A 72089-nucleotide genomic window follows, 5' to 3' on the forward strand; every position below is an offset into this window, starting at 1 on the left:
ATCTTGAGGTGAAATGATGCCACTAACGAAAAACAATAGATAGGATTGATATCAACAAGGAGACAAGAAGCTTATTTCACCGGGAGGATCAATGAAGAACTTGGGTCATTTATAAGCACTATAAATAGCAACAATCCTTAGGGAAAGATTTAGGTGAAATATAACCCAAGGTAACTCCGACAAAAGGATTGATTAGTTGAAAAGATCTCTTTGAGCGAAGAGAAAATGATGGATTTAAATATGTCACTCTTTGAAAACTTGTGACTCATGAAACCCGAAGGGAAATTATCAAGAATGACATAACACCACCTCAAATGATAAGGTCGAAAGAACTGCACTTCCAAATGCAAGATAAAGAATGCTTGATCTCCTCACAACAAAACATGTATTGAGCACCATGTTTATTTTAGAGTATTGCTTGGCGGATCTTAACTTCAAGAGAAATCTTGAGGACATATGAAGAATGAAAGGAATCCTTGACAAACCACCATGTAGAGCCTCCATGAGGAACTCCGGTAATAAAAGAATGGAAAGGATTAACCCACTATGAAAATAATTTGAAAGATCTTGGTGAAAGCCATTTGACTGGTGATAACTCATTCTTACGTCAAACTTTGAAACAAATTTGTGAATAACTCCGGAAAAATTAGAAGAGTCAAGTAAGATCCTGGGAAAAGACCTGTGGGTTAGGGCCCACTCAAGAGAAACATCGTTGAAATGGTTTTGAAGAGGTATTGCACCGGTTGAATTTAATGGCTTGAATGAGATAACAATCTCAAAATAGCTTGAACGGATTGAGAATGGAAACACGAATCTCCTGAGATATCTTCAGCACTCCGAAACAAATGAATAGCGAGAAGTGAATGATTAAGAGGTGCACCGGCATGAGAAAACATTTGAAACAAGAAAAGGATATGATTGACAAGGCTTGACTTGAATCCACCGGAGAAGAAAAGAATGTAGAATAATACACTTGAAGCTCAGTTAGTATGTTCCTGAGAATCACCGGATAAGAACATTGACGGAAAAGAATGGGGAGGCTTCCCATCAATAAAAGGATACTTGATTAAGAAATCCGAGTCCTTGAAGAAAAAGTGTGGGAGGGCGGGAAAACAAAGGAAACTTGGGACTGATGAAACAAACAACATAGAGAAGACTTGAGTTGATCTTGTGGATGTTGAAAAAGATCGACTCCACTTTAAGAGTAACACGCCAGTGAAAAGGATTGACATAACAATCTCGATTATCATGAAGGATTAGTATTCACATAGAAATATGAGAAAACCACTTAGGCAAGGTATGGAATCCACATTTGACTTCGAAGCAACTCGAATACCACAGACCAAAATAAAAAACAAAGGACTGGCTTGCAAAATAAGTCGGAAACAAACATATGATAGACCCCATATCGTATCATGTGTCTGTTGGACAGATATTCTACGATATACTTGAATTCCCACTTATAATCTCCCGAAACTTTTTGGTTATGCAATTAGGTGTTGGGGATACAGGGGAAGCATAATATCTCACCCAAACTAACAATACCTACATCAGCTGTATCCATCCTTCAACACATAACCAAGAAACCTTCGGAAATCATTTACCTCAACATTCAAAAAGCATCCGTTATACGAGTTATGGCAATACTCCCGAACTCCCGCCCCAGTACTGGGTGGCGTCGAGGTTATCTCACCAACAACTGCATAAAAGAGATTTTCGATGTCGGCGAACTCAGGTATTCTAGAACTGCAACGATAAAATTGTGACGACAACACCTCGGAGCTCAACTCCACGGGTAACTGCCACAACCCCTAAATGTCAGGAGGCACCAAGAACAATGTTCTCGTGACAAAACCATCCGAACGACTCCAAGATATCCGTGTGATCCTAACTTTTTTCATGAAATTTGAGGAGAGAAGAGTCAAAACTTTACGTCAGGATGACCCACCAGAGTGATGAAGGGACTGAGGAGTAAAAAGAATCCTACTCTCCGATATATAATCCTAAGACTCAAAACATTTTGTTCTAGACTCAACAATGTCAGCGATTTGATCAAGCAGGGGGCTGCTAAGTCAGGGACGGCTCTGATACCAACTTGTAACACCCATGATGCGGCTATATCTCCCACGTGTCGGGGCATGACTTAGAGACATAGCCGCATGGTAGGTTTGTCGCAAGAGGGGTAATCTTCACACAATCCCATGTACTGAATAAGAATGGGATAAAGAGTTGGCTTACAATCTCCACTTCACAGAAATACAAGTTAAACATACATCATCCAGAATACAATCAAGGTCCGACTACGAAACCAAAATAAAAGAAGACAACCCCAAATACTAGATCCCCGATCGTCCCAACTGGGCTCCACTACTAATCAACAGGAAACGAAATAATACAACGATCAAGATCTTCATCGAGCTCCCACTTGATCTCAGTGGCGTCATCTGCACTGGTATCATCGGCACCCGCAACTATTTGGAAGTATCTGCGAGCCACGAGGACTCAGCAATCTCCCACCCGTGAGATCAAGACTATTTAAGCTTATGGGTAGGAAAGGGTAGTGAGGTGGAGGTGCAGCAAGCACAAGCATATAGGGTGGCTAACTTCCGCAAAAGAGAGCGAGAAGAGAAGCAACCCAACGGTCGTGAAGCTAGAAATGATCAAGAAGTGATCCTGAAACTATTTATGTTCAAGCATAACACAAGAATCGTGTTCACTTCATGGACTCCGCCGAGAAGAGACCATCACGGCTACACACGCAGTTGATGCATTTTAATTAAGTTAAGTGTCAAGTTCTCTACAACCGGATATTAACAAATTCCCGTCTGCCCATAACCGCGGGCACGGCTTTCAAAAGTTCAAACCCTGCAGGGGTGTCCCAACTTAGCCCATCACAAGCTCTCACGGTCAACGAAGGATATTCCTTCTCCCAGGAAGACCCGATCAGATTCCGAATCCTGGTTACATGAAATTTCGACAAAGGTAAAACAAGACCAGCAAAGCCGCCCGATGTGCCAACATCCCGATAGGAGCTGCACATATCTCGTTCTCAGGGCAACACCGGATGAGCAATCCGTACAACTAAAATCAGCCCTCAAGTTTCCCCGAGGTGGCGCTGCAAGGGGCTCTAGTTCATACCAACACTTAGAGAAGCACTGGCCCGGGGGGGTTAAAATAAAGGTGACCCTTGGGAGCGCGACTCCCAAGGGAAAAGTAGGTGGTGGTGAGGCAAATGGTAAAACCAAGGTTGGGCCTTGCTGGAGGAGTTTTATTCGCGAACTGTCAAGGGGTTCCCATGACACCCAACCGTGTAAGGAACGCAAAATCAAGGAACATAACACCAGTATGACGGAAACTAGGGCGGAAAGAGTGGAACAAAACCGGTTTCCATCATACCGGTGTTATGTTCCTTGATTTTGCGTTCCTTACGCGGTTGGGTGTTATGGGAACCCCTTGACAGTTTGCCTTGAACAAAACTCCTCCAGCAAGGCCCAACCTTGGTTTTACCATTTGCCTACCAACCACCATATACCTTTCCCTTGGGTTCTGCAGACTCAAGGCTTATCTTTATTTTAACCCCCCCGGGCCAGTGCTCCTCTGAGTGTTGGTCCGAAATGGGTAACCTGCGGGGCTTCCTCGAGGCAACTTGAGGGTTGGTTTTACACGTAGCTTGACCTATCTGGTGTGCCCTGAGAACGAGATATGTGCGACTCCTATCGGGATTTGTCGGGACATCGGGCGGCTTTGCTGGTCTTGTTATACCATTGTCAAAATATCTTGTAACCGGGAATCCGAGACTGACCGGGTCTTCCCGCAAGAAGGAATATCCTTCGTTGACCGTGAGAGCTTGTGATGGGCTAAGTTGGGACACCCCTACAGGGTTTTGAACTTTCGAAAGTCGTGCCCGCAGTTATGGGCAGATGGGAATTTGTTAATGTCCGGTTGTAGAGAACTTGACACTTAGTCTAGTTAAAATGAATCAACCGCGTGTGTAGCCGTGATGGTCTCTTTTCGACGGAGTCCAGGAGGAGAACACGGTCTCATGTTATGCTTGAACGTAAGTAGCCTCAGGATCACTTCTTGATCATGATTAGCTTCTCGACCGTGCTTTGCTTCTCTTCTCGCTCTCTTTTGCGTAAGTTAGCCACCATATATGCTAGTGCTTGCTGTAGCTCCACCTCACTACCTTTCCTACCTTTAAGCTTAAATAGTCTTGATCGCGAGGATGTGAGATTGCTGAGTCCCCGTGACTCACATATACTTCCAAATAGATGCAGGTGCCGATGATGCCAGTGCAGGGGACGCTACCGAACTCAAGTGGGAGTCCAATGAGGATTCGGGCCGTTACTATGTTCCTTTTCCAGATGATCAGTAGAGGAGCCCAGTTGGGGCGATCGGGGATCTAGCATTTGGGGTTGTCTTTCTTTCTTTTGGTTCCATAGTCGGACCTTGATTGTATTCTGGATGATGTTCGATATATTTATGTATTGTCTGAAGTGGCGATTGTAAGCCAACTCTTTATCCCTTTCTTATTCAGTACATGGGATGTGTAAAGATTATCCTCTTGCGACATGCCTACCATGCGGTTATGCCCCTAAGTCATGCCCCAACACATGGGTGATATAGCCGCATCGTGGGTGTTACATTAAGCAGATTGTATATATCTGTGTTTATCCTGTCAATCTCATCGCAGACGGATAGTAATATGTATTCGACAGAGATCTTCTACATTATCGTCATAGGTTGGTTTGTTGAACTGTGTGCCCTGACAAGCACACAATTCACAAAAATAGACTGTATGGGATGTCTATAATTATCGCACACGATTCTTATTACCGACCTATTTGCCGGGTATCACACACATCTTGTTACGCCGAATCGTTTGTGTTCACCTCAATCATCGCAAACGGTTCACCGGACTGAACTGTATGCCGTATATCACACACACCTTGATATGGCTGCCCGTTTCTGTTGTTCTATCTCATCGCAAATAGTTCGTATAGATCAATTGTATGCCCCTCATCGCACACGCAACTAAAATCTTAACCGTGTTTGATGTATCATTCATCGCAAACATTTTGCATCTTTTTTGATGATTTTTTACATCACCGTTCGCGATCAATGCATCACACACACTTTTGTCAAAGGGTCTCTGATCGTAGTGTCGTGTTAGCAACATCCTGCAGTAGTGTGGGATAGTTTCTTTTGGTGGGTTTGGGGAAACTTGCTCCAATTTAACCCTCATGTTTGGTTACTTTAGGGATATTTGAGCCCCAAGTAGCTCAAACTAACTCGAACCCATGGATCCAAACAGGGCCAGAGTTAGTCTCGAAAAACACATTAAGCCCTATATACATGGATAGATGATGTACCTGATACTAGCAAATGCTCACAAGTAGTAGTAGTAAAAGTACTTCCACGTTATAATTGTACTCGGAGTCCTCATTATAGGGCTCTATCTTTTCGCCTCGGAGTCCTTGTTATAATAGTACTTCCACGTGGCGCCGTCCCCGGCACCGTGCACACGTCCATATTGCGGCCGCTACCTGGCAAGTGTCCCTTCATTATGTTCATGGCCTGGTTGAAAGGAGTGTCCCACCTGTACTTGGCCACGACTGAGTCGACGAGTCACTTTCGGCCGCAAGCTTGTGTTGGTCTCTCTGCAAAATGGAGCATGAATCGTTTATGAATGTGACTAGAATGTAGTAGACTTCATTGATCAGAAGCTAATATGTAAGGTGGTAAAAGGATAATTACAAGTAATCTCATGAATTTCCTAGTCGGCTTGTCGGTGAAAAAATCATTATTTGGGGTCCCACGAGAATCGGGCCCTAATGAAGTCGTGCTCCTACTGGTCCGTGAACTCAGCCAATGGGTCTGGGATCCCCTGACGTTCAGGTTTTGCGTCCTCCTTAGCCCACACGGGCCTCTTTCCCATGTAACCACATCTTCCAAGGCGGTGGTTCCCCATGTTCTTTGCCTGCAGCTACTTACCTCTCTCTGACCTGGCTTTGGCAACTTCTTCACTTCAAGTCTCCTTGAACTTTTCAATGTCCTCTATCGTAATTTTTGGATTGTCTGCAACAATCTCGGTGTAGGTTTCATGGTCTACCTCAATCTCCTTTTTCACCCTAGGATGGACTTCCCTAGGGCTTTGTTGTTGATTTTTTTCATGGCATCATCATCCCATGGGGCGACATCATCATTTTGACCGATGAATAGAAATCTTGCGTGCAACCAAGTTAGTAGCAGATTCTTCAAATGTTCATTCTTCCGTATTTTCGTGGTGTTGATGTTAGCGGTATCCCGTAGGATGCATGACAGTTGGTTGTCATAACAGCTGCCCCTTCCCGCGGCTCTATTGGCTCAAACTCGCCTGGGTGCACTGCCATGACCCCCAGTCTTCTGGTGCAGAGCTCATTTTGGCGTCGTGTCCTCTTTTCCTTCTTTCCTTCACTAGCTTGGGAGGTCTCACCTTCCATGTTGTAGTTAGCAACATCATCAGCGCCAGTCTTAGTGTCCGTGCCGTTGGTGGCATCAGTGTCGGCGCCAGCGCCACCATCATCGTCGTCCGTTATGACAAGGGGGTCCTGACACCCAACTTGCTGTCTCTCCTGATCCGCCAAAAAGTCGAGGCAGGCGTGTGCTCGATCTAATTGGGACTGAGAACCTCTGGCCTCATCGGTGTCGCTCATGTTTCCTAGGTTTCAATGTCGTAGTCGTTTAATTATCGAGCTTTAAATAATAAAGTGAATAATGCCAAATAGTGACCTTTGTTTTGCCTGAATGTCGTTTCATTCCCATCGCGAGAAATCTCGAGTACTCAATATGTGCAACTTTCTAGCACAAGTTATGCCAAAATTCACGAAAAATTTCGGCATGACCTTTGCTAGAAAGTGCACATATAGAGCACCTAAAATTTGCCAGAATGGAAATGAATCAACATTTCCGGCAAAACATAGGTCACTCGCAATCGGTTTCCCTACAAATGACAATAAACACTATGTGCTGAAGTGGCATTTCACTACCATCTGCACTACCAATTTACCATAGCAAAAGTGGTACTTTTCATCACAATGTAGCGTGAACAGTACCATATGCCACAGCTGGCACACCATACATTCCAGTAAAATAACACACATTATTATGTTAGCACTATGGGCTATCTAACATTCAAACTGGCACTGGTGCAATCTTTCAGATTGGTAGAAACACTAGTATGATATGATGCATGATCTTACTGATACTATAAGCGGAAATGATTGTTGCATTCTGCGGAGATCGATAGATGCTAGTTCAGTACATCAAGAGGTTCAACATACCTTGCAAAAGGATTGTAGTCTTATTATTATTTAACTATACGGGTGCTAAATTGTCAACATGGATGCACAACTCTACACTGCTAGAACATCTCCATATGAATATGAGATGTAAACACTAGTATTTGTTAGCTCATGATAAATGCAGAAATTGCTAATCACTAGCATATGACTAAGAATACATGCAAATGCACAATACCAGTAGAACAAATGGGACTGCTATGCTATCTAATTAGCTACCTATTCTGAGGATCAATAAGTGGGAGGGGGTGGCTCACCGCGTCGGGGTCGCCGGGGCTGAGGGGGTTGTTGTTGGGATTGAGGACGTCAGCGTCGTGGTTGGGGTCGTCGAGGCTGAGGGGGTCGGGGTCGATCTGCAGAGACCAAATTTGTTCAGAGAGAGAGAGAGAGGGAGGGAGGGAGGGAGACCTGCCGACATAGAGAAGACGGCGCTGGTGTTCGGGGGAGCGGCGGCACGTGGGGGGGGGGGGGGGGCCAAGCCAGGAGGCGCCACAGGGGGAGGGGGTGACGGGCGGCCGGTGGCCAGAGTTAGGGTAGGGGCTGAGGTCGAGTCCGGCATCAGCGGCGGCGTGGGTGGTGTGGCATCAGCGGCGGCGTGGGTGGTGCGGCGTCGGCGGTGGCATGGGATCCATCAAAGAAAAGGGGATCGACGAGCAAGAGTGAGAGAGAGGAAAGAGATAGGAGCTCTCAGACCGGTGCTGTAGGTAACTTAGCTATAGCGCGTCTTAGCCAAACGCGCTATAGCTAAGTTAGCTATAGCACTGCCCAAGCCAAACCGCGCTACTGCTATTTTTTTTATTTTTTTCTTTTTAATTTTAATTTTATTTTTATTTCATTTCATTTTCCACAAACTTCCTTCCTTTTTCTTTTTTCCTTTGATTTCATTTTCCACAACTTATTCCTTCCTTTTTGTTTTCTTTCATTTGCACTTTTCTTTTTCTTATCTTTCATTTGCATTTGTACAAGTTTGTATAGCAGGGGTATATCTAGCTCTAGCTCGGGTTTAATTTGGTCTGTCATTGGAGCAATACCACCGTTTACCATCCGGATAATAATTAGTATAATATATATTACATCATTTGACCTCTAACGGGGGTATTCGAAATAGATACACACAAAATTTATGGATTAGTTTGTCATCTTGGGCAACGACGATGCTTCAGGTTGATCTTCTTCCCACTTTTGTTCGTTGTAGAATAATTGAGCCCATGGTCATCATCATTAGCATCATCTTTCGTAGGTAATGTAGTTTTGGTTCTTCTTTTGACGTATGTTTCATCATCATTAGCATCATCTGCCCTTATCGGATCACCGTATTGGTCGTAGTCTTCTTCGTTGGCGACTCCATCCATTCCGACGATGCTCCTTTTGCCTTTCCACACGGCTGGGATTGATCGGGTCGGTTATGAAGAAACATTATGTCACATGTTTAGCGTGTACCCATGGCTCATTTTAGGCGGTGGCTTTGACAGTACCGCTATTGGAGTCGGGTATACACATGGTAGTGAAATGTCAGTTTTCTCTTTGTACATTCTTAGCCCATTTGACAAGGAACATCGTCGTGCTATGCAATCCAGAGTAGTTAAGCTCCCATATCTCTTCGACCCTTCAGTCCATGTAGAACGTGTATCCGTTGATATCGTATGCTTGATAAGTCGCGAGGTTGGTCGACGGGCCATGTGCTAAGGCGCATATTAGCGTTCCGTTCAGACAGCCCTCTTCCAGGGGATTAGCCAGAACTCGCTCATTGAACCAACGCAAAAAAGTGGAGTTGTGCTCTCTAATAACTTTAGCGTCCGTCCTGTGCACCCCACGGTCACGATACTTCTTTGGGATGGTCTCTTTGTGTAGTGTCACAAAATCTTCTAGCACATCTAGGTGTTGTAGCACTACTAAGTTTGCCCTGTCAAGGTCGTTTTGTCGGCCCGAGCGTAACACATTTACATCCCTATGACCGTTGGTGTGACCTTCGACTTCGAGCCTTCCATAGTGCTTGTTGACGGGCAAATCAACAACAGGGTCTCCGGTGCCTACTAAATAACTCTCACAGAAAGAGATGCACTCTTTGGTCAGATATCCCTGGGCTATACTTCCATCTGGACGGGACATGTTACGAACGAATCCTTTCATTACCCCATTCATCCTCTCAAACGGCATCATGTTGTGCAGGAATGTCGGCCCTAGGTCGATGATGTCACCCATGATGTGGCACATAGATGCACCATGACATGAAAGAACGCGGGCAGGAAGTACATCTCTAGCTCATTCAGTATGACAATGATCTCTTCTTGTAGCATATGGAGGTGCTTCACACTGATGGACTTTCGAGAGACAACATCAAAAAAGTGGCATATGTCAGTAAGCGTCTCACGCACATGTGTGTCCATAATCCCTCTTAGTGCAACTGGGAGTAACTACGTCATCATCACATGACAGTCATGAGACTTCATCCCACTGAACCTTTTTTTCTTAGAGTCAAGATATCTTCTTATCTTCCCACAGTATCCGGAGCTAACTTTGATTCCGGCAAGGCACTTGAACAATTGATCAACCTCTTCGGATCCAAGGTGAAGCAAGAGGGGGGCAATATTTTTCTTCCTTCTTGTTTACTTTTTCCAATATCTTCCGTCTCCGTCTGGGTCCCCTCTGACGACTTTTTATCGGGCATTGTGAGATCTTTCTTGATATTCAAAAATTCCAAGCATTTTCTTGCCTTCGGCCCATCCTTGGTCCTCTCTGGCATGTTCATCGATGTTCCAAGCAAACTCTCAAGGATACTTTTTGTGATATGCATTTGATCAAGGCTATGAGGCATGTCGAGTTTGGGCCAGTATTCCAAGTCCTAGAAAACAAATCTCGTCTTCCATAACTTCAGCAGGGGCTCCGGTTCCTTTTTCTTCGTTCTCCCCGGCGAGGGAGCACTCTTCCCAGTTCTTCAATAACTCATATATTTCTGCACCGCTACACTTAGGACCTTGATGCTAAGCCTTACCATTGAATAGATCTCCACGCTTTCTCCACAGGTCATCCTTCTCGAGCCATCTTTGATGGCCCATCTACACGATTTTCGCAGACCCGCCATCTTTCGATAGCCGTTGAGAAGTTGTATCATCCATGCACCTCGTGCATCAGCAATATCCGTGGCACACCTGGCCGAAAGAGATAGCCGTAACCGAGATAGTCCTGCATTGTCGTGATCAGCGCTGCTCTCATGTAGAAATACTCTCCTTTGCTTGCATCCCATGTCTTGGATGGCATTGTCCATAAGGTTTGTAGCTCCTCTTTCAGTAACCCGAGAAACAAATTTATATCATTTCCCGGTTTTCTCGGCCCTTGAATAAGCATAGCCATGTGTATGTATTTTTCCTTCATGCCCAACCAGGGGGAGGTTGTACATCCATACAAACACGGGCCATGTGATATGATTGGTGTTCTAGTTGCCAAACGGATTCATGCCATCACTACTAGCGCCAAGCACGATGTTCCTTGGATCATTTGCGAAAAATAAAATTCAGCATTTAATGCTCTCCACTAGCTAGCATCTGCAAGGTGTCTCAGCTTCAGATCATCTCCGTCATCTGGCTTCACCCTCTCCGTATGCCTGTGCATATGTTTTGCTTCGTTAGGATATACGAAATACCGCTGTAGACGCGGAGTGATCGGAAAGTACCATAGAACTTTCTATGGAGCTTTCTTTCCGGCCATTTTATATCGTGAAGGATTGCACTTTGGACAGATGGTTTTTTCCGCGTGCTCGTTCCGATATATGATGCAATCATTGATGCATGTGTGATATCTAATGTGTGGCAGATCAAGAGGGCACACAATTTTCTTGGCCTCCTCGACACTAGTAGGACATAGGCTTCCCGCGGGAAGAACCTTCTTTAGATACTTCAGAATCTCATCCAGGCTTGCATCCGTCCATTTGTTTTTTGCCTTCGTCTTTAGAAGTTCTAGTGTGAAACTCAAGCGGGTCACATTGGGATCACAACCATCATACAAAGGAGTCATCGAGTCTACCTCCAGTTGCGCCAGTTTGGCTCCTCTGTAGAAGCAGCTCTGACCCTAGTCGTCTTCTTGCGAAGCAGGTCTCGAACATGCGGGTCCTACATGACTGAACTTAGTAGCGACAAAGACGACGGCGTGTCTGCATCTTCTCCACCTTGAACTGCCTCTTCGCCATCGACATTTCCGAGGCCATCTTCCTCTTCGGGCACATAATCGGTCATCTCTTTGTCTGGTCGCCCCATGTTGTTATTTCCTGCCCCGTCGACGTCCTCATCATCATCATCATCATGTTCACTTATCCATCGAGTATGGCCATCCATGAAGCCATGCGTGAGCAGGTGCGCCTTGAATATACCACCCTCAAAGGGGTCAAGCCTGACTATTCCTTTGCATTTTCAGCACGGACATACAACATCCTTCAGTCTTTTTTCATACATGTCGTCCACCACGGATAGCCACTATCTTTCCACCATCCTTCCATTAACCTTCATGATCACCTGCGCGCGGAGAAAATATTATAACCACATATGCATGCATGGATCAAATTCATACAAAAATTCGGCATGACCTTCCGTAAACATATGACATATTGAGTTTGCCGAAATTCGCCAAAACGGAATTGAATCGACATTCGGCAAAACATAGGCAACTCATGTCACCCACATTATTTCAACAAATACACAATGTAGGAAACTCAAATTATGCCACACACAATTCGGTGTATTCTCATATCGCCCATATATATATATAGTTTCGGTCATATCCACACAAACACTTTTTTTGCTCACCTATGTGTCGAGAGGGATATCGATCACCTTTCTTCTTAATTAGCTAGTAGCTCTAGATATATAGCTCTAACTAGCTAGCTAGCTAGGGAGAGAGAGATAGGGGTAAAGTGGGAGGAGAGGGAGAGGAGAGGGAAGGCATTAATGGAAGGGGTGGTGCAAGGGAAAGAAGAGGAGGAGGGAAGGCATTAATGGAGGGGGTGGTGGAGGGCAAAGAAGAGGGGGAGGGAGTTCTTTAATGGAGGGGTGGTGGAGCTGCAAATAAGAGGGGGTGGTGGAGGGCTAGAGGTGCAGGAGGGGCAGCATTGAAAGGAACAAGCATGGTGCAAGGAAAGGGGGAGAAAGGAAGGGGGAAGAAGAGAGGGGAGGAAGAAGGGGGGAAAGGTGGTAGGTGGCTGGCGGCCATAGGAGTAGCATGGGTCACCTATGCGTGCTACTGCTATGGGCGCCTGCAAAATATCTAAGGTTAGGTGTTACACTACGTATAGCGTGGGCTAGGATAACACGCTAATGGTAAAATGTTACACATAGAAGAAATAGCAGTAGCGTGTTTAGGTAAACAGACGCTATATATATCCTAGACTAACAGTAGCGCCGGTTAGACGACCAGCGCTACTAATATTTATTGATCAGGGGGCGTGGTGTGTTACACTTAGCAGTAGAGTGGTACTAGAAAACAAGCGCTGCTGCTAATGAATACCAGTAGCGCTCTTTCTACCCAACGCTACTACTAACTACTAGTACCGTGGGGTCATAAACAAACGCTACTGGTAAACTTCTATCTATAAGCATTTTCCTAGTAGTGCACGCTCACGCTCAAGTGCTCAACCTACTCCCTACGTCCATGAAATACAGTACATATGGAGATTTAGACATTGACCAGGGCATAATTAACACCCAAAAGTAGCAGACTTATGTGTGCATCCGACCATTGAGACTAGTCACAGTGGAGAGTAACATACACTAGTAACATACACATATCCCTAGACTATGTTACTACTTTCATAGTGGGTAGTAACATAACTGTGGTAACATGCAAATCTTCACTTATTAGGTTATAGACTCATATTGCATTGGGACATGTGATGTTACAGTAACTAGCTAAGTTACTCAAACTACCTCTCTCCTCATTAACTCATTGCCACATAAGCAAATTTGATGAGTTGGACTTGATGTTACTTCTGATGTTACTCCCACTTTGAAGATTAAATGAAGGTTGTTGCATGCTATAATTAAGGATAGACATGTAGCCTATAGCTAGAGCACAAGTTGTTGCATTAGTCAATCAATATCGATTAGATTAAAGGCTGAATGCATTGGGTGTGTAGATGTACACTCTTTGTTTTTGAGCCGATGTACACGTGCATGCAGTCACATACACAACCAGGGTGGTTCCCGCGCAAGGGTTGGACTCTTGTCACGCCTGCGTAAAGTTTTGTTTAACTAATTTCTTTGCTCTGCACACTGACAGGTGGGACCCAGAAACTAGGTGACAATTTAACCAGTCAACAAAGTGCACGTCGACTAAGTGGCTGGTTAGTAGGGTGCAATATGGTGCTCTACGATGAGCTAGTGATCGTATAATCACCGCAAAACTATATAGTGACCGTAAAGAGTGTATTGTTACATACATTGACTGCTAGTGTATTTCTCATTTCAAATTAAGCCATATTAACCGGAAAGGACGCAGTATGGACTAGTACTGGTACTGCTTTGATGTGTCTCGTCAACTCGCCAAACAAGGAGAGGCTTGCTTACTACACCCCTCCCTCTCCCACGCGCATGGTGGCTCGCACGACGAGGAGAGGGTTTTGACTACAGCGCCCTCTCCCTTGCCCTGGCCCTTGCGATGGACGTGAAGCAGTTCAATCGGTGTCAAATTATCAGAAGCATATTGTATTGTAGTATCATCATTGATGGACCTTCCAAAGAGGTGAAGAGCCAAGTGCAAGGTACACACGAGTATGAACAGTTGAACCTCCCGAAGAGGCAAAGAGCCAAGTGCAAGGTTTTATAGGAGTTGTCGTCCTAGTAGGTGTATACTACAACTATAGCGAACGATGCTACTGTATGATGCCGCCATGTCACCTATATCCAAAGTTGTGCTACCTTTTTTTCTCAGAGCGTGTTGGAGCCCGTGCAACAACCACACAAGTTGCACGTACACATAACAGATTTACTAGTAATAAATTCTAAAGGACAAGTGCCAGTATGCCACACAAATTCATCTCCACTTCATGTGATAAATTCGTGCACGCCTAGTCTACATATATTCAAAGCGCTACCATTCACAATTTATCATACTCCACTTACACGTTATAGATGGGCTACATGTCCTCATCCAGTTTCTTGTCCGAGGTGTTCTTCATGGATGGCACAACCCATAGCGGTGGGAAACGGGAATCATTGTCGCAGCTTTCTAGTCCGGTTCCACATGATGGAGATTCATCCAAGCTGAAGCGGCATAAATCATGGATAGCGTATCACAGCATGTCATTCATCCGGCGGTGCGCACTGAAGACACAACCATGCTTCATGAACGGCAGGCCTTCGGTGTGGTGCACAGAAGGTGGCATCCGCTTAACAATGGGGTAGTTGTCCCTAATGAAAAGTGAGTACTCTCCAAGAGTGTTCCTCGGCACCCACGTAGCATCACAAATCATCTAGTACACATGGCATCTTAGGTCTAGACACATGGTGTCGTACATAGTCAAGGTCCATGCATAATAATGTTGTGCTCAAATATGGCGGTCAGTAATACTGTGCAGCAAATAGTACTACTTCGGTATAGATGATGTAAACTAACCAACTTATTATATATAGCCACTCTTGGCACTAATATCCCTTAGTTTCCAATAGGACCCTGCTACCACGAGAGGGTAGGACAAAAGATGTCATGCAAGTTCTTTTCCATAAGCACGTATGACTATATTCGGAATAGATGCCTACAATACATTGATGAACTGGAGCTAGTTCTGTGTCACCCTATGTAATAACTATTGCATGAGGAATCACATTCGACATAATTATCCATCATTGATCGATTGCCTACGAGCTTTTCATGTATTGTTCTTCGCTTATTTACTTTTCCGTTGCTACTGTCACAATCACTATAAAACCAAAACTATTACTTTTGCCACCGTTACCACTACTATCATATTACTTTGCTACTAAATACTTTGCTGCAGATATTAAGTTTCCATGTGTGGTTGAATTGACAACTCAGCTGCTAATACTTGAGAATATTCTTTGGCTCCCCTTGTGTCAAATCAATAAATTTGTGTTGAATACACTACCCTCGAAAACTGTTGCGATCCCCTATACTTGTGGGTTATCAAGAATATTTTCTGGCGCCGTTGCCGGGGAGCATATATCTATTCTTTGAGTCACTTGGGATTTATATCTGTTGATCACTATGAAGAACTTGAAAGATCAAAGAACCAAGATTTTTCCCTCAACTACGAGGGGAGGTAAGGAACTGTCATCTAGCTCTGCACTTGATTCACCTTCTGTTTTGAGTGAACTTGCAACACTTACTCCTGCTATTTATTCTGATATGTCAGATGTTATTGATGATGCCACTTCTGCTTTGCATGATACTTATGATGAAACTACTTCTATGCTTGATAATATTGTGCCACTAGGTGAATTTCTTGATGAACAACTTGCTAGGGTTAGAGAGAATGAAATTATTGAAACTGATAATATTGATGAAAGTGATGATGAAGATTATCCCCCTAGATATGAATTGCCTGTTGTGCCTGAGGGTTATGTTATGGATGAAGAAACTGCTAGAGACTTCTTAGCTTGCAATGACAGATCTGATCTTAAGAAATTATTAACTAAGCTTAAAGAAAAGTCTTTGAATGCTAGAATGAAATATGACCCTACTTTTGCTACTTCATGTATCTTTATTACAGATAAGGATTATGATTTCTCTGTTGGTCCTGAGTTAATTACTATGGTTGAATCTGATCCTTTTTATGGCTATGAATCTGAAACTGTTCTAGCACATCTTACTAAATTAAATGATATAGCCACCCTGTTTACTCATGATGAGAAAACTCGCTATTACTTTATCCTTAAGTTGTTTCCGTTCTCATTAAAGGGTGATGCTGAAACATGGTTTAATTCTCTTGATCCTGGTTGTGTGCGTAGTCCCCAGGATAGGATTTATTACTTCTCTGCTAAATATTTCCAGGCTCATAAGAAACAAGCTGCCTTAAGGGAAATATAGAATTTTGTGCAAATTAAAGAAGAGAGTCTCCCCAAGCTTGAGTATTCTATAGTCTCACCTAAATAGCTTGGCGTAATCATGGTCATAGCTGTTTCCTGTGTGAAATTGTTATCCGCTCACAATTCCACACAACATACGAGCCGGAAGCATAAAGTGTAAAGCCTGGGGTGCCTATGTTTTCAGGGAAAGAACTATTGATCAAGCTGAATTGCTATTGAATAATATGTTCTGTAATGAAAATGATTGGACACTTTCCGAACCAATTCCTAAGCCAACTCCTAAGAGAAGGGCTATTCTATTCCTCGGTACTGAATATATTCAAGAGGCAAAGAAATCTATGAAAGAAAAAGGTATTAAAGCTGAAGATGTTAAGAATTTACCACTTATTGAAGAGATACATGGTATTGATAATGCGACACAGGTAGTAAAGGTAAATTCTCTCTGTAGATTTGATGAAGGTGATATTCCCCGTTATAAGTCTGCTAGCCAATAATTAGATGAGTTTGATAATTTTATTGTTAAACAAGAAAACGTCAATGCTTATGTTGGTAGACAATTGAAACACAATGTTGATATTCTTGAACACTTGAGTGATTATATGTCTAGAGTTAAAGGTGAACTTAAACTTATTAGTAAACATGCTTCTATGGTTACCACTCAAGTAGAACAAGTACTTAAGGCTCAGAATGATTTGCTCAATGAATTAAATAATAAGAAAAATGATAATGTTGTTAGAGTTAGGACTATACGGGGTAAAAAGACTTAGGAACCTTTGTATCCTGAGGGCCACCCTAAGAGGATTGAGCAAGATTCTTAGAGAACTGATGTTGATGCACCTAGTCCTTCTAAAAGGAAGAAAAAGAAAAATGATAGGACGTTGCATGCTTCTAGTGAACCTGTTGTAGACACACCTGAGAATCCCAATGATATTTCTATTTCTGATGCTGAAACACAATCTGGTAATGCACATGAACCTAGTGATAATGTTAATGATGATGTTCATGTTGATGCTCAACCTAGCAATGATAATGATGTAGAGATTGAACCTACTGTTGATCTTGATAACCCACAATCAAAGAATCAACATTATGATAAGAGAGACTTTGTTGCTTGGAAGCACGGTAAGGAAAGAGAACCATGGGTTTAGAAACCCATGCCTTTTCCTCCTAAACCATCCAAAAAAAGGATGATGAGGATTTTGAGGACTTTGCTGAAATGATTAGACCTATCTTTTTGCGTATGCGTTTGACTGATATGCTTAAAATGAACCCTTATGCTAAGTACATGACACATATTGTTACTAATAAAAGAAAGATATTGGAAGCTGAAATTTCCACCATGCTTGCTAATTATACTTTTAAGGGTGGAATACCAAAGAAACTTGGAGATCCAGGAGTACCAACTATACCATACTCCATCAAAAGAAACTATGTTAAAACTGCTTTATGTGATCTTGGAGCCGGTGTTAGTGTTATGCCTCTCTCCTTATATCGTAGACTTGATTTGAATAAGTTGACACCTACTGAAATATCTTTGCAAATGGCTGATAAATCAACTGTTATACCTGTCGGTATTTGCGAGGATATGCCTGTTGTGGTTGCAAACGTAACTATTTTAACGGACTTTGTTATTCTTGATACTCCCTAGGACGACAGTATGTCGATTATCCTTAGTAGACCTTTTTGAATACCCCAAGGGCTGTTATTGATTGCAACAAAGGTAATGTCACTTTTCATGTTAATGGTAATGAGAATACGGTAGACTCTCTGAGGAAACAACCTCAAGTCCATATTATCAATTCTATTGGAAAAATTTCAACGATTATAATTGGAGGTTTTGAATTTCATCTCCCTACTATCAAGAAGAAATATGATATTCTCATTGTTGGGGATGTGCATATCCCAGTTGAGGTAACCTAGTGTTATTCCAAATTTCTCGGGTTTCATGCGATTCGGAATGAGTTTGTTAACAAGACTTGATCAACCTTGTTAGTGCATTCCTTTTGATGAGCATGTGATGGATGATGTTAGAAACCACAACTTTACCCTCTTTTTACCTTCTGTTATTTATTTTAAATAAAGCAAAAATAGTATTTTCTTTCGGTTTTCTGAATTATCCTTGTAATAAAAAATACCCCGAAAATAAAAGTTCTCCAAATACCCTGAAAAAGAAATTTGATTTTTTCCAGAATATTTAAGAATTATTGGCACTGAGAACACACGAGGGGGACCCAGCATGTGCCCACGAGGGTGGAGGGCGCGCCCACCCCCCTGGGCGTGACCCCTACCTCATGGACCCCATGTGGGTCCCCTCCACTTATTCTTGCACCTACACACTTCGTCTTCCTCCAAAAAAATCATCCACCAACTCAAACCCGAGTTCTAGCTCATCTTGCTGCCATTTTTGTTCTCCTTGCTCAAAGCTCCATTTGCAAAACTTCTTTGGGGGATTGTTCTTCGGTATGTGACTCCTCCAATGGTCCAATTAGTTTTTGTTCTAGTGCTTTATTTATTGCAAATTTTGCTGCTTAGGTGACCCTGTTCTTGAGCTTACCTGTCAAATTTATGTGGTCAAAAGTAGTTTTAATGCATGATATAGCCTCTAGACACTTGTAGAAGTAGTTGCTATCAATTTTGTTGAGTTTGGTTCACTTTTACTTTAAGTTACTAAAAAAATTCATAATTTTTTTAGAGGAAGAAACATGTTTAGGAAAATGTACCAATGTGGTTTCTCAAGGAAGCAAGGCCCAAGGCCCGCAATACGCGAGACAGACAATGAACTACCAAGGGAGGCTCAAGTGTGGCCTTTTGAATGGCCGTCAGAGGATTTCATGGTCCAGGCAGGCATCAAGGAAGAATTTGATGCATATGTGTGTAACACTGATCTTGAGAGCTTCAAACCAGATAAGTGCCGGCAATACCTCTATTTAACCGATTCATTTGTGAGAAGGTTTAAATTTACATCCTCGCGCAACTCTCACAATGTCCTATTTGATCTTTATGATAAATCTTATACCATGTATTTAGAATATTTTAATACTTCTTGTAAACTCCCACAGTGGGGTAGTGCTAGTGAACCTCGCAAATCTGAAATTAAAGAATTTCTTGCTAGTATTACTGTGGGGGAATCTAGCGAAATAACACAAGCTACCATAGGGAGCATCCATTTTCCTGCCATACATTATTTTGCTTTATTCGTGGGTAGATGCATTAATGGTAAGGATGAGGCATTTCACAGGTGTGTTCCTGACCTTAGTGTTCTCAAGAGCGTTGTATTAGGAGATAAACAATACAACTTGGGGGCTATTGTTGCACGTAGGTTGCATCTTAATGGTTTAACTGGAGATTGATTTGGTGGAATTTATGCAACTTGTGTAGCTAACTTTCTTGGTATACCCACACGTGGGGATGATATTGAGTTGCCTCCTTCTTATCTAGATTATGATGCTATGGTTCGTCATCAGTTTGTTGAGAGGAACGACCAGTTCCACCAGTACCGACTAATCTTGGACAGACGGTGCACCGTCCATGTTGATCTCCCTGCTCCTACTTTATTTGATTTTCAGACAAAAGGGAGAAATGTTATATCCAAGGAGGAGGCGAACGAGTACGAGAGGAGGACGGAGGTAGCTTGCCTCCAAGCTGCAGCTCATGAGGCAATTAGCGTTGCATCCCAGTATGACCCCAGCTACAACTTTGATCCATGGGCATAGACCAACTTAAGCCAAAAGCCTAAGCTTTGGGGAGTACGTATTTCTCACCGACATTACATTCATGTTCACACACTCATGCCAGTTGTCGGTGCTCATACTTTTTCATTGTATAATCAATGCTAGTTTATTTTCTTTTTGAGCTTTCTTCTAGTGTGTTTGGAAAACCTTGAGAAAACCAAAATAAATAATTGTAGCTTTTAGCTAGTTTACTTTTCCATGCTTGTAGTAGTAGTAATCAAAAAGAAAACCCAAAAAGATTTCTCATTCTTCTTTTGCTTGTTGGGAGTTGAGGGAGTCCTGGATTAGGGGGTCTCCGTACAGCCGGACTATCTCCATTGGCCGGACTGTTAGACTATGAAGATACAAGATTGAAGACTTCGTCTTGTGTCCGGGTGGGACTCTACTTGGCATGGAAGGCAAGCTAGGCAATACAGATATGGATATCTCCTCTTTTGTAACCGACCTTGTGTAACCCTAACCCTCTCCGGTGTCTATATAAACCGAAGGGTTTTGGTCCGTTGGACAACAATCATAACATACAGTCATACCATAGGCTAGCTTCTAGGGTTTAGCCTCTCTGATCTCGTGGTAGATCTACTCTTGTACTACCCATATCATCAATATTAATCAAGCAGGACATAGGGTTTTACCTCCATGAAGAGGGCCCGAACCTGGGTAAAACATCGTGTCCCCTGCCTCCTGTTACAATCCGGCCTAGATGCACAGTTCGGGACCCCCTACCCGAGATCCGCTGGTTTTGACACCGACATTGGTGCTTTCATTGAGAGTTCCTCTGTGTCGTCGCCGTTAGGCTTGATGGCTCCTATTATCGTCGGTAGCGATGCGGTCCAAGGTGAGACTTTTCTCCCCGGATAGATCTTCGTATTCGGCGGCTTTGCACTGCGGGATAATTCACTTGGCCATCTGGAGCAGATTGAAAGCTACGCTCCTGGCCATCAGGTCAGATTTGGAAGTTTGAACTACACGGCCGACATCCGCAGAGACTTGATCTTCGACAGATTCGAGCCACAGCCGGGCGCGTCGCACTGTCGCGATGGGTATGACCTAGCTCTGCCGCCGAACAATACCCCAGAGGTTGCGCCCGCATCAGCTCCGACCCTCAGCTCGGAGCCAACTACGCCAGTTGAGGACGGGTGGTTAGACACCGCCTCAGGGTCTACAGGCTCAATGGCGATCAAGCCGAACACCATCCTAAACCGCTGCGTAGCCCGTGACTCCAAGGTGTCGGACTCCTTTCCGAACTGCAAACCATCCGCGCCCCTGCCAATCGAATCCGATTGGGCGCCGATCATGGAATTCACCGCCGCGGATATCTTTCAGCACTCGCCTTTCGGCGATATTCTGAATTCACTAAGGTCTCTCTCTTTGTCTGGAGAGCCCTGGCCGGATTATGGCCAACAGGATTGGGATGCGGACGACGAAGAAATTCTACGCCCACCCACCACCCACTTCATAGCCACTATCGATGATTTAACCAACATGCTCGACTTCGACTCCGAAGACATCGACGGTATGGACGACGATGTAGGAGACGAACATGAACCAACACCTATAGGGCACTGGAAAGCCACCTCCTCATATGACATATACATGGTGGATACACCCAAAGAAGGCAATGGCGACGGGATAGCGGAGGATGACCCCTCCAAGAAGCAACCCAAACGCCGACGTCAGCGGCGCCGCTCTAAGTACCGCCAATGCAAAAGTGGTGATACCGGCACAGGAGATAACAACACTCCGGATATTGCCGAAGAAAACAACAAACCCCTCTAGCAAGATTTAGAGCAGGAGGTTGGAGGAGCCATCTCTCCTGAGAGAGCGGCAGACGGAGAGGAGGAGGATGACAATTACATCCCCCCCTCCGAAGACGAGGCAAGCCTCGGTGACGATGAATTCGCTGTCCTAGAGGATCCCGCCGAACAAGAGCGCTTCAAGCGCCGGCTTATGGCCATGGCAAATAGCCTGAAGAAAAAGCAGCAATAGCTTCAAGCTGATCAAGATCTGTTAGCTGACAAATGGACTGAAGTCCTCGTGGCCGAGGAATATAAACTCGAGCGCCCCTCCAAAAGTTACCCAAGGCGTAGGTTACTACCCCGACTGGAGGAAGAAGCGTATGATACGGCTGATCAGCCACCTCGTGGCCCTGATAGAGAGGCATCCTAGCCAAAAGCTCTGCCTCCACCCCAACGCCATTCAAATAAAAAGGCATGGGGAGATACGCCAGACTTGCGAGACACATTGGAGGACAAGGCAAAGCATTCAAGATCGATCTACGGATCACGAGGGCGCACAACTCTGCGAGACGATAAATGTAACGCCGGATATAGTAAAAGCAAATCCGGCCGGGTCGAACACAGCGGGCAAGACCCATTCGAGTTGCGTCGCGATATAGCCCAATACAGAGGCGCCGCACACCCCTTATGCTTCACAGACGAAGTAATGGAACATCAATTCCCAGAAGGTTTCAAACCTGTAAATATTGAATCATACGACGGCAAAACAGATCCTGCAGTATGGATTGAGGACTTCCTCCTCCACATCCACATGGCCCGCGGCGATGACTTACACGCCATCAAACACCTCCCACTAAAGCTCAAAGGACCAGCGCGGCATTGGCTTAACAGCCTACCAGCGGACTCCATTAGCTGTTGGGATGATCTGGAAGCTGCATTCCTCGACAACTTTCAGGGCACTTATGTGTGACCACCAGACGCGGATAATTTGAGCCACATAATTCAGCAGCCAGAAGAGTCGGCCAGGAAATTCTGGACTCGGTTCCTTGCAAAGAAAAATCAAATCGTCGACTGTCCGGATGCGGAGGCCTTAGCGGCTTTCAAGAAGAACATCCGAGACGAGTGGGTAGCCCGGCACCTTGGTCAGGAAAAGCCGAAATCTATGGCAGCTCTCATGACGCTCATGACACGCTTTTGTGCGGGAGAAGACAGCTGGCTGGCTCGCAGTAATAACATATCAAAGAACCATGGTACCTCAGATACCAAGGACGGCAATAGCAGGTCACGTCGCAACAAGCATAAGTGCCGCATTATCAGTGAAAATATTGAGGATACGGCAGTCAATGCCGGATTCAAAGGCTCTAAACACGGTCAGCGGAAAAAGCCATTCAAACAAAGTACGCCGGGTCCGTCCAGCTTGGACCGTATACTCGATCGGTCATGTCAAATACACGGCACCCCAAACAAGCCAGCCAATCACACCAACAGGGATTGTTGGGTGTTCAAGCAGGCCGGCAAGTTAATTGTCGAAAATTAGGACAAGGGGCCGCATAGCGATGACGAGGAGGAACCCCGGCAGCCACACACTGGAGGACAGAAGAGGTTTCCCTCGCAAGTGCGGACGGTGAACATGATATATGCAACCAGTCGCCCCAAAGTTCAACCCTTGGTCCTCCTGTCCGATCACCTTCGATCGCAGGGACCACCCCACTAGTATCCGTCATGGCGGATTCGCCGCACTGGTCCTAGACCCCATCATCGACAGATTTCACCTCACTCGAGTCCTTATGGACGGCGGCAGCAGCCTGAACCTGCTCTATCAGGACACAGTGCGCAAAATGGGTATAGACCCCTCAAGGATCAAACCCACAAAAACGACCTTCAAGGGCGTCATTCCAGGTGTAGAGGCCCATGGCACAGGCTCAATTACATTGGAAGTGGTATTCGGATCCCCGAATAACTTCCGAAGTGAAGAGTTAATCTTCGATATAGTCCCGTTTCGTAGTGGTTATCACGCGCTGCTCAGGCGAACCACAGTTGCTAGATTCAATGCGGTACCGCATTATGCATACCTCAAGCTCAAGATGCCAGGACCTCGCGGAGTTATTACAGTCAATGGAAACACAGAGCGCTCTCTCCGAACAAAGGAGCACACCTTAGCCCTCGCAGCAGAAACGCAAAGCAGCCTCTCAAGGCAATCAACCAGTTCGGCGCTTCATAGCCCGGACACCTTCAAGCGCACTCAGGGCAATCGGCAAATAGACCGCCTGGCGCGATCTAAGCTCGCGTAGCAATACGGCGGCCACCCCAATCCCAGCCCAGCGGCGAAACTCGTGTCGCGCGTACATAATTATGCATTAAAAATACCATGGGCACAGGTGGGAGGGGGGCACAACTACGGAACGCCCCAAGACGCGGCCTAAACTGCACTAGGGGCTTCCCATTAGGTTATTTTTCTTTTTCTTTCAGGACCTTAATCTCTGGAAACACTGTCCGGCAGCACTATTGCCGAACACATGATGCAGCAACCAAGGAGGCAGACATCTACGTTATATCACGGAATTCCCAGGTTGATTACAGTAACGAGTGAAATATTCAATTTAATATCATTCCTCAGCTTGCCCTTGGAAGGGACATAGACCTACTCTTTGCTTATCGCACTATCTGTATCACTCTGCTTTAACACATTTTTTTAAAATAAATAATGCATGACATTACGACTATTATTGCATTCTTGTTATATATATATATATATATATATATATATATATCTGTGTCCATCAATGACGCCTTGCAACCGTACACTATGGTACGATCAATACACCAGGGGCTTACGTATCCCACAATGCGGTGTGAAAAGTCCGAACACTTTCACAAGTGCGGCATCCCGAACTTATAGCATTATATGCATCAGCTCCGAATCATGTCTTTGGTCAAATGTTGGGTTTGCCCGGCTCTTATGTTTTGGTACCTTACGTTCCGCTCTATCGGCTAAGGTAGCGCTAGGAGAACTATTGCGATTGTGGCCCGGTTCTGTATAGAAAGCTAAAACTGACTGTCATGATAAGGCGAGAGACTGGTCGTTGTTCGGCGAGGTTTTTCGAGTCCTTAAAGACTTATGCCGCTTAGGGCGATGCGCCGGCCCTGTCTGGCTTACAGGCGTGTATCGTGCCCCATATTCGGCCTTCCGAATACCAGGGGCTTCGCCGAAATTTAAAATTATAGAATTCTATGGCTAAGTGAGAGTGATAAAGCATTATTAGTCCGGTTGCCTTGTTCGTTGTGCTGAGCACCTCCCTCGAAGGACCCAAATATGAGAACAAGAGTGCTCAGGTTTATCCCGAACACCCCAGCACTCATGGCATGGGGGCAGAAGTTGAGGACTAGCCATCTCTCAGATTGGATAAACAGCCAAACAGAAGGTAATATTGTAAATTCAAACAAGTGTTGCATAGCGCGTATGAAACAAGTTTTCATAAATACAGGATAAAACGAGCAAGTTTACTCAAATATTACATCTTTCGAACACTCGTCCGCGATGATACGGGAACCCGGCACAACACCCTCATAGTACATCTCGGGTTGGTGGTGCTCCTTGCCCTCTGGCGGCCCCTCCTTGATCAGCTTCACGACGTCTAGCTTGACCCACTGCAATTTCACACAGGAGAAAGCCCGGCGTGCACCTTCAATGCAGACAGATCGCTTGACGACCTCCAGCCACGGGCAGGCATCCACAAGCCTCCTCACCAGGCCGAAGAAGCTGTTCGGAAGGGCGTCGCCAGGCCACATCCGGACTATAAAGCTCTTCATGGCCTGATCGGCCACCTTATGTAGCTCGATCATCTGCTTCAGCTGGTCGCTCATTGGCACCGGATGTTCGGCCTCAGCATACTGAGACCAGAACAGCTTCTCCGTCGAGCTTCCATCCTCATCCTGGTGAAATTGTGCAGCATCGGACACACTGCGGGGCAAATCTGCGAATACTCCTGAAGAGCTCCGGATCCGGGTAAGTAATCGGTAATTTACTTTTACATGCTTGCTTTGCATATAGAAAGCCTTACCCGCCGCTATCTTCTTCATCGCGTCTATCTCTTGGAGGGCCTTCTGGGCCTCGGCCTTGGCACTCTTTGCGCTCTCAAGGGCCGCGGCAAGCTCAGACTCTCGCGTCTTCGAGTCAAGCTCTAACGCCTCGTGCTTCGTCACGAGAGCCTGGAGCTCTTGCTGCATCTCGCCCACCCGAGCCTCGTGCTTCCCTTGCTCGGTGTGCTCCTCTGCTGCTTTATCTTCGACCTGGGTTAGCGCTTGCTTCAGGGTCGCCACCTCGGTCGTGCCCCCTGGCAAACATACAATGATCCTGCCATTTTGCAATCGCGTCCTTTTTTATATATACACATCCATATACAGGGTATTACTTACCCTTGTTTTCCTCGAGCTGCCTCTTGGCAAGGCCGAGCTCTTTCCAGGACCCCTTGAGGGCCTGCTTCAGTACGGCGACCTCCGCAGTCAGTGCAGCGGACGCCAGCAGCGAAGCCTGCATGTGCATATTGACATACTCATATTAGACTCCTGCGATATTATTTGACCCTCTGTTTGGCTTTTCTTTATGAACACCGAACAAAGAATCAGGGGCTACTGTCTATGCGGTAATATCTCTACTACATTTTAAAACACTTACCTCGAAGCCTGTTAGAAGGCTGGCACAAGCTTCAGTCAATCCGCTCTTGGCGGACTGAACCTTCTGGATCACCACACTCATGATAGTGCGGTGCTCCTCGTCGATGGAAGCGTTGCGAAGCGCTTCCAGTAGATCGTCCGGCGCCTCTGGATGGATAGAGGTCACCGGCACAGGCATCTTTCCCCTCTTAGAAGGAGGCCGCCTGCCCGAGCCCGGAACCGCTGGAGGGTCCGGCGCGGTGTTCGATTGAGGGCCGAACTCGGAGCTCTTGGGGGCCCCGTCCCCTCGGCTCCCGGAGTCTGGAAGGTCGCCTTGAAGCGCCTCCAAGACTATCTCCCCTCGATCCGGTGCCTCTTGAGACAACACCTCAGTGTCGTCGGCAGGATGAGGGGAGGTGGCGGTCGGGACTGGATCGCTATCCATGTCCGACGAGCCCAAGGAGTCGTCCGATGATACCTCGATATTGGCTCGCGGCGGCCTGCATAATTATGTTCGGCGATTAGGGAAAATAGTGCGACAAAGGAATTCCATGAGTTACTCTGGTATCCGAACACTTACGATCTCCCCGGGGGCTTGGCCCTGGGAAACCACTCGTCTTCGCCTTCGTCGGCAGCGGTGGAACTGTCCGGAGGGGGAGTCCTTCTCTTCTTGGACCCTCCGGCCTCCCCGGTTGGGGTGACCTTCCTTTTCCTGTCTTCCCTAGTCGATGGGGGAGCATGTTCTTCTTCTTCTTCCTCGTCTTCGGGGGAAGAGTGCGCCGCATAGTCATCGGATGGTGAGTCCGATGACGTCTGGCGTCGGGAGCTCTTTCGAGCTCCATTTGGCCTTCTTGGTCTCCTCCGGCACCGTATAAGGGGCCGGAGTCAACATCTTCGCCAGAAGAGCGTCTACTGGGCCTTCGGGCAAAGGAGCCGGACAATCGATCTGTCCAGCCATCTTTTGCTAGTCCTGTCAAAGGTACGGGAATTTAGATCCCGCATAGAGTCAATCTATATAAAAAATAAGTATCCTATGAAAGGTAAAGTAGCTTACCGCACTGGCTTGGCGCTTCGCGCTAAATCCGCGATCCTCAGTAATAGGGGGGGGGGGACCTCGACGCTTTTGAACAGCACCCTCCAGGCGTCTTCATGAGTCGTGTCGAAGAGCCTATTCAGAGTTCGGTGATGCGCCGGATTGAACTCCCACAAGTTGAACTCCAGTTGTTGGCATGGGAGTATCCGGCGGATGAGCATAACTTGGACTATGTTGACAAGCTCGAGCTTCTTGTCCAGCATGTTTTGAATACATGTTTGGAGTCCGGTCAGCTCTTTTGAATTACCCCAGGACAGGCCCTTCTCTTTCCAGGAGGTGAGTCGCGTGGGGATGCCAGATCGGAACTCGGGGGCCGCTGCCCATGCAGGGTCGCGCGGCTCGGTGATATAGAACCACCCTGATTGCCACCCCTTTATGGTTTCCACAAAGTAGCCCTCGAGCCATGTTACATTGGGCATCTTGCCCACCATGGCGCCTCCGCACTCCGCCTGGCGGCCACCCACCACCTTCGGCTTAACATTGAAGGTCTTCAGCCATAAGCCGAAGTGGGCCCTGATGCGGAGGAAGGCCTCACACACGACGATAAACGTCGGGATGTTGAGGATGAAGTTCGGGGCCAGATCTTGGAAATCTAGGCCGTAATAAAACATGAGCCCGCGGAAAAAGGGATGGAGAGGGAATCCCAATCCGCGGAGGAAATGGGTGAGGAATACTACCCTCTCATGGGGCCTGGGGGTGGGGATGAGCTGCCCCTCATCTGGGAGCCAGTGTGTGATGTCGTCGGGCAGGTATCCGCCTCTCCTCAGTTTCTTGATGTCTCCCTCCGTGACGGAGGAGACCATCCACTTGCCTCCCGCTCCGGACATGATTGGAGAAGGTCGAGGTGGGAAGTGCGGACTTGGGCGCTAGACCTAGAGTGTGCGAAAACGGATGAGCAAAGGAGGAAGAAGGCGTGGATAGAAAGGTGAATCCTTATACCTCTATATGGGCGGACGAAACTAAGCGTCCCCACTTGCCTGGTAAAACTCACTTATCCCCCAAGCGCCGCAATTGATGGCGCAGTTGGGTTACCCATGCCCGTATTGATGAGAATCCTGTAATAAGGGGACACGATCTTTGCTTTGACAAGACGTGTCGAAAAACTGCCTCGCGTTATGTTCGGGGCTGGTTAAAAGAAACGGTTCGAATAATCACCGGGCCATGACACAACGTCATGCTGCCAAAACGAGTCAGCAAATTATATCTGTGAAAATATTATTCTCTCTACGGTGGAATGTGGAACTTATTTTGCAGGGTCGGACACTATCCTCGTATTCAAATTCTTCTGTGATGTATTCGGAGAAGGAACCTGCCTTGCAATGCCGAAGACAATACTGCGCGCCGGACACATCGTCATTGAAGCCTGCTTCAGGGGCTACTAAGGGAGTCCTGGATTAGGGGGTCTCCGGACAGCTGGACTATCTCCATTGGCCGGACTGTTAGACTATGAAGATACAAGATTGAAGACTTTGTCTCGTGTCCGGGTGGGACTCTACTTGGCGTGGAAGGGAAGCTAGGAAATACGGATATGGATATCTCCTCCTTTGTAACCGACCTTTTGTAACCCTAACCATCTTCGGTGTCTATATAAACCGAAGGGTTTTAGTCCGTAGGACAACAATCATAACATACAATCATACCATAGGCTACCTTCTAGGGTTTAGCCTCTCTGATCTCGTGGTAGATCTACTCTTGTACTACCCATATCATCAATATTAATCAAGCAGGACGTAGGGTTTTACCTCCATCAAGAGGGCCCAAACTTGGGTAAAACATCGTGTCCCCTGCCTCCTGTTACCATCCGGCCTAGACGCACAGTTCGGGACCCCCTTCCCGAGATCCGCCGGCTTTGACACAGACAGGAGTTTTCCCATGTAAATAGTTTTGTTTCTTTTCTTTTTCTTTGGGGGTCGAGAGGAGAAGACCTTGATGAAAATGTTGAGTGGCTCTCATATGCATTATTGTTGATCTAACAAAGAGCCTGTATTACCTTATCTTCTCCCTTGTATTGAATGCTTGCAGATTCCAGCTTAGTCCAATGCACGTGCACTGTTATTATTATCCACACTATTCGGTCGTGCAAGTGAAAGGCAATAATGACGATATATGATGAACTGATTGAGATAAGAAAAGCTGTTATGAACTCAACCTCTCTTGTTTTTGTAAATATGATTAGTTCATCGTTCCTCATTCATCCTATTATGAATGAAACATGTTTGCAATGACAATTATAGATTATAGTTGCTCATGCCATGCTTAATTTGCTAGGAGTTTATAATGGTTTATCTTGCATGCCAACATGCTATTAAAATGGTTGTGATGTGGTATAATAGGGTGGTGTCCTCCTTTGAATGATTCGAGTGGCTTGACTTGGCACATGTTCACGCATGTAGTTGAAACAAAATCAACATAGCCTGCATGATATTTATGTTCATGGTGAATTATATCCTACTAATGCTTGCATTCAGTGTTGATTAATTTTAATGCATGTTCATGACTATTCTCGCTCTCTAGCTGGTCGCTTCCCAGTCTCTTTCTAGCCTTCACTTGTACTAAGTGGGAATATTGCTTGTGCATCCAACTTCGTGAACCCCAAAAGTTATTCCATATGAGTCCACCATACCTTCCTATATGGGGTATCTACCTGCTGTTCCAAGTAAATTTGTATGTGCCAAACCCTAAGCCTTCAAATAAAAATTTTGTTTTGTATGCCTGAATAGCTCATGTATCAACTAGGGCTGTTTGTATCCTCCATGCTAGGCGGGTTATTCTCAAGAGGAGTGGACTCCGCTCCTCACTCACAAGAAAATGGATGTTCACCGGGATGCCCATTCCCTTTCTCAAATCAAATCAAAGTAATTGCAAACAAAACTCCCCCAGGATTGTTGTTAGTTGGAGGCACCCATTATTTCTGGCAAGCCATGGATTGATGCTTGTTGGTGGTGGGGGAGTATAAACTTTACCATTCTGCTTGGGAACCGCCTATAATGTGTGTAGCATGGAAGATATCGAGATCTCTCAGTTGCTATGTTGACAATGAAAGAATACCGCTCAAAATATTATTCATCTCTATTTCAAAACCGAGCTCTAGCACCTCTACAAATCGCTACTTCCCTCTACGAAGGGCCTATCCATCTACTTTTATGTTGAGTCATCATCCTCTTATTAAAAACACCAGTTGGAGAGCACCACTGTCATTTGCATGTATTATTATTAGTTTACATTGAGTATGACTTGACTTGGATCTCTTTTACCATGAATTACAATTTCCAGTCAGCCCTTGATCTTCAGGGGTGCTCTGCATTTATGTTTTATTGTCTCAGAAAGGGCTAGGGAGATACCATCTTGTTATATCGTATTATGATTGTTTTGAGAAAGTGTTGTCATCCGAGATTTATTATTATTGCCCGCTAGTTGATTATGCCATTGATATGAGTAAACATGAGACCTAAATGTTATTGTGAATATGGCTAGTTCATAATATTTTCTGAAAACTTGAATGCTGGCTTTACATATTTACAACAACAAGTGCAAACAGAGTTTGTAAAAGTTTTTCTTCTTCCCTTTCAGTTTATCAACTGAATTGCTTGAGGACAAGCAAAGGTTTAAGCTTGGGGGAGTTGATACGTCTCCAATGTATCTACTTTTCCAAACACTTTTGCCCTTGTTTTGGACTCTAACTTGCATGATTTGAATGGAACTAACCCGGACTGACGTTGTTTTCATCGCAATTGCCATGGTTTTATTTTTGTGCAGAAATAAAAGTTCTTGGAATGACCTGAAAATATAAAAAATACTGGCGAAAGGATCAAGGCCAGGGGGCCCAAATCCTGTCCACGAGGGTGGGGGCGCGCCTACCCCCCTGGGCGCGCCCCCTGCCTCATGACCCCCCTGGTGCTCCACCGACCTCAACTCCAACTCCATATATTCACGTTCGGGGAAAAAATAAGACAGAAGGATTCATCGTGTTTTACGATACGGAGCCACCGCCAAGCCCTAATCTCTCTCGAGAGGGCTGATTTGGAGTCCGTTCAGGGCTCCGGAGAGGGGAATCCGTCGCCATCGTCATCATCAACCTTCCTCCATCACCAATTTCATGATGCTCACCACCGTGCGCGAGTAATTCCATCGAAGGCTTGCTGGACGGTGATGGGTTGGATGAGAGTTATCATGTAATCGAGTTAGTTTTGTTAGGGTTTGATCCCTAGTATCCATTATGTTCTGAGATTGATGTTGTTATGACTTTGCTATGCTTAATGCTTGTTAGTACGGCCAGAGTGCCATCATTTCAGATCTGGACCTATTATGTTTTCATGAATATATGTGAGTTCTTGATCCTATCTTGCAAGTTTATAGTCACCTATTATGTGTTATGATCCGTTAACCCCGAAGTGACAATAATCGGGATACTTACCGGTGATGACCGTAGTTTGAGGAGTTCATGTATTCACTATGTGTTAATGCTTTGGTCCGGTACTCTCTCAAAAGGAGGCCTTAATATCCCTTACTTTCCAATAGGACCCCGCTGCCATGGGAGGGTAGGACAAAAGATGTCATTCAAGTTCTTTTCCATAAGCACGTATGACTATATTCGGAATACATGCCTACATTACATTGATGAACTGGAGCTAGTTTTGTGTCACCCTATGTTATAGCTATTGCATGAGGAATCGCATCCGACATAATTATCCATCACTGATCCATTGCCTACGAGCTTTTCATATATTGTCCTTCGCTTAGTTACTTTTCTGTTGCTACTGTCACAATCACTATAAAACCAAAACTATTACTTTTGCCACTGTTACCACTACTATCATATTACTTTGCTACTAAATACTTTGCTGCAGATATTAAGTTTCCAGGTGTGGTTGAATTGACAACTCAGCTGCTAATACTTGAGAATATTCTTTGGCTCCCCTTGTGTCGAATCGATAAATTTGGGTTGAAAACTCTACCCTCGAAACTGTTGCGATCCCCTATACTTGTGGATTACCACCTTGCTTCATCGGTAGAACATCCAGAGGTGCTGGATGTTCCTGGCATTCTGGATGTGGATTCCGTCCTGTGTCTCCAGGCGTGCGGCGCCAGGCCTGGAGACACGGGCAATCCTAAACGGGCCCTCCCACGTGGGTGAGAGCTTATGCAGCCCTTCCCTGGATTGCACCCGCCTCAAGAGAAGATCACCCACCTTGAGCGTCCTGGAGCGGACGCTGCTGTAGTGGTACTGCCGCAGCGCCTGGTGGTACCTTGCCGCCCAGAGCTATGCTTGGCACCTCTTGAGCTTGTGTTGGTTTTCCGTTGAAGAGGAATGGTTGCTGCAGCACAGTAGCGTAAGTATTTCCCTCAGTTTTTGAGAACCAAGCTATCAATCCAGTAGGAGACTACACGCAAGTCCCTCGTACCTGCACAAACAAACAAGAACCTTGCAACCAACACAATAAAGGGGTTGTCATTCCCTTCACGGTCACTTACGAGAGTGAGATCTGATAGAGATAATAAGATAAATATTTTTGGTATTTTTGTTGTATAGATTGGAAAATAAAGATTACAAAATAAACGGCGACCGAAATAGCTTGTTGACGGGAGAATAATATAATGGAGAATAGACCCGGGGGCCATAGGTTTCACTAGTGGCTTCTCTCAAGATAGCAAATTCTATGGTGGGTGAACAAATTACTGTCGAGCAATTGATAGACAAGCGCATGGTTATGAGAATTTCTAGGCATGATCATGTATATAGGTATCACGTCTGTGACAAGTAGACCGAAATGATTCTGCATCTACTACTATTACTCCACACATTGACCGCTATCCAGCATGCATCTAGAGTATTAAGTTCATAAGAACAGAGTAACGCATTAAGTAAGATGACATGATGTAGAGGGATAAACTCAAGCAATATGATGTAAACCTCATCTTTTTATCCTTGGTGGCAACAATACAATATGTGCCTTGCTGCCCCTGCTGTCACTGGGAAAGGACACCGCAAGATTGAACCCAAAGCTAAGCACTTCTCCCATTGCAAGAAAGATCAATCTAGTAGGCCAAACCAAACTGATAATTCAAAGAGACTTGCAAAGATATTTAAATCATGCATAAAAGATTTCAGAGAAGAATGACATATTGTTCATGGATAATCTTGATCATAAACCCATAATTCATCGGATCTCAACAAACACACCGCAAAAAGAATTACATCAAATAGGTCTCCAAGAGAATCGAGGAGAACTTTGTATTGAGATCCAAAGAGAGAGAAGAAGCCATATAGCTAATAACTATGGACCTGAAGGTCTGTGGTAAACTACTCACACATCATCGGAGAGGCTATGGTGTTGATGTAGAAGCCCTCCGTGATCGATTCCCCCTCTGGCGGAGTGCCAGAAAAGCCCAAAGTTGGGATCTCATGGGTACAGCACGTTGCGGCGGTGGAAATAGGTTTTCGTTGTGCTCCTGGATGTTTTGGGGGTATATGGGTATATATAGGAGGAAGAATTACGTCGGTGGAGCTCCGAGGGGCCCATGAGGGTGGGGCACGCCTGCTCCCCTGGGCGCGCCTCCCTGCCGCGTGGCCTCCTTGCTTCTTTCTTGACGTCAACTACAAGTCTCCTAGATCATGTGTGTGTTCCAAAAATAACTCTCCCGAAGGTTTCATTCCGTTTGGATTCCGTTTGATATTCCTTTTCTGCGAAACACTGAAATAGGCAAAAAAGCAATTTGCACTGGGCCTTTGGTTAGTAGGTTAGTCCCAAAAATAATATAAAAGGTATATTAAAGCCCATTAAACATCCAAAATAGATAATATAATAGCATGGAATAGTAAAAAATTATAGATACGTTGGAGACGTATCAAGCATCCCCAAGCTTAATTCATGCTCGTCCTCGAGTAGGTAAATGATAAAAACAGAATTTTTGATGTGGAATGCTACCTAGCATAATTCTCAATGTAATTTTCTTTATTGTGGCATGAATGTTCAGATCCAAAAGATTCAAGAAAAAAGTTTAATATTGACAAAAAAATACGTCAAGCATACTAACAAAGCAATCATGTCTTCTCAAAATAACATGGCCAAAGAGAGTTATCCCTACAGAATCATATTGTCTCGCTATGCTCCATCTTCACCACACAAAATATTTAAATCATGCACAACCCCGATGACAAGCCAAGCAATTGTTTCATACTTTTGATGCTCTCAAACTTTTTCAATCTTCGGGCAATGCATGAGCGTGGGCCATGGACATAGCACTATAGATGGAATAGAATGGTGGTTCTGGAGAACACAGAAAGGAGAAGATAGCCTCACATCAACTAGGTGTATCAACGGGCTATGGAGATGGCCATCAATAGATATCAATGTGAGTGAGTAGGGATTGACATGCAACGGATACACTAGTGCTATAAGTGTATGAAAGCTCAACAAAAGAACTAAGTGGGTGTGCATCCAACTTGCTTACTCACGAAAACCTAGGGCATTTTGAGGAAGCCCATCATTGGAATATACAAGCCAAGTTCTATAATGTAAAATTTCCACTAGTATATGAAAGTGACAACATAGGAGACCCTCTATCATGAAGATAATGGTGCTACTTTGAAGCACAAGTGTGGTAAAAGGATAGAAGCATTGTCCCTTCTCTCTTTTTCTCTCATTTTTTGGGCCTTCTCTTTTTTATGGCCTTTCTCTTTTTTTCGTCTGGAGTCTCATCCCGACTTGTGGGGGAATCATAGTCTCCATCATCCTTTCCTCACATGGGACAATGCTCTAATAATGATGATCATCACACTTTTATTTACATACAACTCGAAAAATTACAACTCGATACTTAGAACAAAATATGACTCTATGTGAATGCCTCCGGTGGTGTACCAGGATGTGCAATGACTCATGAGTGACATGTATGAAAGAGTTATGAACAGTGGCGTTGCCACAAATATGATGTCAACTACATGATGCAAATCAATATGACAATGATGACGCGTGTCATAACAAACAGGTAGGTATGGTGGCTGTTTTGAGGAAGGTATATGGTGTGTTTGTGGTACCAGCGAAAGTTGTGCGGTACTAAAGAGGCTAGCAATGGTGAAAGGGTGAGAGTGCATATAATCCATGGACTCAACATTAGTCATAAAGAACACACATACTTATTGAAAAAATCTATTAGTTATCGAAACAAAGTACTACGTGCATGCTCCTAGGCGAATAGATTGGTAGGAAAATGCCATCACTCGTCCTCGACCGCCACTCATAAGGAAGACAATCAATAAATAAATCATGCTCCGACTTCTTCACATAACGGTTCACCATACGTGCATGCTACGAGAATCACAAAATTTAGAACAAGTATCTCTCAAATTCACAACAATTCAACTAGCATGACTCTAATATCACCATCTTCATATCTCAAAACAATCATAAAGTATCAAACTTCTCATAGTATTCAATGCACTCTTTATGATAGTTTTTATTATACCCATCTTGGATGCCTATTTTATTAGGACTAATTTTATAGCCAAAGCAAATTACCATGTTGTTCTAAAGGACTCTCAAAATGATATACGTGAAGCATGAGAGATCAATAATTTCTATAAAATAAAACCACCACCATTCTCTTAAAGATATAAGTGAAGCACTAGAGTAAAATTATCTAGCTCAAAAGATATAAGTGAAGCACATAGAGTATTCTAATAAATTCCGATTCATGTGTGTCTCTCCAAAATGTGTGTACAACAAGGATGATTGTGGTAAAATAAAAATCAAAGACTCAAATCATACAAGTCGCTCAAAGCAAAACACATATCATGTGGTGAATAAAAATATAGCCTCGAGTAAAGTTACCGATGGAAGAAGACGAAAGAGGGGATGCCTTTCGGGGCATCCCGAAGCTTAGGATTTTGGTTGTCCTTGAATTTTACCTTGGGGTGCCTTGGGTATCCCCAAGATTGGGATCTTGCCACTCCTTATTCCAAAATCCATCAAATCTTTACCCAAAACTTGAAAACTTCACAACACAAAACTGAACAGAAAATCTCATGAGCTCCGTTAGTATAAGAAAACAAACCACCACTTAGAGGTACTATAATGAACTCATTCTTTATTTATATTGGTGTTAAACCCACTGTATTCCAACTTCTGTGTGGTTCATACCCCCCGATACTAGCCATAGATTCATCAAAATATGGAAACAACACACAAAAAACAGAAACTGTCAAAAATAGAATAGTCTGTAGTAATCTGTAGGTTTCAAATACTTCTGTAACCCCAAAAATTCTGAAATAAATTGGTGGACATGAGGAATTTGTCTATTAAAAAGAATCAACCTAACCACACTCTCCAGTAAATAATGGCAGCAAATCTTGTCGGATTTCGGGTTCCAGCAGACCCTTGAGGTTCGAACACTGGGGTGCGCGCGGAGCTTTCGTCTCCTACCTACCTGCACCCCTCCTCCTTGCTAGGATCTAAATTAAGGAAAGAACAACACAAGAGACACAGGGTTTATACTGGTTCGGGCCACCGTTGTGGTGTAATACCCTACTCCAGTGTGTGGTGTGGTGGATTGCCTCTTGGGCTGATGATGATGAACAATACAAGGAAGAACAGCCTCGCGAGAGTCTGTTCTTGGCTGGGGCGATGAACTGCTAGGAGGAGCTCAGTCGCCCTTCTCTCTCTCTCTTTCTTTTTTCCCTCGGTCCTCTCTCCCCTGTCTAGCGGGTGGCCGGTCCTATTTATAGGGGCCCTGGTCCTCTTCCCAAATATCGAGCGGGAAGGGAGCCAACAATGGCGGGCTAATTTGAAGGGGGACAGCTAGTACTAGCTATCCTGACAAAAGTAGTCTTCGCCTGCGCAAAGCTCTGGTGATGACGCCGTCTTGGGCTCCACGGTGACCTCCATCTCGTAGTCCTCCTGGTCTTGGTCTCGTTGCACCGAAATGGCAACCTTTGCCTGATGCCTCGGTACTCCACGGCTGCGCTTGCCCCCTTTGCACCAAAGAGGAAAGGAGGACACTGCGCGGGCTGGCACCCGCCTGGCGCCCTCGGTCGTCATGGCTTGCGTCACGGGCACCTCGTGAGGTACCCCGCCTTGATCTCTCCGCCTCCTCGTGAGCCAGCCTGACGAGGCCGTGCCTGAGGAAGCTCCGAGTCGTCCGCCCCGCGAGGCTTGCCCCCTCGCGAGGGTCTTGGGTTTGTGTTGGTGAAGATGGGCCGCGCTGGGCCCCCTTTTGAGTAACGTCGCAGGCTGCAGGCAGGCAAGTCTGGGGATCCCCGTTCCCAGAACGCCTACAGTAGCCCCCGGGCCCAAGGCGCACCCGGACTTGGCTGTGCAGGGAGGCGGATGGTTAAGAGCGAAGCGCCGCGGGCCCTAACAGTCTGCCGCCTTGGGCGCCTCGTGGCAGTTGATTGGACGTGGGCGCCTCCACTTCCCCATGGCGCCTTGGCAACTGCACGGATTGGACAAGTCCCTGCATGCAAAGTGGGTCATGATTACCTACGATCATGGAGGTAGGCGGTTGGCCTCCGCCGGCCATAAGTACGGAACAGCGCGTGCCCTTCCAGTCCATCCCTCCTTGCTTCTCCTTCTTCCCGATCCTTGCTCCGTCTTGCTGCGATGGCTCCGATCCGCCGGTTCTTGACGGTAGAGAAGGGAAAGGCTCCCCGAGAGGAACCAGACCCACTCCCGCCGAAGAAACGGCTCGCCCCCCGTGGCTCGGACGAGGGGGCCCTTCAGGTGGTGTCGAGGCCTTTGTGCGAGCGGGCACCGCCGGGGTTCCCGCTTCCATTGTACGCCCACATCGAGGGCCCTGAAGGAGCTGATGCTGACCGCCATGGGCGGCGCCGCCATCGGGTCACGAAGGTGTGGGTCGTCCCCCCTGGGGCCCACACCGAGGGCTCATCCCGAGAGTTCGTGCTTCACGTCGCCATTCCTCCCTTGGATCCGCCTTCCTCCCTTCTTCACCTCCATCATCCCGCAGGGGGAGCCCCTGGAGGTCTGGCTGCAGCACGTCGGCTGCAGCACCGTCATGACCGAGGCAGAGGTCGCGGTCGTTGCCCCGGGTGAGGTCTACATGACTCGGGGCTGGAGAGAGATCGCCCGGGTTTGCAGGGTAAGGGGCATCTTCGTGGTGCACTTGGATAATGATGGTGCTTCGGTGATGCTCTTCAAGGTCTTCGATGCGAGTGGGCGCCGGCTGGAGTGCTGCCCCGGGGAAGGTGGCCAGGACCCTGCCGGACGAGGACTGGGCCCGCCAACCGCTCCCTTGGCGGCTCCTCAGGTGGTGGAGGCGTCGGAGGTTCCAGCGACTCCGATGAGCTCTTCGCGACTCCGGAGACGAGCGACGATAGCTACGAACCCCCGAGCCGGCGCCGCTCCTGGAGCAGGGTGGGCTCGTCAGGTAGCCGCCGACCCTGATCTGGATGGGGTGGGCGTCGGTGCTTGACGGCCCACTGTTGATGATGGCGTCTTTTGCTGGGACGCGCGTAGTTTGTGTCCCTTTAGGATCTGTTCCCTGCGAGGAATCAAAAACGCGTCCCGTGGGGGCTTGTAAGGTGCCTGTGATCCTGTTTTGTTAATATAACCCCTGTCGTAGAATTGTGCGAGTTGCTAATTCCGTCTTAGCTCAGTCCTCCCTTTCGAACCTCATGAGAGCTTGGTGCTCTGCGCCGGCAGGTCCCAGTCCCAAGGCGGCTTCAGCCGTCGCTGGTATGCCAGGTCGCGATGCCGTGGTCAAGGCCAGGAAGTGAGCGACTCGGAGTCCGGTAAGAGCCCCTGAGTCGTGATGCTCAGGAGGTCCCCTTTGGCGCCCAAGCAGCCGTCGTTTGTGAGAAAGGAGAGTGGCATCGCTAACACGAGATGGCGTTAGGTGCGGGGATGGTGCCACGGTAGCTGGCGCTTCCGGGTGATGACTTATCTCGAGGATCAGGGGACGCTCTCTGGTGTGTCGCCGGGTCCGTGCTTCGGCAGGCGCGAGGTTGCTCGGCGAGGTCCTCGCGTGTCTCTCCCCTCTCGCCTATGTTCCCCTTTCTGCTCTACGTCCTCGGGTCCGGGCCCTCAAGCGGGTCTCAGCCGTCGCTGGTATGCCAGGTCGCGATGCCGTGGTCAAGGCCAGAGGGTGAGGGCTGGAGAGCCGGTAGGAGCCCCGAGTCGCGATGCTCAGGTACCCCCCCCTTAACGTGCAAGCGGTTCGCGCGGACGAGGACGAAAGAGACACCGCAAGGGCCTTGCCTGACGCAGCTCCTTCAGGAGGTCCTGCAGGTCCACCATAGAAAAAACAAGGGGTTGCCATGACAATTGACAGTCAGCGTTGGTTGCTTCCGAGGGGTAGTGAGGCACTGAAGGCTTGACGAGGTGACGCTATGCGGGGCTGCCGCGGCCAGAGCTCAGCCATCCAGGTTTGTCGACGTTGCAGGGATGGACCCATGCGCAAGCGTCGTGCCGTTTGGGAGCAGCTTCGTTAGTTGGCGTCAGCTGAGCAGGCAACTAGGTAAAACACATTAGCTGCGAAGGAGTGGATTCGTTCAAATAGATGCTGGGAATGCGGACATCACTGGGTCAGGCCCGAGAGACTTGGGGATCATGCAGCCTGAGGGGCGCCCCCAACAAGGTAAGCTAACAACATGGAATAAAAAAGGGATACACGCTGCAGGGACGGACCCACGCGGCCTGGGAATAATGTAGCCCTCGGGGGGGCGCTCCCAGCTGGAAGTAAAACTAGAAAGGTGTTACCCGATGATGTTGAGGATGAAGGAGCGTTGATGTAGCAGGCTCGGTTGGCTGCGGGAGCCGATCCTCACGAGCCCCCAGGCCCAGGGGCCTCGGGAGGCTCCGGAGGCGCGGGCGGCTCCTCGCGGGCCATCTCCATCCCTGCCAGGGCAGTGGAATGCTTGGCCTCTTGTGCCTCCGTGATGCCCCTCATGAGGCGCTGGTACGCGTCAGACGCGCTCGGCAGGCCGTAAGGCATGCGGACGTAGCTGTGGGGTGGGCCTCCGCAGCGCCCCACTCGCGAGGGCCAGAGGCGCTCCAGAGAGGCAACTCGGTTGAGCCCTGGTATGTCGATGCAGACGCACAGCCCACCATCCTCGCCTGGATGGGGAGCCACTGCTGGTAGGCGGTGACCACCTTTCATGACTCTTGACTCCTGTAGCTCCTGAATGACCTTGCTGATGAACTCCTGAGGGTCTGGATCTCCTTGCCTTGCTCCTTCTTGAGGGAAACGTGCTTCGAAACACGCCTCCATGTGGTCCCCAAGCGCCTCCCTCGTGACCCTAGCTAGGTCGGTGGCCCTCCAGGGGATAGCCCCCGAGCCCTGCCTGAGGAGGGTGCTAGGCGCGCTTTCCTATGCGATGGAAGGAGGTTCCCCCTGGGCAGGCGCGGGCCCAGAGGGGCCTGCCTCCTGAGTGGTCGGGCCGGACGATGTCTTCTTCTTAGGGGCGGTCTCGGGAGGCCTCCTGCTGCCATGATCCGGGTCTTCCAGTGACGCGGCCTGAAAGGCTCATTCCAGGGAACACACCGCGTCCTTCTCTTCACAGGGTACTGTGATGACTCCGCCACTTCCTGGCATCTTGAGGACGTTGTAGCCGTGGTGAGTTACGGCCATGAACTTGGCCAGCGCTGGGTACCCAAGGATGGCGTTATACGGTAGGCGAATGTGAGCGACGTCGAAGTCGATGAGCTCGGTGCGGTAGTTGTCGCGTGCCCCGAAGGTGACAGGGAGGCGAACCTACCCAATCGGGACCGTGGAGCCTTCGGTGATACCGGAGAAAGGCTTGGTTGGCTGAAGCTGGCTGTAGGGCACTTGGAGGTTGTTGAATGTTTCCACGGACAGGACGTTGAGCCCTGCCCCGCCATCGATGACGGTCTTGGTGACCACCACATTGCTGATGATTGGGGAACAAAGCATCGGGAGGACTCCGGCTGTAGCCGCACACTTGAGCTGATCTGCCGAGCTGAACGTGATGGCGCACGCCGACCACCTGAGAGGGCGCGTGGCTTCGAGCCTGGGGAGGACTGCGTTCACTTCACGGCGAACTGCTTGAAGATGCGCTGAGAGGCTGGGGCTTGTGCCCCGCCCAAGATGCTGGCGATCGCGTGCGGCTCCTAGAAGCCCCCAGCCCCCTTGTCCTGGTGGCGTTCTTTGTTTCTTCTTGGCTGCGGCAGCAGCGGTGGGAGGCCTGCGTTGCCTTGCGGGCGATCCTCGCGAGGCTGATCCCTCCAGTCCCCCTCGCGAGGCTGATCCCTCCAGCCTCCCTCGCGAGGCGGGTCTTGCCAGCAATCCTCGCGAGGTTGGTCGCGCCACCCTTGGCGTGGGCCACGGTCTTCCCAGCGTCGTGCGTTCCTTCCTCCTCCTCGGCCGTATCCCCGGTCACTGCGGTCAGGGCGACGGCCGATCCTTCCTTCTCGCATAGCTCGGAGCTCTTGACATTCGTTGGTGTTGTGGGTGTGGAGGTCGTGGTACACACAGTACCGGCCGCCCTTGGAAGGTTCGGGCTGATCTCTGCCTCGCTTGGTGTCTGGTTCTGCCGCGAGCACGGTAGCCCCCTTGCGCTTCACATCCTTGGTCTTGGGCTTCTTCTCTTCTGGGTTTGTGGCAGGAAGCTCAAGGAGGGAGAGACGCCCTTCCTCGTCCATGGTGCACTTGGTTGCCAGGTTGAACAGCTCCAAGGAGGTGCACAGGTCTTCATGCATCGCCAGCTCCTCCTTCATCTTGACGTCGCACACGCCGTTGGAGAAGGCCGAGATGGTGGCCTCCTCGGTCACCTTGGGAATCTTGAGGCGCGCGTTGTTGAAGCGCTGGATGTACTTCTGCAGGGTATCCCCGGGCTGTTGCTTGATGCGGCGCATGTCGCTTACGGCGGGTGGCCGGTCGCAAGTGCCTTGGAAGTTGGCGATGAAGCGGGTGCGCATCTCATCCCAGGAGGAGATTGTGCCTGGAGCCAGGTTTAGGAGCCAGGTGCGGGCCCCGTCCTTGAGTGCCATGGGGAACCAGATCGCCATGACCTTCTCGTCTCCGTTTGCAACTTCGATGCCCAGCTCGTAGAGCTGGAGGAACTCCGCAGGGTCAGCCGTGCTGTCGTAGCGAGGAGGCAAGTCTGGCTTGAACTTGCCGGGCCACGCGATGCTGCGTAGCTCGGCGGTGAAGGCGCGGCAGCTTGCTGTGGCCATGGGAGGTCGTGGATGACGGGGAGCTTGGTCTTGCATGTCCCCACGCGCTGCAGCTGGCTGCAGCACGGGGTCTTGACGCGCGGGAGCAGGAGCATGGTCGCGACGTGCTGGAGCAGGGAGCGCCCGGGCAGCTTCTTGCGGGCGAGGGACTTCTTGACAGCTCTGCTCTTGTTGCGCTGGCGCCTGCCGGAGCGGGTTCCGCCCAGGGGCCACGCGCCTTGGATCCATGGCGCCTTCCTGAGGAGGAGGCCGTCGGGGCGCCGCCGGAGCTTCATTGCCCGTGCGGGGCGGGGTGCAGTGCAGCGGAACGGACGGCGCAAGAGAGCCCCCTGCGGGGCGGACGAGCTCGGCGACGCGGTGGAGCCATTCTTCGTAGACGTCATCGACGGGGCGGTAGCGCAGGAGCTCGTTCGTGGCGATGAGTGCAGCTCGAGCCTCCATGGGCGTGTGGAGCGCGCGGGACGAAGAACCAGCTGGGGTGAGAGAGGGAGTTGGGGTGCGGCCGTCTTGCCGCACAGACGGATGCTGTGATGATGCTTGCCGCTCGTCCCCTGCCGGGCCGGTGGCGGCGTTGACGGCAGGTGACGGGGAACGGCGAGGGCACCCGCCGACAGGGGCCGTCTGGGCGACGCGGGAAGCGAGCGCGGCCTGGCGCTCGGCGCGGGCCCGACGAGCGTCAGACATGGGCGCGATGGTCGGAGGAGAATGGGGTGGTGGAAGACGAATCCCGGCGCACCCCTACCTGGCGCGCCAAGTGTCGGATTTCGGGTTCCGGCAGACCCTTGATGTTCGAACACTGGGGTGCGCGCGGAGCTTTCGTCTCCTACCTACCTGCACCCCTCCGCCTTGCTAGGATCTAAACTAAGGAAAGAACAACACAAGAGACATAGGGTTTATACTGGTTCGGGCCACCGTTGTGGTGTAATACCCTACTCCAGTGTGTGGTGTGGTGGATTGCCTCTTGGGCTGATGATGATGAACAATACAAGGAAGAACAGCCTCGCGAGGGTCTGTTCTTGGCTGGGGCGATGAACTGCTGGGAGGAGCTCAGTCGCCCTTCTCTCTCTCTCTCTCTCTCTCTCTCTCTCTCTCTCTCTCTCTCTTTCTTTTTTCCCTCGGTCCTCTCTCCCCTGTCTAGCGGGTGGCCGGTCCTATTTATAGGGGCCCTAGTCCTCTTCCCAAATATCGAGCGGGAAGGGAGCCAACAATGCCGGGCTAATTTGAAGGGGGACAGCTAGTACTAGCTATCCTGACAAAAGTAGTCTTCGCCTGTGCAAAGCTCTGGTGATGATGCCGTCTTGGGCTCCACGGTGACCTCCGTCTCGTAGTCCTCCTGGTCTTGGTCTCGTTGCACCGAAATGGCAACCTTTGCCTGATGCCTCGGTACTCCGTGGCTGCGCTTGCCCGCTTTGCACCAAAGAGGAAAGGAGGACACTGCGCGGGCTGGCACCCGCCTGGCGCCCTCGGTCGTCATGGCTTGCGTCACGGGCACCTCGTGAGGTACCCCGCCTTGATCTCTCCGCCTCCTCGTGAGCCAGCCTGAGGAGGCCGTCCCTGAGGAAGCTCCGCGTCGTCCGCCCCGCGAGGCTTGGACCCTCGTGAGGGTCTTGGGTTTGTGTTGGTGAAGATGGGCCGCGCTGGGCCCTGTTTTGAGCCACGCCGCAGGCCGCAGGCAGGCAAGTCTGGGGACCCCCATTCCCAGAACGCCGACAAATCTCGTGAGCGCTAAAATTTCTATTGTTTACAGAAATATCACATAAACTTCCCCCAAGTCTTCCCAAAGGTTCTACTTGGCACAAGCACTAATTAAAAACATAAAACCACATCTAAACAGAAGCTAGATGAAATATTTATTACTAAACAGGAACAAAAAGCAAGAAACAATAATAAAATTGGGTTGCCTCCCAACAAGCGCTATCGTTTAATGCCCCTATCTAGGCATTGAAAATTTCGATGATGCTCACATGAGAGACAAGAATTGAAGCACAAAGAGAGCATCATGAAACACGTGACAAACACATATAAGTCTAACATGCTTCATATGCATAGGCATTTCATAAGCAAACAAATTATCAGGATAAGCAAAAACTAGCATATGCATGGAAGAAAAAAGAAACAATAGCAATCTCAACATGTCGAGAGGTAATTTAGTAACATGAAAATTTCTACAACCATATTTTCCTCTCTCATAATAATTACATGTAGGATCATAATCAAATTTAACAATATAGCTATCACATGAAATTTTCTCTTCATGATCCACATGCATGCAAAGTTGACACTCATTCGAAATAGTGGGATTAACATTAACTAAAGTCATGACCTTTCCAAACCCACTTTTATCAAAAACTTCATAAGATTGAACATTCTCCAAATATGTGGGATCTAAAGTTGACACTCTTCCAAACCCACTGTCAATATTATTGCAAACATTATTATCAATCTCATAATCATCACGGGGCTTAAATAAATTTTCAAGATAAGAAGAATCACCCCAATCATGATCATTGAAACAAATAGTAGTCATAGCAAAAGTAGCATCCCCAAGCTTGAGGTTTTGCATATCATTAACACAATTGACATTAAGAGAATTTATGATAACATCATTGCAATCATGTTTTTCATCGAGGAAACTATCAAGTATGGGTGCAATAGCAATGATCTCATGTTTAACATAAAGAACTATAGCAAACTCATCTTCATAAATATTGGCATCATGGCCACAAGAATATCACGCATCATGTTCATCAAGGGATATTTCAATCAAATCATCGGAATCATAATTATCTATAGATTCATGCATATCATTATTTTCTTCCAAAGCAGTGGTCATTATTTCAATAAATTCTTTGACATAGATATTATGAGCATAGTTTTCATAGAACTTCTCCCATTGCAAGAAAGATCAATCTAGTATGCCAAACCAAACTGATAATTCAAAGAGACTTGCAAAGATATTTAAATCATGCATAAAAGATTTCAGAGAAGAATCAAATATTGTTCATAGATAATCTTGATCATAAACCCATAATTCATCGGATCTAGACAAACACACCGCAAAAATAATTACATCAAATAGATCTCCAAGAGAATCGAGGAGAGCTTTGTATTGAGATCCAAAGAGAGAGAAGAAGCCATCTAGGAGAGCTTTGTATGGACCAGAAGGTCTGTGGTAAACTACTCACACATCATCGGAGAGGCTATGGTGTTGATGTTGAAGCCCTCCGTGATCGATTCCTCCTCCGACGGAGCGCCGGAAAAGGCCCCAAGATGGGATCTCATGGGTACAGAAGGTTGTGGCGGTGGAAATAGGGTTTCGTGGTGCTCCCGGATGTTCTCAGGGTATATGGGTATATATAGGAGGAAGAAGTACGTCGTTGGAGCTGCGAGGGGCCCACGAGGGTGGGGGCGCGCCCACCCCCCTGGGCGCGCCTCCCTGCCTCAGGCCTCCTTGCTTCTTTCTTGACGTCAACTCTAAGTCTCCTGGATCACGCTTGTTCCAAAAATAACTCTCCCGAAGGTTTCATTCTGTTTGGATTCGGTTTGGTATTCCTTTTTTTCTGCGAATCACTGAAATAGGCAAAAAAAACAGCATTTTGCACTAGGCCTTTAGTTAGTAGGTTAGTCCCAAAAATAATATAAAAAGGTATATTAAAGCCCATTAAACATCCAAAATAGATAATATAATAGCATGGAACAATAAAAAATTATAGATACGTTGGAGACGTATCAATGCTTGACGGCGGTGTTCCCCGCCCCCCAGCATGAGGTCCATCCCCCACGTGGTGTCCTAGCGTGCCTCGTCAAACACCAAGATCCATGTGGAGCGATGGTTGACCTCATGAGGGAGAACCTCTTTGGCTTCGTAGACGAGGAAGAACGGGGTGTCGCCCGTCGGCTTGGTGGCGGTGGTGCGGATGGACCACAACACAGACTAGAGCTCATCGAGCCAGCCCCTGCCGCAGGCCTCGAGCTTCTTCTTGAAGGTTCTTGTCTTGAGGCCTCTCAGGACCTCCACGTTGGTGCGCTCAGCTTGGCCGTTGCTTATGGGGTGAGCTACTAAGGCGTAGCATATCTGCGTTCCAAGGTTAGCACAATACGTTTGGAAGAGGCTGCTAGTGAACTGCGAGCCGTTGTTAGTGATGATACAGTTAGATACCCCGAAGCGGCTCACGAGGCCCTTGATGAACTTGACTGCCAAGCCGGCCGGGATGGTGCGGATGGCTTCCACCTCCGCCCACTTGGTGAACCTGTCACTAGCGATGTAGAGGTAGCGGTAGCCCCCGGGCCCTCGTGGGAATGGTCCCAAGATGTCCAGCCCCCAGACCGCGAACGGCCATCTGAGAGGAATGGTCAGGATGACCTGAGCTGGCTGGTGGATTTTCTTGGCATGGAACTGGTAGGCTTCACAGGATCTCACCAGCTCAGTCGTGTATTTGAGCGTCGTGGGCTAGTAGAACCCGCTACAGAATGCCTTGCCCACCAAGGTGCGCGATGACGAGTGATGCCCACCGTCTCTGTCGTGTATGTGCGCTAACAGCTCGTACCCCTGTTCCCTGGAGATGCATCACAAGGAAACATCATTTGGTCATTTTCGGTAGAGCTCACTATCCTGAATGCAGTAGGCTGTGGCCTGCCAGGCCATGCGCTCCGTGTCTTCCTGTTTCTCCGGCATGGTTCCCTGAAGCAGGTACGCCTTGAATTCTTTGGTCCGGCACCCCTCCTGAGGCTTGATCATGAGGAGCAGGCATGCTCCCGGGGTCGGGCCATTGGCGGTGGCTCCCGAGGTCGGTGCTGGGGAGAGCTCCTCCTGGGGAAGTGTTGGCTCCGCAGCCAGAGGGGCTCCCGAAGGCTTGAAGAGCCACTCCTCGAAGACGCCGGGCTCCTGAGGCTGGCGCTTGGATGCTCTCTTGGCGATATCATCAGCTTCCTTGTTTGTGTCGTGAGGCACGTGCTATAACTCCAGGCCCAAGAGTTGCTTCTCAATTTTGCGTACCTCCGCCAGGTATGCCTCCATGTGTTCATCCGTCGGCTCGTACACCTTGTTGGAGAAGTTGACGAGGAGCTGAGAGTCGCCCTTGATGGTGAGGCGCTTCACGACCAACGCGGTCACGGCCTTGAGGCCGACAATCAAGGCTTCGTAATCTGCGATGTTGTTGGAGACCATTTCGCCATGTTGGAAGCAGAGCTACAGGGCGTAGTAGATCTTGTCCTGAGTGGGCAAAATGAGTACGGCTCCAGCCCCCACACCCCATCGTGCGAAGGCACCGTTGAAGTACATGACCCAGCCGTCTGGTGCCTCGCACCCCGGTGAGACTGATTGGTCCTCGCCCGCTTCTGACCCTGGAGCGTCGGTCCATTCCGCCACGAAGTTGGCGAGTGCAGAGCCCTTGATGACCCTGGTGGTGCCGAACTCCAGCTGAAACGCCTGCAATTCAATGTTCCACTCGGCGACCCTGCCTGTAGCATTGGGGCTCCGGAGCACCCTCTCTAGTGGCTAAGGCGAGATGACCTTGATGGGGTGGCCTTGGAAGTAGTGGCGCAGCTTGCGCGAGGCTATGATGAGCGTGAGCAAGAGCTTCTATGGCATGGGGTAGCATGCCCGCGCATCTCGCAGTACCATGCTGACTAAGTACATTGGGTGCTCAACGAGGGCGGAAGTGTTGGTGGTCTGAAACCTCCTGAGGCTGGGGAACCTCAAGAGCTTGGTCACCTATTGGGGCAACTACGGCATCGTGAGCGCCATCTTGTGGAACCTGATCATCTATTGGCGCCACCGAGGCTTTAGGGGCGCTGTCTTGGGACTACATCATCTTGATTGAGCGTGTGACATCGTGTGGCAGCCCTTGGCCTGGCGCTCCTCCCAGACGGCCACCAGCGCTGCGCTGGCCGAGTGAGGTATGGCGGCCAAGTAAAGCACCATGAGCTCGAGAGGATGCGGCGCCACCATCATCGGCGGGCTGGTGATATACCTCTTGAGGTCTTGGAATGTTGCGTCAGCCTCCGGAGTCCACTCGAGCGAGCCCTTCTTTTTCATCAGCTTGAAGAACGGGAGGGCACGCTCCCCCAGCATGGAGATGAAGCGCCCAGCGAGGTCATGCAGCCCGCCAGCTCTGTATCTCCTTGAGAGTCTATGGCGGACTCATCCTTTCTATTGCTTTGACCTCCTCTGGGTTTGCCTCGATTCCCCTATCTGACACCAGAAAGCCCAACAGCTTGCTGGAGGGAACGCCAAACACACATTTCTCCGGGTTGAGCCGCAGGTCCACCTTGCGCAGGCTGGCGAACGTCTCTTCCAGGTCCTCGATGAATGTCTTTGCCTCCCGAGACTTCACCACTATGTCGACGACGTAGGCTGATAACCCACAAGTATAGGGGATCACAACAGTTTTCGAGGGTAGAGTATTCAACACAAATTTATAGATTCAACACAAGGGGATCCAAAGAATATTTGAAGGTAATAGCAGTTAAGTTGTCAATTCAACCACACCTGGAGATTAATTATCTGCCGCAAAGTGATCAGTAGGAAAGTAGTTTGATAGTTTTGATAGTAGTAGTAGAAGCAACGTAACAGTAACAGTGATAGCGGTGATTTGTAGCAAGTGTAACACTAATGATAGCTGTAGTAACCTAGCAGAAACAATAAGGATAAATTCGTAGGCATTGGATCGGTGACTTGTTGGATGATATTCATCATGTGACAGTTATAACCTAGGGCGATATGGCACTAGCTCCAGTTCATCGATATAATGTAGGCATGTATTCCGTAAATAGTCATACGTCCTTTATTAACAGAACTTGCATGACATCTTTTGTCCTACCCCGCCGTGGCAGCGGGGTCCATATTGGAAACTAAGGGATATTAAGGCCTCCTTTTAATAGAGAACCAGAACAAAGCATTAACACATAGTGAATACATGAACTCCTCAAACTACGGTCATCATCGGGAGTGGGTCCGGTTGTTGTCACTCCAGGGTTCCCGGATCATAACCGTAGTAGGTGACTATAACTTGCAAGATCGGATCTAAAACATGGATATAATGATGAATTCATAAACGGTTCAGATCTGAAATCATGGCACCCAGGCCCAAAGTGAAAAGAATTAAGCATGGAAAAGTCACAGCAACATCAATCTAAGAACATAGTGTATACTAGGGATCAAGCCCTAACAAAACTAACTCGATTACATGATGAATCTCATCTAACTCGTCATCGACCAGCGAGCCTACGAAGGAATTCCTCACTCCGGGTGGGGAGCATCATAGAATTGGCGATGAAGAAGGGTTGGTGATGACGAAGAATGAAGATCCATCTCTCCGGAGTCCCAAACGGACTCCAGATCTGCCCTCCCAAGGAAGGACAGGGCTTGGCGGCGGCTCCGTCTTGTGGTTCATGATAATTCTTTTTCCCTGATTTTTTTCTGGAATAATTGATTTTATAGTATCAGGGGGGTCATCAGTGGGGCCACTAGGTGGGTACCACCCACCTGGGCGCTCCAGGAGAGGGGGCGTGCCTTGGTGGGTAGTGCCCACCCAGGGGGCCCCTCTCCGGTGGATCTTGGCTCCATAAATTCTTATTATTGGTATAAAAATCCTCAAAAAGTTTCATTCCATTCTAGAACTTTTATTTCTGCACAAAAACAACACCATGGTAGTTCTGGTGAAAACAACGTCAGTCCGGGGTTAGTTTCATTCAAATCATGCAAATTAGAGTCCAAAACAAGAGGAAAAGCGTGAGAAAAAGTAGATACGTTGGAGATGTATCATAGGCCTCAGCGTTCCTCCTGAGCTGTTGGCCCAGAGCGATGTGCATAAACCGCTGGAAGGTTGCTCCGGCATTATGCAGCCCAAAAGGCATGCAGGTGTAGCAATACACCCCGCACGGGGTCAGGAAGGCCGTTTTCTCGATATCCTGCACCGCCATCTTGATTTGGTGATACCCTGAGAATGCGTCTAGGAAGCACAGCAGGTCGCACTAGGCGGTGGAGTAGACGATCTAGTCGATGCGCGATAGAGGAAAGGGGTCTTGAGGGCAAGCCTTGTTGAGGTTGGTGAAATCGACGCACATGCGTTCCTTCCCACCTTTCTTGGGGACGATGACTGGGTTTGCCAACCGTTTTGGGTACCGCACCTCTCGAATGACACCAACATCTTGCAGCTTGTGGGTTTCTTGGATGATGAACGACTACTTCTCTATGGATTGTCGCCACGCCCTCTGCTTCACTGGGCGCACATTGGGGCACACCCTCAGGTGATGCTCGATCACCCCCCTTGGGACTCCAACCAGGTCCTTGGGCTCCCATGCGAACACCTCCTTGTTCGCGTGCAAGAAATTGACAGTGCCTTTTCATGGTCTGGGGCAAGGTTGGCACCTATGGTGAAAGTGGCTCCTGATGCCCCATTCTCGAACTGGCACCTGCTTTGTATCTGCCCAACCTTGAGAGAACAACTTCTTCTTTTTTCCCGGCATAGCCCTCGGGACCTGAGGGGCCCCTCCCGCTTCTGGCCACATGGTAGCAGCGGCCCTGAAGGCGAGTTTGAGAGCCGCCAGTGCCTTCTTGGTGTCTCCGGGTGCGGTGAGGACGCCGCTGCTTCCTGGCATCTTCATGAGGTTGTAGGCAGGGTGAGTTGCTGCCATGAACTTGGGCAAGGCTGGGTACCAGAGGATGGAATTGTACGGGAGACCGATGCGGGCGATGTCGAAGTCAATGAGCTCAGTGCGGTAGTTGTCATGGGTGCCGAAAGTGCCGGGGAGGCGGTTCTGCCCCAGGGGACTAGTGAAGCTGTCGACCACCCCAGAGAATGGCTTGGTGGGGCGGAGCCGGCCATGTGACACGTGAAGCAAGCTGAAAGCTTCCACGGAGAGCACATTGAGGCTGGCCCCGCCGTCGACTAGGGTCTTCGTTACCGCTACGTTGCAGATGGTGGGGGTGCAGAGAATCGGGAGCGTGCCTGTGCCCATGGTGGTTGCAGGATGGTCCCTTTAGTCGAAGGTGAGGTCGGCCTTGGGTGTCGCCCATCCCGGAGGAGCTCCCTGCTGCACGCATGCGGTACCCACTTGGCAAAAGAATTGCTTGGCATGGCGGTCTTAGGGCGGCGCTTGTGAACCACCCAGGAGTACCGCGATGGCGTGAGGCGCCAGTGCCGCAAATCGCGCAATGAGGAGGCCCCGCAACTTCTCCCAGGAGGCCACCGAAGATCCTGGCAGGTTGAGAAGCCAGGTGCATGGCACGCCCGCGAGGGCCATGGGAAGCCAGTTTGCCATGACGTTGTCGTCACCGCCTGCCAGCCAGACAGCGTCCTCATATGCCAGGAGGAAGCCTGATGGGTCAGCCGCGTTGTTATATCGGGTGTCAGATCCGGCCTGAACTTGAGTGGCCACTACACTCGTCGTAAGGCAGGGGTGAAGGTCCGGAGGCCCCGGCGCCTCCGTGCACGCCTGTTGATCCAGCCGGAGGGGCGGCGCCCGCCATGACGAATAGATGAAGCGGATGGAGAGATGGAGCAGACGAAGAGGCGGAGCTGGCGGAGAGGCAGAACAAGCGGAGAGGCGGGGTGGGCGAAGAGGTGGAGCTTCGACGCAGCCCTACCTGGCGTGCCAAATGTCAGATTCAGGGTTCCGCAAACCCTTGAGAGGTTTGAACTATGGGGTGCATGCGAAGAACTCGTGCTCCCTAGTCTTCCTACTCAACGATTCCAAGGCCTAGGTCGATGAACCCAACAAACAAGGGACACAATAGTTTATCCTGGTTCCTGCCACCTTGCGGTGTAATAACCTACTCCAGATTTGTGGTCGATTGCCTCGAGGGGCTGAGGATGAACTAGTACCGTGGTAGAACAGCCTCGGGAGGTGAGGTGTTCTAGAGCTCGATGAGCTGGTGGATGAGAGGATGATCTAAATGATTCTTCCCCCGCTACGGTGGAGGCTAAGTCCTATTTATAGTGGCCTTGGTCCTCTTCCCAAAATGTATGATGGAAGGGAGCCCACAATGGCAAAATTCGAAGGGAGTCAACTAGTACAAGTTATCCTGACCAAAGTAGTCTTCGCCTAAAAAAGCCTCTCTGGTGGTGACGCTGCGGTGGGCTCTGCGATGACCTCCGTCCTGCCATCCTAGCGGTCTCAGTCTCGTTGCACCGAAATGGAAATCTTTGCTTGATTCCTCGGGACCCTGTGCCTGCGCTTGCTCCCTTAGCACCAAAAAGGAAACTGGTACACTATGTCTGCTGGCGCCCGCATGGCCTTGGTCGTTGTGGCTTGCATAGATATCTCCGCTCACATCATATGAACCTCGCGAGGTGCACCTTGCATAGATATCTCCGCTCCTCGGGAGCCAGCCTCGTGAGGCCGCCCCCAGTGAGGCCCTGGATGTCGTCTGCCTCGCGAGGCTTGGCCCCTCGCGAATGTCTTAGATTGTTGTCATTGAAGCTGGGCTGTACTAGGCCGTTCATGGAGCCATGCCATGGGCCGCATGTAGGCAATTCTGGGGACCCCTCTTCCCAAAACTCCGATAGGTGCCTCCCGTCTGTCCCTCTGCCGCCCACCATTTCTGTATAAACTATTATGCTGGCCATAGTTGCAGTCATCCGCCATTGTTCCCTTTCTCTTGTCCACACCACTCCCACCATGGCTTCCTCGCACTCCAACGCACTTTGGGACAGGCATACGATAGACCAGAAGGAGATGGTAGCCATTACTGTCGACTGTTGGCCGGTAGGCACCCGGAGGATGATGAAGTCCCAATGGAGAATGTGGTAGTCGATGATCCGGCGCCAACATCCTCCTTCGCGCCATCCTCGCCGGTGCATTGCACCATGACCATTGGCGAGGCCCGTGCCCACTACATGGACATGGTGAGGCAGAAGCATGATGAGCAGTTCCGGGAGGCGCATGCTGACGCCACCTACAACCACCATGTCCTCCAGGAGCACCTGCAGGCAGAGGAGCAGATCACCGCAGAGCGGGCGGAGCAGGAGGCGCTGCTCGAGTCGTACCGCTCCGCCCGCAAGAGTCACCTCGCATGCTGGCGGTAGCGCAAGCAGGTGGCAGAGGTTGCGCCCGCCTATGAACAGGGTGATGAAGAGGGAGAGGCGCTTTTTGGCGAGACCGACGATGAGGCGAAGGACAATGCCGGCTCCGCCAAGGCCCCGCCCCGCTGGCACCGAGGCGGAGGACTTCGCCGTCTTCGGTGAGGCCCTGCTCCGCCGAGGCCCCACCCCACCAACAACAAGGCAGATGACATCATCGGCTCTACCAAGGCCCTCCCCCCCACTTGCACCGAGGCGGAGGACTTTGTTGGCTTTGGTGAGGCCCTCCTCCGCCGAGGCACCGCCCCGCCAACAATGAGGCAGAGGACATTGCTGGCTCCACCGAGGCCCCGCCATGCCAACAATGATGGGGAGGATTTCCCTGCTCCACCCAGGCACCACCCCGCCGGAAACGAGACAGAGGACATCACCGGCTCAATCGAGGCCCCGCCCCGATGCCAGCGAGGATGCTCCACATAGAAAACAAGGAAGAGTATAACACAGTAGGTTGCTGTCGCTTGGGTCCAAGTAAGGCCATTGCTTCTACCCTCCGGTTGAAGGTAAGCTTGCCGAGTTGAGTATTGATGGCCGATTAGCTTCTTGGCGGTGACATGGAGTCGGAGAGGTTGGCTGGAGAATAAGCTTCTGTTTGGCTCAGCCAGACATGCGAAATGGGCGCCGGAGATCATAGATTAGGTTAATTAATTATACCTCTAGCGCACCCCTTTTTAGTTGAAGAATGTACGAAATGTAATGAAATCCAGCCATGTATGTATGAACTTAGTTTGATTAGTTCGAATTCTTGTATCACTAGCATTGGATGAACATGCAAAACAATATGACTAGCATCATTCCCAAGACGCACGGTGATCACCTCGTTTGCAGCAGTTTCACACGTACAAAAAGTTTGAGCAGCTTTTTAGCATGCATGTACATTGCAATCAAACTCACGGGCCTGGCAATTCATAGAGAACATTCAAAACAATCGATGATTATGTATCTCAGTGATTCACATGTCAGAGCCAATATTTACTTCACAACTAAAGTATAAATAAAAATTGATCAAGATGTTGCTGACAGAAAAGTGCATCCCATTCTTAAATATCAACCACATGTCTTCTTGCTAACATCAATGAGCAAAATTTGACAAGGTTGTCCCATTCCTAAATATCAAATGCGTGTCTTTGCATACATCAATAAGCAAACTTTGATAAGGTTTTCCCATTCCAAAATATCAAATGCCTACAATTGTGGAATGGTCGGGGTTTGCCATTAGTTCAGACATTGACATGTCACCTCATGCTAAATAAACCAGTTGTTCTTTTTGTGCAATTCCACTAAAATCAACCAACTTCGCGCGTAGCTTCTATGATTTCGCCTTTATATGTTGCAATGCCTTGAACATATCTGTCGTGGTTCTAAGTCTGACAGTAAAGTAGGGGTAGGAATGTAGAGGCAAGATCCTAGCTATGGTGAGATTGTGCACGCAAGATGTACGAGTTGAGGCCCTTAGCGGTGGAAGTAACGGCCCAACGTCTCGGTGCCCGGCGGCTCGGTCAATTGGATTATGCGTGAAGTTACAGGGGGTGCGAACCCTTGTGCCAGAGGAGGGGGTTGCTTATATAGAGTGCGCCAGGACCCCCGCCATCCCACGTTACACATGGTTCAATGTACATTAAGACAGGGCGTTACTGGTAACGCCAACAAAAAAGTCATACAACTGATCATTAATACTACGGAGTATATGCCTGACCGTTGCTACCCGGGGTGACTTTAGGCCTTCTGTACTCCGAGTGGTTTCTTTTACGGTCGAGTGATGGTATGCTGGTCGAATGGAATTGGGGTATCCGAGTGGAGCTGTTGGTCGAGTGGGCATGCAATTAGGTGATTCCAGTCGGTTTGAACCCGCTGTCCTTTGATTATCTTTCACTATAGGGAAGTGTCCTTGGGAGGGGTGCTTAGATCAGGTCTATTGCCCTACCCTAGGTACACAACATCGTCATTAGCCCCCGAATGGTTCTGGATTCGAGTGGAAAATGGACTTGAAGATGGTTCTGACACAATCTTTAAGCTGCGGAAGCATTTTACTGGATTGGTGAACCACGCAACAGCTTCGATTTCAATTTTCACTCGCCTTGAGCCATTCAGAGGTTGTCGAGTGGGTTTCTGCTGATAAGCTTCGACTATTGGTGTTGCTTAAAAATTTCGGCAATATTGACTGTTGTGCCGTTTTCGGATCTCGTGGGATTCAAAATTTGTGGAAGCGCGCGAGGCGGAGAGGGCCGTATTAATCAGAGCAGACTAGGCTGGGGTACCTCGATCCCCATGCCACCTTTTTCTCCACATACTACACGCGCGCTTGTTGCAGGATTTGATAGGATCTTCCAGGTCCACATGTCAGTCACTCGGGGAATGGGGTCATATAAGGCGTCGGAGTCGATGTCTTCGCACTGTGCACCCCATTCTCCCCCTTCTTCCTCTGCTCCCCATTACTTCCACCTCTGCTCTCAGTGCCGGCGCCCAGCTCGAGCTCGATCCACCACAATGGGGAAGGACAGGACCGCTGCTCTGGAGCACGCGAAGAAGGCAACGACGAAAGCGAAGGGGAAGAAGACGAGCCGGGGCGGGTTGTCGTCGAGATCTTCTCTGCCGCCTGGCTGGATCCAGGGCGACTAGATCCGGTCGACGATCTTGAAAGAAGATATGGAGGATCTGGTTGATGCGGAGCTGATCGCCCACGAGTCTTGGCGGCTTCCGGGGGACGAGACCGAGCCGCGACTGCAAGAGGGTGAGTGCGTCCTTCTTGCGGCTCACGTCGACCCCAGTTTTTCTTTGCCCCCCATCCTTTCTTCCAAGGTTTTCTGAACTTCTTTGGAGCCTAACTTCATCATTTTTCTCCCAACACCATCACATACCTTGCCATGTACGTTTCCATGTGTGAACACTTTCTGGGTTGTCGACCGCACTGGGCCTCTTCAAACACATTTTCACCTGCCATTCTCAGTCGGTTAAGAAAGCCAATCCGAGTGATGAGAGGACACACGTGATCCAGATGTGTGGGGGTTTAGGGATCCAGATGAGGGTCGGTCAAGGGGTGGCAGTCGACTTGGATCTGCTGTAAGGACCAACCAACCCCAGTTCAGTCGACTCGTCTTCCCCCATTTTCCACAAAGCGAGTCAAGAAACCTTCTCCCTTGATAGTGACTCTAGCTGAGAAAGCATAGGTTAATATGTTGGTTGAGCGAGTAGTCTAGCTTGTCTGTGATGGTGTGACTGGCATGGACCTGTTAGAAGCATTTCTCAGTCGACGCATCCAGCCACTCCAAGCCCCTGACCTTCCAATGTGGATGTATTCGGGTGTTGAAGACAGCACTCAAATCCTTCCGGAGGAGGTCGAAGAGGAGACGGTGGCACTGTGGCTACAAGGTATCACTAGCAACAGGGACAACCCCAAGGATCTAGGAGGGTTCCTCCACTTCACCACACCACCGAACCTGACAAGGTCTTATTCTTTCCTTTCGAGCGTATCTTTCTCTGATATGTGTTTTTCTCTGGAAACTAATTGGTATCCACTCGACTCCGTGTCTTGCAGATGTACACTAAGATGTACTTGATTCCCAACGGAGAGCAGGAGGATGAAGGGAAGGCGAGTAGAGGCGATAGTGGCAAGTGCCATTCTGACGGAAGGGGAGGCAAGGAGAGCGAGTACTTGAGTAGTGGTGAAGAGGTCGACTCCCCTCCTCGCACAGAAAGGCGCTCCAAGCAAAGGCAGAACCCAGCCAGCGTCCGTGGCAAAGCGACTCCGCCGACTGCACAAACCACCAAGCGCACTCGGACGTCAACTCACATGCCGATAGAGAGAGCTCCTAAGCAGTCCAAAGTCATGATGTCAAAGCCTCGAAAGGCCCTGCAAAGATTAAAGTTGATGTCGCCATCACTTCTAGGTAACTACTGAGCTCGACCCCTTAGTTTTTGCATGACTCAAACTTTGGTCGACTCACTTTCTTGTTTTGACCAAGTGAATTCTGAAATTTGTAGTGCTGTCTCTGGAACTTCTATTTACCGAGATGACGAAGATGAGGAGATGGAAGATGCAGTAACTTCCCACACGGGTATAACCTTTATCACTTTGACTATTCTTTTTCAGCCGTTTTGATGGTCGACTGAACTTCTGTAATCGATTGCTTCGGAGCTCCACCCAATGTCATTGAACTTCCAGACGATGACGAAGACGTGCCGCAAAGGGCCATGGGAAGGAGGGGCAGAGCTTCGAGCAAGAAGGCATCTGCTGGCCAAACGTCCCAATCGGTGCCAGTGATGGAGCCAGTGATTCAACAGCCTGAAGACATGAACCGGGCTTCTATTACCTTTGCTATTCCAGTGTGGAGTGAACGCCCTTCATCATCGACTGTGCCAGTCCCTTCTTCATCTGTCCAACCTCACGCCTCGGATTCTCAGGCTACCGCGACTGAACTGCCATCTTCGTTCTTCACTACCGAGGTAAATTGGTTTCCGACTGAACTCTTATCTTGACGCTTGTTCTATTAGGATATGCTACCTGAAAACTTTTCATTGCGCTTCCATTTGTTGGTCTGTTCTTTGCATCTGTACACCCACTGGGTGTTTCAGTTTATGCTGAGTAGTTCTTCCAGTTGAGTCGACTAGGTTATGTCGATTGTAGTTTTGTACTAGTGGGGGCACGCAGAGTGCACCCACTGGGTGTAGTCCCCGAGGCCGTCATCGAATGTGTGATTCGGCGGGGGCCTTGATAAAAATATCTTGTACTTCAGTTCTTCCACTCGGTCTGGACCATGTAGAGTGGAATCTGGACCAGTGGGGGCATGCATAGTGCACCCACTAGGTGTAGTCCCCGAGACCGTGGTCGATTGCAGGCAGTCAGTTGGCATCTAAGAGTAACTATTTTTTTACTCCGTCTGGGCGGACCATGTCGAGTGGAGTCACTGGGTGTAGTCCCCGAGACTATTGTTGAATGTTTGATTCTGAAGTAGTATCAGAGTTCTTTTCACTCGGAAGCGAACAATTTTTGATTCTGTCCACTGATGTATCTTTTTGCTGACTTCAGAAATCCTGTGAGCTCATCTCCAAATTTACCGATTTTGAAGAGAAGCAGAGATAGCTCAAACTTGACTTGGAGCTGGCCAATCAGAACTTGCAAACGGCCAAAGACGAAGCAGCTGGTACAGAAGGTAACAACCTGTCGACTGTCTATCTTAACCATCTCACAAGTTATCTCCTCGTTCTTCTCTCTGACCCGAGTGTATATTTTTCAGAGAAAATGAGGCAGGCTCTGGCATGGAAGGACCTTGATCTTGCAGCAGCGCAGAAGGAGGCTCAGGAGAAAATAGCACTCGTTGATAAAAAACTAGCTTCAGTCGGGGCACTAGAGGAAGATAACACCAAGCTGAAGACTGCTCTTACTGAAGCTAACAGAGAAGTGACCTGCCTAAATAAAGACAAAGTAACTTTGAACGGGAAAATTGAAGGCATTTCTCGTAAGGGAAATGACCTGGAGGCCTATCTTGGAGCACTCGCCAAGAAGTTATTCCTTATGCTTGAAGGTATTTTTTCTTGTCCGACTGTTCTGCTGTCGTCGAGTCACCATAAATCGGTCGACTCATTAGCTCTTTTGTGTTGTAGAATTCTGTCAAAACTTTGAGGAAGAAACTACAAGAATCGAGACGAGCTTGGACCCCATCAATTCTCCTGTTAATGATGAAGCTGCTATGAACGTGCTCCGACTGGAATCCAGTATTGCCAGCGTTATAGACTAGCTCGCTCGCCTAAAAGTTGTTGTGTCGCAGGTTGACACGGCACTTTGGCCAAGCGAGACGCTCCATAATGACCTTGAGTCTCTGATGATTCGACTCAATGAGATCCCTGGTCGAGTGTAGGAATGGAAAAAATCATCTGCTCGCTGCGGTGCTGATGTAGCCCTGTCCCTTGTACGCGTCATTGCAAGGAGGCCAAGGAAGAGAAGTTAGCAGCGATCAAGGTTGCCAACACCAAGAATCTTTACTTCCGTTCTTTTATGGAGACTGAGGGAGTCCTGGATTAGGGGGTCTCTGGACAGCCGGACTATATCCTTTGGCCGGACTGTTGGACTATGAAGATACAAGATTGACGACTTCGTCTCGTGTCCGGATGGGAATCTACTTGGCATGGAAGGCAAGCTAGGCAATATGGATATGTATATCTCCTCCTTTGTAACCGACCTTGTGTAACCCTAGCCCCCTCCGGTGTCTATATAAACCGGAGGGTTTTAGTCCGTAGGACAACATACAATCATACCATAGGCTAACTTCTAGGGTTTAGCCTCTCCGATCTCATGGTAGATCAACTCTTGTAATACCCATATCATCAATATTAATCAAGCAGGACGTAGGGTTTTACCTCCATCAAGAGGGCCCGAACCTGCGTAAAACATCGTGTCTCCTGCCTCCTGTTACCATCAGCCTTAGACGCACAGTTCGGGACCTCCTACCCAAGATCTGCCAGTTTTGACACCGACATTGGTGCTTTCATTGAGAGTTCCTCTGTGTCGTCACCATCGGGCTTGATGGCTCCTTCGATCATCGTTAGCGATGCAGTCCAGGGTGAGACTTTTCTCCCCGGATAGATTTTTGTATTCGGCGGCTTTGCACTGCGGGCCAATTCGCTTGGACATCTGGAGCAGATTGAAAGCTACGCCCCTAGCCATCAGGTCAGGTTTGGAAGCTTAAACTACACGGCCGATATCCGCGGAGACTTGATCTTCGACGGATTCGAGCCTCTGCCTTGTGCGTCACGCGGTCATGATGAGTACGATTTAGCTCTACCATCAGACAGTGTTCAGGAGATCGCACCAGCAGCCGCTCCGACCCTCAATTCGGAGCTAGATGCGCCGTCCATGGACGGGTGGATGGACCCCGCCACGGAGGCCTTACCCTCAGCGGTGATCGAGCCGAACATCGACCTTACCTTGCACGAGAGCCGTGTTGTCAAACTGCTGGATCTTTCTCCGGCCACGGACTCTGAACCGCCTGCGCCCGTTCCTAGCGAATCCGATTGGGCACCGATCATGGAGTTTACCTCCGCGGATATTTTTCAGCACTCGCCCTTTGGCGACATACTGAACTCGTTAAGGTCTCTCTCCTTGTCAGGAGGATCCTGGCCGAACTATGTCCGGCAGGATTGGGATGCGGACGACGAAGAAATTCGCGGCCCACCCACCACCCACTCATCATACGATATGTACATGGTGGACACACCCAAAGAAGGCAATGGCGACGAGACAGCGGAGGATGACCCCTCCAAGAAGCAACCCAAGCATCGACGTCAGCGGCGCCGCTCTAAGTCCCGCCAAAGCAAAAGTGGTGATACCAGCACAGGAGATAATAACACTCCGGATAGTGCCAAAGACAACAACAATCCCCTCCAGCCAGATTTAGAGCGGGAGGATGGAGAAGCCAGTCCTCCTGAGAAAGCGGTAGTTGGAGGATGATAATTACATGCCCCCTCCGAAGACGAGGCAAGCCTCGGCGATGATGAATTCGCCATGCCAGAGGATCCCGTCGAACAAGAGCGCTTCAAGCGCCGGCTTATAACCACGACAAATAGCCTTAAGAAAAAGAAGCAGCAGCTTCAAGCTGATCAAGATCTGCTAGCTGACAGATGGACCGAAGTCCTGGCGGCCGAGGAATATAAACTGGAACACCCCTCCAAGAGTTACCCAAAATGCAGGTTGCTACCCCGACTGGAGGAAGAAGCGTATGGCGCGGCTGATTGGCAACCCCGTGGCCGCGACAGAGAGGCATTCCAGCCAAAAGCTCAGCCCGCACCCCAACGCCATTCAAATAAAAAGGCATGGGGAAATACGCCAGACCTGCGAGACGTATTGGAGGACAAAGCAAAACATGCAAGATCGATGTACGAATCACGAGGGCGCGCCAATATGCAAAATGATAAACGTCATGCCGGATACAGTAAAAGTAAGTCCGGCCGGGCCAACCACAGCGGACACGACTCATTCGAGCTGCATTGCGACATAGCCCAGTATAGAGGCGCCGCACACCCCCTATGCTTCACAGACGAAGTAATGGATCATCAAATCCCAGAGGTTTTCAAACCCGTAAATATTGAATCATACGACGGCACAACAGATCCTGCAGTATGGATCGAGGATTTCCTCCTCCACATCCACATGGCCCGCGGTGATGACTTACATGCCATCAAATACCTCCCACTAAAGCTCAAAGGACCAGCGCGGCATTGGCTTAACAGCTTGCCAGCACAGTCCATTAGTTGTTGGGAAGATCTGGAGGCCGCATTCCTCGACAACTTTTAGGGCACTTATGTGCGACCACCAGATGCCGATGACTTGAGGCACATAATTCAGCAGCTAGAAGAATCGGCCATGGAATTCTGGACTCAGTTCCTAACAAAGAAAAATCAAATCGTCGACTATCCGGATGCAGAGGCCCTAGCAGCTTTCAAACACAACATCCGCGACGAGTGGCTAGCCCGGAACCTTGGTCAGTAAAAGCTGAAATCTATGGCAGCCCTCACGACACTCATGACCCGCTTTTGTGCGGGAGAAGACAGCTGGCTGGCTCGCAGTGATAACATATCAAAGAACCATGATACTTCAGACACCATGGACAGCAATAGCAGGTCACGTCGCAACAAACATAAGCGCCGCATTAACAACGACAATACCGAGGATACGGCAGTCAATGATGGATTCAAAGGCTCTAAACCCGGTCAGTGGAAAAAACCATTTAAAAGAAGCACTTCGGGCCCGTCCAGTTTGGACCGCATACTCGATCGCTTGTGTCAAATACACTGCACCCCCGACAAGCCAACCAACCACACCAATAGGTATTGTTGGGTATTCAAGCAGGCCGGCAAGTTAATTTCCAAAAACAAAGATAAGGGACCACATAGTGATGACGAGGAAGAGCCCCGGCAGCCAAACACCGGAGGACAGAAGAGGTTCCCCCCACAAGTGCGGACGGTGAACATGATATACGCAACCCACATTCCAAAGAGGGAGCGGAAGCGTGCGCTCAGGGACGTATATGCGTTGGAGCCAGTCGCCCCAAAGTTCAACCCATGGTCCTCCTGTCCGATCACCTTCGATCGCAGGGACCACCCCACTAGTATCCGTCATGGCGGATTCACCGCACTGGTCCTAGACCCAATCATCGACGGATTTCACCTCACTCGAGTCCTTATGGATGGCGGCAGCAGCCTGAACCTACTTTACCAGGATACAGTGTGCAAAATGGGTATAGACCCCTCAAGGATCAAACCCACAAAAACGACCTTTAAAGGCGTCATTCCAGGTGTAGAGGCCCATTGCACAGGCTCAATTACACTGGAAGTGGTCTTTGGATCCCCGGATAACTTCCGAAGCGAAGAGTTAATCTTCGATATAGTCCCGTTCCGCAGTGGCTATCATGCACTGCTCGGGCGAACCGCATTTGCGAGATTCAATGCGGTACCGCATTATGCATACCTCAAGCACAAGATGCCAGGACCTCGGGGGGTCATCACAGTTAATGGAAACACAGAGCGCTCTCTCCGCACGGAGGAGCACACTGTGGCCCTCGCAGCAGAAGCGCAACGCAGCCTCTCAAGGAAACCCACTAGTTCGGCGTTTCAAGACCCGGACACCTTCAAGCATGCTCGGAGTAATCGGCAACTGGACCGCCTGGCACGATCTGAGCTCGCATAGTAATGCGGCCCCCACCCCAGTCCCAGCCAAACGGTGAAATCCATGCCAAACGTACATAATTACGCATTAAAAATACCATGGGCACAGGCGGGGAGGGGGGCACAACTACGGCACGCCCCAATACGTGGTCTAAACCACACTAGGGGCTTCCCGCTTTATTTTTCACTTTCAGGACTTTAATCTTTGGAAACCCTGTCCGGCAGCATGATTGCCGAACACATGATGCAGCAACGAAGGAGGCAGAAAGCTACGTCACACCACAGAACTCCCAGGTGGATTACGATAACGAGCGAAATATCTGCTTTAAATTATTCCCCAGCTTGCCCTCGGAAGGGGCATAGTCCTACTTTTTGCTTATCGCACTATATGTATTATTCTACTTTAACGCACCTTTTTGAATAAACAATGCATAACATTAAGACAATTATTGCATTCTTGTTTTATATATATGTGTTCATTAATGACGCCTTGCAACCATACACTTTGGTACGGCCAATACTAGGGGATTAAGTACCCCACAATATGGTGTGAGAAGTACGAACACTTTCACAATTACGGCACCCCGAACTTATAGCATTATATGCATCAGCTCTGAATCATGTCTTTTGTCAAGTGTTGGGTTTGCCCGGCTCCTATGTTTTTGTACCTTACGTTCCGCTCTATCGGCTAAGGTAGCACTAGGAGAACTACTGTGATTGTGCCCCGGTTCTTCTAGGCTAAGAACCTCAGTAGAGAAAGCTAAAACTGACTGTCATGATAAGGCGAGAGACTGGCCGCTGTTCGGCGAGGTTTCGAGTCCCTAAAGACTTATGCCGCTTAGAGCGAGGAGTCGGTCATGTCCGGCTTAAAGGCGTGTATCGCGCCCCGAATTCGGCCTTCCGAATACCAGGGGCTTCTCCGAAATTTAAAATTATAGAATTCTATGGCTAAGTGAGAGTGATAAAGCATTATTAGTCCGGTTGCCTTGTTCGCTGTGTTGAGCACCTCCCTCGAAGGACCCAAAAACAGGAACAAGAGTGCTCAGGTTTATCCCGAACACCCCAGCACTCACGGCATGGGGGCAGAAGCCGAGGACTAGCCATCTCTCAGATTGGATAAACAGCCAAACAGAAGGTAATATTTTAAATTCAAACAAGCATTGCATAGCGCATATGAAACAAGTTTTCATGATACAGGATCACACGAGCAAGTTTACTCAAATATTACATCCTTGGAACATTCGTCTGCAACAAGACGGGCACCCTTCGGGACACCCTCATAATAAATTTCGGGGGTGCGATGCTCCTTGCCCTGCGGCGGTCCTTCCTTGATCAGCTTCACGGCGTCTAGCTTGGCCCATTGCACCTTCACACGGGCGAAAGCCCGGCGTGCACCTTCGATGCAGACGGACTGCTTGACGACTTCCAGCCGTGGGCAGGCATCCACAAGCCACCTCAACAAGTCGAAGTAGCTGTTCGGAAGGGCGTCGCCAGGCCACAGCCGGACTATAAAGCCCTTCATGGCCTGTTCGGCCGCCTTGTGTAGCTCGACCAGCTGCTTCAGCTGGTCGCTCATAGGCACCGGGTGTTCGGTCCCAGTATACTGAGACCAGAATAGCTTCTCCGTTGAGCTTCCCTCCTCAGCCTGGTAAAACTGTGCGGCATCCAACACGCTGCGGGGAAAATCTGCGAATGCTCCTGGAGATCTCTAGATTTGGGTAAGTAACAGGTAATTTACTTTCACATGCTTGCTTTGCATATAGAATGCCTTACCTGCCGCTATTTTCTTCATCGCGTCAATCTCGTAGAGGGTCTTTTGGGCTTCGGCCTTGGCACTCTTTGCACTCTCGAGGGCTGCGGCAAGCTCAGACTCTCGCGTCTTAGAGTCAAGCTCCAACGTCTCGTTCTTCGTCACGAGAGCCTGGACCTCTTGCTGCACCTCGCCCACCCGAGCCTCCTGCCTTTCCCGCTCGGTGCGCTCCTTGGCTGCTTTATCTTCGGCCTCGGACAGCGCTTGCTTTAGGGTCGCCACTTCAGTTGTGGCCCCTGGCAAATTCATGATGATCCTGTCATTTTGCAATTGCATTCTTTTTATACATATCCATAGACTAGGTAATACTTACCTTTGTTCTCCTCGAGCAGCCTCTTGGCAAGGCCGAGCTCGTCCTTGGACCCTTTAAGGTTCTGCTTCAGTGCAGCGACCTCCACAGTCAGTGCGGCAAATGCCAGCAGCGAAGCCTACATACGCATATTTGACATACTTATATTAGACTCCTGCGATATTGTTTGATCCTCTGTTCGGCTTTTCTTTGTGAACACCGAACAGATCATCAGGGGCTACTGTCTATGCAGTAATATTTTTCCAATATTTTAAACACTTACCACAAAGCCTGTTAGAAGGATGGCACAAGCTTCAGTCAATCCGCTCTTGGCAGACTGAACCTTCTGGACCACCGCACTCATAATAGTACGGTGCTCCTCGTCGATGGAAGCACTGCGAAGAGCTCCCAGTAGATTGTCTGGCGCCTCTGGATGGACAGAGGTCATCGGCATAGGCGTCTCGCCCCTCTTGGAAGGAGGCCGCCTGCCCAAGTCCGGAACCACTGGAGGTTCCGGCGTGGTGTTCGGCTGAGGGCCGAACTCGAAGCCCTCAGGGGCTTTGTTCCCTCTGCTCCCGGATTCCGTAAGGTCGCCTTGAGGCGCCTTCGGGACCGTCTCCCCTCGACCCAGTGCCTCTTGAGACAATACATCGGCGTCGTCCGCAGGGCAAGGGGAGGTGGCGGTCGGAAGTGGATCACTATCCATATCCGATGAGCCCAGGGAGCCGTCCGACGATACATTGATACGGGCTCGTGGCGGCCTGCATAATCATATTCGGCGTTAGGGGAAGCAGTGCGATAAAGGAATGCTATGAGTTACTCTGGTATCCGAATACTTACGACCTCCGTAGGGGCTTGGCCCTGGGCAACCACTCGTCTTCGCCTTCGGCGGCGGTGGTGGAACTGTCCAGAAGGAGAGTCCTTCCCTTCTTGGACCCTTCAGCCCCCTCAGTTGGGGCGGCCTTCCTCTTCTTGTCTCGCCCAACTGAAGGGGGAGCATCTTCTTCTTCCTCCTTGTCTTCGGGGGAGGAGTGTGTCGCAGAGTTACCGGATGATGAGTCTGCTGACGCCTGGCGTCGGGAACTCTTTCGGGTTCCCTTGGCTTTCTTGGTCTTCTCCGGCACCTTGTAAGGAGCCGGAGTAAGCATCTTCGTCAGGAGAGCGTCTGCTGGGCCTTCGGGCAAAGGAGCAGGACAGTCGATCTGTCCGGCCATTGCCTTCCTGTCCTGTCGAAGGTATGGGAGCTTAGATCCCGCATAGAGTCAAACTATGAAAAACAAGTATCCTGTGAGAGGTAAAACAGCTTACCGCGCTGGCTTGGCGCTTCGCGCAGAATCCGTGATCCTCGGTAGTGGGAGGGGGAACCTCGGCACCCTTGAATAGCACCTTCCAGGCATCCTCGTGAGTTGTGTCGAAGAGCCTGTTCAGAGTTCGGTGCTGGGCCGGGTCGAACTGCCACAAGTTGAAAGCCCGTTGTTGGCACGGGAGGATCCGGCGGATGAGCATGACGTGGACTACGTTGACAAGTTTGAGCTTCTTGTTCACCATGTTTTGAATACATGTTTGGAGGCCGGTCAGCTCTCCCGAACTACCCCAGGACAGGCCCTTCTCTTGCCAGGAGGTGAGCCGCGTGGGGGTGCCAGATCAGAACTCAGGGGCCGCTGCCCATTTAGGGTCACGCGGCTCGGTGATGTAGAACCACCCCGATTGCCACCCCTTTATGGTCTCCACGAAGGAGCCCTTGAGCCATGTGACGTTGGGCATCTTGCCCACCATGGCGCCTCCGCACTCCGCCTGGCGGCCGCTCATTACCTTTGGCTTGACGTTGATGGTCTTCAGCCACAAGCCGAAGTGGGGCTTGATGCGGAGGAAGGCCTCGCACACGACGATAAGCGCCGAGATGTTGAGGATGAAGTTCGGGGCCAGATCGAGGAAGTCCAGGCCATAGTAGAACATGAGCCCACAGACGAATGGGTGGAGAGGGAATCCCAGTCCGCGGAGGGAATGGGTAAGGAACACTACCCTCTCATGGGGCCTGGGGGTGGGGATCAGCTGCCCCTCATCTGGGAGCCGGTGCGCGATGTCGTCGGGCAGGTATCCGGCTCTCCTCAGCTTCCTGATGTGTCCCTCCGTGACGGAGGAGACCATCCACCTGCCTCCCGCTCCCGACATTGTTGGAGAATGTCGAGGTGGGAAATGCGGACTTGGGCGCTAGAGCTCGAGTGTGCGAAAATGGATGAGCAAAGGAGGAAGAAGGCGTGGATGAAAAGGTGAATCCTTATCCCTTTATATGGACGGCCGAAACTATGCGCCCCCACTAGCCTAGTAAAACTCGCTTCTCCCCCAAGCGTCGTAATCGATGGTGCCGTTGGGTTACCCACGCCCGTATTGATGAGAATCCCGTAATAAGGGGAACATGATCTCTGCTTTGACAAGATGTGTCAAACAACTGCCTCGCGTTATGTGCGGGGCTAGTTAAAGGAAACAGTTCGAATAATTACCGGGCCATGGCATAATGTTGTGTTGCCAAAACGTGTCAGCAGATTATATTTGTGGAAATATTATTCTCTCTACGGTGGTATGTGGAACTAATTTTGCAGGGTCGGACACTATCCTTGTATTCAAATTCTTCTGTCGTGTATTCGGAGGAGGAACCCACCTTGCAATGCCGAAGACAATACTGCGCGTCGGACTCATCGTCATTGAAGCCTGGTTCAAGGGCTACTGAGGGAGTCCTGGATTAGGGGGTCTCCGGACAGCCGGACTATTTCCTTTGGCCGGACTATTGGACTATGAAGATACAAGATTGAAGACTTCGTCTCGTGTCCGGATGGGACTCAATTTGGCGTGGAAGGCAAGCTAGGCAATACGGATATGTATATCTCCTCCTTTGTAACCGACCTTGTGTAACCCTAGCCCCCTCCGGTGTCTATATAAACCGGAGGGTTTTAGTCCGTAGGACAACATACAATCATACCATAGGCTAGCTTCTACGGTTTAGCCTCTCCGATCTCGTGGTAGATCAACTCTTGTAAAACCCATATCATCAATATTAATCAAGCAGGACGTAGGGTTTTACCTCCATCAAGAGGGCCCGAACCTGGGTAAAACATCGTGTCCCCTGCCTCCTGTTACCATCAGCCTTAGACTCACAGTTCGGGACCCCCTACAAGAGATCCGCCGGTTTTGACACCGACAGAGACCTTCGTTGCTGCTGCTACACGAATTGCATATGGAATCGACTTGGATGAGTTCATCGAGCCTGCCAGTCCTCCTCTTGCAGAGTGAACAAACTTTTTATGATCCGATTAAATTTGCCTTGGTATGACGAGTGGTTTTGTAACCGTAAAAACTCCTTTGGGCCTGATGCTCGAGCACTTTAATCCGTGGTCTGGAACCTTTTAGGATTTATCTGAACTTAGTTGCCTTTAGATCTCTTGACTTTGAGTGAAACTTGTTTCTTCAGTCTGAATTGTTACTGACTTTGTGATGCAGCTCGGCCGAGTGAACCATGGACAAGGGAACTTGGTGCCGTCCATGACCTACACCTCGTCGTCCTTGCGGATCAGGATGGAGCGGACATTGTATTTGTGCTGCATCTCTAAGGATAAGGTCACAGTCGACCTGCACCTCGTCGTCCTTGCGGATTAGGATGGAGCGGACTTTGTATTTGTGCAGCAGCTGTGAGGATAAGGTCACAGACGACATGCACCTCGTCGTCCTTGCGGATCAGGATGGAGCGGACGTTGTATTTGTGCCGCAGCTCTGAGTGTTTTAAACTTAAGCAACTATGGGACTACAGTTAAGCCTCCGAGTGGGAGGTTTGCTCTCCACTTGGTAGGATTTTTGAAACTTAGGCGAGTATTGGACTATAGCTAAGCCTCCGAGTGGGAGGGATACTCTCCACTCGGTAGGATTTTTGAAACTTAGGCGAGTACTGGACTGCAGCTAAGCCCCGAGTGGGAGGAATGCTCTCCACTCCGTAGAATTTTTTAAACTTAGGCGAGTACTGGACAACAGCTAAGCCCCCGAGTGGGAGGATTGCTCTCCACTCGGTAGGATTTTTTAAACTTAGGTGAGTACTAGACTGCAGCTAAGCCCCCGAGTGGGAGGAATGCTCTATACTCGGTACGATTTTGTGAAACTTAGGCGAGTACTGGACTGCAGCTAAGCCCTCGAGTGGGAGGAATGGTCTCCACTCGGTAGGATGTTTTAAACATAGGCGAGTACTGGACTGCAGCTATGCCCCCGAGTGGGACTAATGCTCTCCACTCGGTAGGATTTTTTGAAACTGAGGCGAGTACTGGACTGCAGCTAAGCCCCCGAGTGGGAGGAATGCTCTCCACTCGGTAGGATTTTTTCAAACTTAGGCGAGTACTGGATTGCAGCTAAGTCCCCGAGTGGGAGGAATGCTCTCCACTCGGTAGGCTTTTTTGAAACTTAGGCGAGTACTGGACTACAGCTAAGCCCCTGAGTGTGAGGAATGCTCTCCACTCGCTAGGATTTTTTGAAACTTAGGCGAATCGAATTCGCGGCTAATCCACCCACTGGGGGATTTTATGCATATATATAAGTAATAAAAATCATTTAGGAGACTGTAAAACCATGTCTTTGATAAACAAACTGAAAGGTATTTCTTATTACATCTCCTTCCTGAAATGCTCGACCCCTTACGTTTCTGGCGTGGAACCGACGAATGTATTCTTGATAGATGGTCGACCTAATCAGGGCCATCTCTCGTTCTTCTTCCAGAAGATCAACATCATCTTGTCGGGCTTGTTCTGCTTCTGCCTCTAAGAAAAGCTCTACTCGTGGAGCGTTGTGGAGCAAATCAGTCGGCATTATGGCTTCAGCTCCATATAACATGAAGAAGGGAGTTTGGACAGTCGACCGATTTGGTGTTGTTCTCGGACCCATAGTACTGATGGTAACTCATCTACCCATGCACCCGTTGCATGCTTAAGGTCTCGCATTAATCTGGGCTTCAACCCTTGGAGGATCAAACCATTTGCTCTTTCTGCTTGTCCATTCGACTGTGGGTGAGCGACTGAAGCATAGTCGACCCAAGTGCCTTGGGAAGCACAGAAAGCTCTGAACTCATCTGAATCAAAGTTTGAGCCATTGCCTATGATGATGTTGTGTGGGACTCCAAATCTGAATGTTAACCCCTTGATGAAGCTGACGGTAGTGCCTGAATCGAGGTTCTTGATGGGCTTGGCTTCAACCCATTTGGTGAACTTGTTGACTACAACAAGCAGGTGGGCGAAAGTACTTCTACCAGTCCTCAAGGGTCCAACCATATCCAACCCCCAAATGGCAAATGGACAGACGGGTGGAATGGTCTTCAACGCTGAAGCGGGCTTGTGAGACATGTTGGAGTAGAACTGGCAACCCTCACACTTGTCGACTATTTCCTTTGCCATTTGATTTGCTCGCGGCCAGTAAAAACCTGCTCGGTATGCTTTGGCCACTATTGTGCGAGAGGACGCATGGTGACCACAGGTCCCCGAGTGGATATCATTGAGAATCATTCGACCTTTTTCTGGGGTAATGCATCGCTGGCCAACTCCGGTCACACTTTCCCTGTACAATCGACCACTTATCATAGTGAAGGCTTTAGATCGATGAACAATCTGCCATGCTTCATCTTCGTCTTCTGGAAGTTCTTTCCTGAGAATATATGCGATATACGGTATTGTCCAGTCAGGAATGACGACCAAAACCTCCATAACTAATTCGACCACAGCTGGGACTTCAACTTCAGTCGGATCAATAGAACTGTGCGGGTTGATCCGACTGAAGTTGAAGTCCTGGACTGATGGCTGTGAAGGGATCCTCCTGGACTAATGGTGTGTGAAGATGCTCCAAAAACACATTACTGGGAATGGTCTCCCTCTTGGACCCTATTTTTGCCAGGTCATCTGCTGCCTGATTCTTCAGTCGGGGAATGTGGTGAAGCTCCAGCCCTTCAAACTTCTTTTCTAACTTTCTCACTTCATTGCAATAGCCGGTCATAGCTGGGCTTCTGACATCCCACTCCTTCATCACTTGATTAACCACCAAATTTGAATCGTCGTAGACCATTAGGCAACGGACGCCGAGTGAAATGGCCATTCGCAACCCATACAGGAGTGCTTCATATTCGGCTTCATTGTTAGAGGAATCAAAGTGAATCTGAAGGACATAACTGAGTTTGTCACCTCGTAGGGATACTAGAACATCTCCAGCGCTAGAACAACTCAACATCTTGGATCCATCAAAGAACATAGTCCAATGTTTCGACTGATCTTGAGTCGGTTGCTGCTGTTCAATCCACTTGACGAGGAAATCTGCTCTTTCTTGGGACTTGATTGCTTTCCTTGCCTCAAACTTGATATCCAATGGAAGGAGTTCAATCGCCCATTTTGCCACTCGACCAGTTGCATCTCTGTTCTTCAGAATTTCTGACAATGGAGCATCGCTGACGACTAGGATGGAGTAATCTGAGAAATAATGTGCCACCTTCTTTGAAGTCAGGCAAA

The sequence above is a fragment of the Triticum urartu genome, chromosome 2 (assembly GCF_003073215.2).
Source record: "Triticum urartu cultivar G1812 chromosome 2, Tu2.1, whole genome shotgun sequence".
NCBI classification, from domain to species: domain Eukaryota; kingdom Viridiplantae; phylum Streptophyta; class Magnoliopsida; order Poales; family Poaceae; genus Triticum; species Triticum urartu.